General features: G+C 44.7%; 6 protein-coding genes across 6 annotated transcripts in view; all 6 read left to right on the plus strand.

Annotated features, from left to right (window-relative positions):
• Positions 1–5,202: 5,202 nt before the first annotated feature.
• Positions 5,203–8,720, plus strand: LOC308167910 (inverted formin-2-like; the record flags this gene model as incomplete). Its single annotated transcript, XM_080542387.1, has 2 exons — positions 5,203–7,362; positions 8,673–8,720. Exons 1-2 carry the CDS (start codon positions 5,251–5,253, stop codon positions 8,718–8,720), a joined length of 2,160 nt encoding a protein of 719 aa, XP_080398513.1. The 5' UTR covers positions 5,203–5,250.
• A 5,931-nt stretch (positions 8,721–14,651) lies between these two features.
• LOC308167911 (inverted formin-2-like) lies at positions 14,652–18,169 on the plus strand (the record flags this gene model as incomplete). Its single annotated transcript, XM_080542388.1, has 2 exons — positions 14,652–16,727; positions 18,122–18,169. The coding sequence occupies exons 1-2, from the start codon at positions 14,700–14,702 to the stop codon at positions 18,167–18,169; spliced, it is 2,076 nt and encodes a 691-aa protein (XP_080398514.1). The 5' UTR covers positions 14,652–14,699.
• Positions 18,170–18,190: 21 nt separating this feature from the next.
• LOC308167912 (inverted formin-2-like) lies at positions 18,191–37,083 on the plus strand (the record flags this gene model as incomplete). Its single annotated transcript, XM_080542389.1, has 4 exons — positions 18,191–18,204; positions 24,103–26,134; positions 33,566–35,725; positions 37,036–37,083. The coding sequence occupies 4 exons, from the start codon at positions 18,191–18,193 to the stop codon at positions 37,081–37,083; spliced, it is 4,254 nt and encodes a 1,417-aa protein (XP_080398515.1).
• Positions 37,084–47,962: 10,879 nt separating this feature from the next.
• Positions 47,963–55,677, plus strand: LOC308167913 (inverted formin-2-like; the record flags this gene model as incomplete). The annotated part of the gene is made up of 3 exons (XM_080542390.1): positions 47,963–47,967; positions 52,156–54,319; positions 55,630–55,677. 3 exons carry the CDS (start codon positions 47,963–47,965, stop codon positions 55,675–55,677), a joined length of 2,217 nt encoding a protein of 738 aa, XP_080398516.1.
• A 681-nt stretch (positions 55,678–56,358) lies between these two features.
• On the plus strand, positions 56,359–65,135 carry LOC308167914 (inverted formin-2-like; the record flags this gene model as incomplete). The annotated part of the gene is made up of 3 exons (XM_080542391.1): positions 56,359–56,366; positions 61,614–63,777; positions 65,088–65,135. 3 exons carry the CDS (start codon positions 56,359–56,361, stop codon positions 65,133–65,135), a joined length of 2,220 nt encoding a protein of 739 aa, XP_080398517.1.
• A 5,946-nt stretch (positions 65,136–71,081) lies between these two features.
• Positions 71,082–72,089, plus strand: part of LOC308167915 (inverted formin-2-like) — a gene marked incomplete at its 3' end in the record, with an annotated part of 3,518 nt that continues 2,510 nt past the window's right edge. The window contains exon 1 of the mRNA XM_080542392.1: positions 71,082–72,089. This exon is cut by the window's right edge and continues 1,152 nt beyond it. Within this exon, the coding sequence (XP_080398518.1) occupies positions 71,130–72,089 (960 nt within the window). The 5' untranslated portion in view covers positions 71,082–71,129.

Genomic DNA, 72,089 nt, shown 5'->3' on the forward strand with positions numbered 1-72,089 from the left:
CGCTCCATGGAGACTTGATACCACACTACTAATAGATAAAGAATTCTGCCAAATGATTTCAACTGCCATAGACAATTTCTTGGAAACCAATAGGGACGACACTGTTTCTCCCTCCCTGCTCTGGCAGACCCTTAAAGTAGTAATAAGGGGGGACATTATTGCATACACATCTAGGCTGAACAAAGCTAGGAGGCAAGAACAGGAGCAACTTCTCAACTCAATGATTGACATAGATCATCAATACTCTGACTCTCCCACCCCGGAGCTTTACAAAAATAAGCTGAATCTCAAAGCCAAATACGAGTTATTAACATCCGATAAGACAGAACGTATGCTGCTGAAATCACGAGGCTTTGTTTATGAGCATGGGGAAAAGGCTGGTAGAATGTTAGCGCATCAATTAAAATGTAAATCCTCTGACCAACAGATTCCACAAATTAAAAGAGAAAATGGGGAGCTTACAACTGACCCCCTCGAAATCAATGAGACTTTTAGGGCATTTTATTCCAAATTGTACACTTCTGAGGCACCCAATGATGATACCAATATGCAACATTTCTTCACAAATTTAAATGCCCCTGTTATCAACCCTGTTCATAAAGCAGAACTTGAACTACCCTTCCAAGACACCGACATTTATAATGCAATCACAGCTATGCAAAGTAGTAAGGCCCCGGGCCCTGATGGATACCCCATCGAATTCTACAAAAAATTCTCAACCAAATTAACTCCGCTCATCTTAGAAATGTTCAATGACTCAATGGATAATGAGGCCCTGCCACAGACGCTAACAGAGGCATTCATAACCCTTTTACCGAAACCAGGGAAAGACAGAACGGAGTGTGGTTCACATCGCCCCATCTCGCTGCTCAACAGCGATGTCAAGATATTAGCTAAAGCACTCGCCCGGCGTCTAGAGTCCGTCACAGACGAGGTGATCTCCCCTGATCAAACTGGCTTCATGCTGGGCCGCCACTCATTCTCTAACATCCGAAACCTTCTAAATGTCGTACATTCTCCTACGTCCGAGGAGGTACCTGAGGTGGTTCTCTCCCTGGATGCGGAGAAGGCTTTTGACAGAGTGGAGTGGGCGTACTTATTTGAATGTCTGAAAGCTTTTGGCTTTGGACCCACTTTTATTGCATGGATCAGACTACTATACTCATCTCCTAAGGCAGGGGTCGGCAATTAGGTTTGGCCTCGGGCCAATTTTTTTTTGAGCCACTAGATGGCGGGCCCGAACATAATCAAAGGCTAATTTAAGTAATTGATTGTTTTAAAATGTGACACGTTCTAATGCTTTGACTTTTCTTTCGACTGTACACATCGCTAGTCAACTAACACAGCTTGTTTTGTGAACCTGCTAACAATGTAAAGTAGTGTTCTAGTTAACTAGGTAGCTGTCCAATCCATTATGTTGCAGTATTTTGGCTTGATTAGCGAGTTTGTGTTGTGATTCTCAACAACGTTGAAACGTAGTTTCACACTTTTCCATATTTTTGAATAATAAATGTGTGGACTGACGATGTAGCGTAGCCTAACTTATTCTAATAATTATGTAACAGTTTCATTCTGATAATTATTCCCCCCTCCTCCCAGACAAGGTCACATTATTATTATTGGATTGGTTGTTTGCGTGCCGGGTGAAGTTAGCCAAACATTTAACCTGCTAGCAAGAGAAACATAATGTCACTCTCCAAAGGTCTAAAGAGGAAAGTTGACGGTGGAAACAGGGCATTTAAAGAGGAATGGACAGCGAACTATACGTTCATCCTACCTGGTTTCATCAATGCAAAGCCGTTGTGAGAGACATTTTCCGTGCTCACAATGTTCCCTTTCTATACGCGAGTCGTCCTTTTCGTCAATGAATGCGATAAAGACGCACGAGAGGAATCGATGGATGCATAAAAACCTCTGCCTGTGGATTAAAGTGACGTCAATATCACCAGATATCAAGCAAATACTGACCGATGGGAGATGCTTTTTGTTTGCGCCGATTTTGTTTTCAATGTTTTTCAGAAAATTAAACAGAATTTGCGTTGTTACTGTTCATATGTGTGTTGCAGTCACATATACGTAAACATTACGTTTGAATGGCTTACTGAGCTCGTGTTATTTTGTTCAAACCACACACGGTATGTCGGCTATTTCAGCACCGTGACGCGTTGTCCACCTGCTTATGATTCACTCTGAGGGGTTCAGCGTCAGTGCGCTTCGGTGCACCTTGCTGCCTGATTGTCTGTCCCTGTGTCATTCACTCTCAACATGGATAAAAGTACAATAAGCATTATTCAGGTGGAGTTCGATTCTCTATTCGGACATTATAGGCGCTATATGTGGGACTGTCGGTCCGATATTATTATAAAAAAATAAAAAAAATAAAAAATAAAAAGTGGATTCTCAAAATAATCTGCTGGGCCAAATATTATTGGTGACGGGCCAGCAATGGCCCACGGGCCGCCTATTGCCGACCCCTGTCCTAAGGCATCGGTAGTTACGAACGGGAAACGCTCCACATTTTTCTCATTGTCGAGAGGGACACGCCAGGGGTGCCCGCTGAGCCCACTCCTATTCTCATTCGCCATCGAACCTCTGTCTATCATGTTAAAATCTTCTCCAATAATAAATGGAATTTCTAGATGGGGGAAGGAACACAAGGTGGCGCTATATGCCGACGACTTACTGTTGTATGTATCTGAACCGGTGCAATGCATTTCCCATATAGTTCAGATGCTGCATAGATTTGGTAGCTTTTCGGGATACAAGATCAACCTCACTAAGAGCGAATGTTTTCCAGTGAACAACCTAGATCTCGCAATCCCACAATGTGACTTGCCCTTCCATTTGTCTAAATCTGGCTTCAAATATTTGGGAATTAATATTACACGGTCCTTCTCTAAACTACATGAAAAAAACTTCACGCCCCTTGTTAATAAATTAAAAGATGATTTACAGAAATGGAGGTCCATTAATTTATCACTGGCAGGGAAGATCAACTGTATTAAGCATTAAGATGAACGTTCTACCCCGATTCCTCTACCTTTTCCAATGTCTCCCTATATTCCTCCCAAAGTCCTTCTTCTCGTCCATAGATAAGTCCATATCATCTTTCATTTGGGGGGGGTAAAGTCCCTAGAATACAGAAAAGACTTCTACAGCGACATCGGTCCCAGGGCGGACTGGGCCTACCAAATTTGCTTTATTATCACTGGGCTGCCAATATTCAGAAAATCATATACTGGGTCCATTCACCACAGCCGTCTTGGTGCGAAATAGAAAATGAGTCATGTCTTTCAACATCCCTCTCCGCCTTGATTACCTCCAAACTCCCTCTATCTGCCCCACACTACACCTCTAACCCTGTTGTTGTTAATACATTACGAATATGGTCACAATTTCGACGCCACTTTGGTTTAAAAGATTTCTCCAACCTAGCCCCTATCTGCAATAACCACCTTTTTGTCCCCGCCAGAATAGACAATGCTTTCGCCTTATGGAAAAGACTCGGTCTCTCCAAATTTAAAGATCTCTATACTGAAGGCGTCTTCTCGACCTTTAATCACCTCTCTCAAAAATTCAACCTTCCCCGCTCAAGTTATTTTCGATACCTCCAGGTCCGACATTTCATTAAAAGTTTGGATCCAAACTTCCCAAATGCACCACAACCTTCTGCTATAGATGATATCCTCCAAATTCCTCCCAATCTAAAAGGCCTAATATCAAGTATTTACTCTAGCATATCATCCCTCGGAGACACTTCCCTCCACAAAATTAAAGAGAAATGGCAGGAGGAGCTAGGGGACGTAATACCCGATGACTCCTGGACTGAGGCTCTGACGAGAGTTAACGGGAGCACATCATGTGCTAGACTAGGCGTAATCCAATTTAAGGTCTTGCACCGAATTCACCTTTCCAAATCTAGGCTAGCCAGAATCTATCCTGACGTGGATGAGAATTGTAGCAGATGTCATAACGCTCCGGCAACGCTAACACACATGTTTTGGTCATGTCCCTTATTATTTGATTATTGGTCAGCAGTTTTCAGGACCCTCTCACAGGCACTAGATCTGAACCTGCAACCTAACGCCTACTCAGCTATCTTTGGCATAGCGCCAACTGACCAACAGATTATTAACAAGCATAAAGACATTGTGGCATTTGCCACTCTACTTGCTCGACGGAGGATTTTGCTTTGTTGGACATCCCCCAAACCACCGAATTCCTCCTTATGGTTGACTGACCTTATGCTTCACTTGAAACTTGAAAAGATTAAATATACACTTAGGGGGTCCAAAGACCGCTTTTATTTCACCTGGAACCCAATAATATCCTATTTCAACAAACTAAAAACCCTCCCTGACAATGCAAGTGCGCTGGATGCTGAGTGATGACATATGTTGTGAATCTATTTATCAGGATAAACCCCTAGAGATACATCATCTCGTTCTAGAGAGGGACATATTACAATCATAACAGACATGGTATCACAGACCAACACGACCATCTCATCTATCCTCACTTACAAATGAATTGCACTTTATTTCTCTTTATCTCTTTGATTACTTACCTGTACTGTCTTCATTACCTATCACCACTGTTATTATTATTATTATTATTTATTGTTGTTTATTTATATCCTTCGTCCTGGGATGCACCACTTGGGATTTTGTGGGGGGGGGGGGGGGGGGGGGGGTTGGGACATGTTTGTGTTTTGTGTAAAAACAAACCAAAACTGAAAAGTATTATTTTTGTATATCTGTAACATCTCAATAAAAAGAAAGTAAAAAAATTATTTAAAAAAATAAAATAGAAACCATTAGACAAGGCGTTTTCAAGGCAAGCTCTTCTGTGTCAGGCAATTTAGAATGTTGAAGTTTTTCCAATTGTCCCATTGTGATGCAATAAGAAACTATTACAACATTTGCAACATTTGACAGTGCTACAAAAACACTGTGTGCATTGGCCATTGAGATAATATAGAGATATTGAGATATTGAAAGTACTGGGATTCATCTTAATTATGTATTTTCCAGTTTTGGATATACTGCCAATGCTGAGGTAGGTGTGGGATGCATTAAATGCTAATCAAATGTTGGTGGAACAACAGTCACAGTCACTTTCTGTAAGATTTCCCAAACATCAATACCTATGTTGTGTGTGCGTGTGCGTGCATATGTGCATGTGTGTTTATGTAACAGGGAGACTGAGGACCTGGACCTGAACATCCAGTGTGAGGCCTTTGAGGATTCCATGGCCGAGGATGCGGAGGAGATGGAGAGGGTGTACGGAGGCATCGACATGAGCAGTCACCAGGAGGTCTTCACCTCCCTCCTCACCAAAGTGAGCAGCTCCCCAGCCTCTGTCCAGCTGCTGTCCATCCTGCAGGCTCTGCTGCTGGTGGCTCCAGGACGGGGAGACGTGTGGCTGACCCTGGAGGCCCTGGCTGTCCGTGCCACTCTGCTGGCCCACGACTCACAAATGGACTCCGCTGAACGTTTGATGGAGCGCCTGCTCTCTTCCAAGAGACAACAGATCTCAGCCAGTCCCAAGACCAAGACCACCAACAGGGCAATCCAGACAGACTTGCTCGGCAGCACAACCAACCAATCAGACATGGCTTCCGTAACTCCCCCTCCTCCCCCTCCTCCCCCTCCACTTCCTGCTGCTACCCCAAACCCTCCTCCTCCCCCACCCCCACCCCTGCCAGGCACCACTTATGGTGCACCCCCACCACCTCCTCCTTTACCTGGGATGCCACCTCCTCCTCCACCACCTCTACCAGGGATGGGGCAGGGAGGTCCACCTCCTCCCCCTCCCCTGCCTGGTATGGGCCCCCCACCTCCCCCTCCCCTGCCTGGTATGGGCCCCCCACCTCCCCCTCCCCTGCCTGGTATGGGCCCCCCTCCCCCACCACCCCCTCCCCCAGGTATTGGAGGAGGTATTATTGTGCCCCAGAACGCTCCTCTCCCCAAGGCCAGCCGCTGTCCCACACTGCGCATGAAGAAGCTCAACTGGCAGAAGCTGCCCTCCAGAGTGGTGTCTGAAAGCCAATCCATGTGGTCGTCAGTGCAGTCTGATTCCCTGGAACCTGACTACTCCAGCATTGAGGAGCTCTTCTGTCTGCCAGTGACTGACTCAAAGGCCAAAAGTACCAACACTACGGTCAAACGAGAGCCCAAAGAGATATCCTTCATTGATGCCAAGAAAAATCTAGATTTGAACATATTCTTGAAGCAGTTCAGATGCTCACATAAAGACTTTGTAGCTATGATCCAAAATGGGGACCGTTCCAAGTTTGACGTCGAGGTGCTGAAACAGATGCAGACGTTACTGCCGGAGAAACATGAGATTGAGAACCTCAAGTCATACCAAGGGGAGATAGAGAAGCTGGCCGGTGTGGATCGGTTCTACCTCGAGCTCCTATCAGTTTCATGCTACACCATGAGGATCGAGTGCATGCTTCTCTGTGAGGAGACCCCTTCTGTGTTAAAGATGCTGCAACCCAAAGCTGAGCTGCTGGACGCAGCCTGTGAGAGTTTGAAGGAGAGCACCCGCCTTCCAAGTTTCTGCAAGCTCATACTTGACATTGGAAACTTCCTCAACTATGGGAGTCACATAGGCAATGCAGATGGCTTCAAGATCAGCACCTTGCTGAAGCTCACAGATACCAAAGCCAACAAGTCCCGTATCACATTGCTCCATCACATCCTGGAGGAGGCGGAGAAAACCCATGCTGACTTGCTGAACCTTCCGGATGATCTAGAGATCTGTGAAAAGGCTGCTAGAATAAATGTGGATTCTATTCAGGCAGAGTCGAGCTCACTGGTCAAACGGTTGAAGGGTTCTGAGAAAAAAGTGTCCTCTTCTTCTCAGGAGGATATCAAGCAGCAGTATCTCACTGCTATGAAGGGGAACCTGGAGACCTGTGAGAAGCTGCAGGAGCTCTTTGCCTCCATCAAAAAGAAGAAGGAAGAGCTAGCAGAGTATCTGTGTGAGGACACGTCCCGCCTCTCACTAGAGGAGCTGTTCAACACCATCAAGACCTTCAGAGGACTCTTCCTTAAAGCAATCAAGGAAAACCAGACCTGGAGAGAGCAGGCCATCAAGGCAGAGAAGAGGAAGAAACAGCAAGAGGAGGATGACGCCAAGAGACCGAGGGGGGAGAACGGAAAAATAATTCGTAAAGCCCCCCCAGTCCAGGAGGAGGGCTGCATCATGTTGGACCACCTGTTGGCTATGATGAAGGGCAATGCACTAAGGAAGACCACCAGGGCCCAGGCAGACAGGGGCAGCCTGCCCTCTAATGACAAGAAAAGGGATAGCACCCAGCCTGAACATGCCAAGCTTGAGCGATCATCAGCCGTAGATACCCAATATGGCATAGAAGTGGACAAGGTGGCATCAACCATTCAGCAAGGATCGCAGGACAGACTGCCACACACAGGGGAGTCCACATCAGGCCTTCCAACAGGACTCAAACTGGATTAATCAGAGACCATCGCCCCCCTCAATCCTGGATTGGATCCCCTGCTCAAGGAGGGATCTTCAGAGAGAGATGAGGGCATCAGTGGCGGCTCCTGCCAAATCTCTCAGGGGGGGCAATTGTTGCGTTGATGGTTAAGGTGACACGTTCAAGGGTAAATTCACCTAAATCAGCGGGCTTAAATAAATTGACTCTCACAGCCAAAAAATAAATAATAAAAATAAAAAAAAGCTCTTTGGTCTTGCCCATTGTGGAGAGGTTGGGGTCTGATTGATTGAGTGTGTGGAGTGTGTCTTTTATAAAGGTAACGAGTTCAAACTGGTGCAGTTAATACAGGTAATGAGTGGAGAATAGGAGGGCTTCTTAAAGAAAAACTAACAGGTCTGTGAGAGCTGGAATTATTACTGGTTGGTAGGTGATCAAATACTTATTTCATACAATAAAATGCAAATTAATTATTTAAAAGTCATACAATGTGATTTTCTGGATTTTTGTTTTAGATTCCGTCTCTCACAGTTGAAGTGTACCTATGATAAAAATTACAGACCTCTACATTCTTTCTAAGTGGGAAAACCTGCAAAATCAGCAGTGTATCAAATACTTGTTCTCCCCACTGTAGTTACCGAAATAAAACACAGATCAAAAGATTTAATGTACGATTCAAGTAGCCGATGTCCTTGACAACTGGTAAATGTGGTGGAGCAGGATTTAGCTTCTCTGAGGAGTTAAGTAGAGAGAGCAGCCTGTGGCTGTGGAAAGGATTGGGCTTAAATTGAGGATACACTAAAACGTGAAACTGACAAGCGCCAAAAAAGCTCCCCTGCCAGTTCCTGCCAACAGAGACTTGTTGAGACCAGCGTGCAGGGGGTTGGCACGGGTTCACACCGAGGCTGGTTGAGGCAGAAATCGAAGGACGTCGTGTGTTTTTATATTCCTCATTCGATTCCATGCATTACAATAAGCCTGTCCACCGATTTTCTACCTCCATGGTTGGAACCACGAGACTAGACACTACATGGTCATGGATGTGCCTAGGGACACAGCAAGCATGACCAGGGAAAGTTGTCTCCACAGGACCTGAAGCACAAAGCACCAATTCAGTTCAAGAAAAGAGAAAGAGTAGAGAAATGTATGCTTGTTACACAGAAAGTGTTAAAAAATAAAACTGACGTCATAATCTGCCCTCTAGGGCCAGCATCAGGTGCAGATCAAGCGTCAAGGGGGTTACTATCGTTGAACAGAGAATAGTGGCTTTAAGATGGCACAGACAAGGCTCGTCTGAAAGTAAAACATCAAAATATCGAGGGCATTAGTTATAAGTTACCCCTAATGGGCCAGCATCAGGTGCAAATGAAAAGTAACATTATTTTAAAAAAAATATTGACATACGGTCACTGAGTACTGCAGAGTACTATTTTTGTTGCTTTAATAAAGGCTGGCAGTCTTTAATTTAACTGTTGTTGGTGTGGACTATATACTGGGGAGGTATTTGAATGAATGAATGGTCTTTATTGTCATTGCTACAGTACAGGTACCAAACAACGAAATTTAGGAGGGGTGGCTCCCCTGGTGTTAGGAAGAAAAAAAAAATATATATATATATAATATTCAGGGGTCAAAAAATGTATACAAATATCGGATCGGTATCGGTATCGCCGATACCCGAAGCCCAGGTATCGGTATCGGTATCGGTAGTGAAAAAGTGGGATCGGGACATCCCTAGCTAAAATGTTGTCAGCGTTCATGGACCAAATTGGATGTGTCGATCCATGGCGCTTCCAATTTCCTCACGATAAAAAATTCTCGTTTTTTTCACACGTCCACCATTCGTATAGCAGAATTGATTACTTCTTTATAGACAGAACACTACTTCCCTTTGTCAAAAACGTAGAATATTCAACCATAATTGAATCTGACCATGCCCCAGTACTATTGGATCTGTCCTTCCCACTTAACTACTCTGACCGCGCTCCATGGAGACTTGATACCACACTACTAACAGATAAAGAATTCTGCCAAATGATTTCAACTGCCATAGACAATTTCTTGGAAACCAATAGGGACGACACTGTTTCTCCCTCCCTGCTCTGGCAGACCCTTAAAGTAGTAATAAGGGGGGACATTATTGCATACACATCTAGGCTGAACAAAGCTAGGAGGCAAGAACAGGAGCAACTTCTCAACTCAATGATTGACATAGATCATCAATACTCTGACTCTCCCACCCCGGAGCTTTACAAAAATAAGCTGAATCTCAAAGCCAAATACGAGTTATTAACATCCGATAAGACAGAACGTATGCTGCTGAAATCACGAGGCTTTGTTTATGAGCATGGGGAAAAGGCTGGTAGAATGTTAGCGCATCAATTAAAATGTAAATCCTCTGACCAACAGATTCCACAAATTAAAAGAGAAAATGGGGAGCTTACAACTGACCCCCTCGAAATCAATGAGACTTTTAGGGCATTTTATTCCAAATTGTACACTTCTGAGGCACCCAATGATGATACCAATATGCAACATTTCTTCACAAATTTAAATGCCCCTGTTATCAACCCTGTTCATAAAGCAGAACTTGAACTACCCTTCCAAGACACCGACATTTATAATGCAATCACAGCTATGCAAAGTAGTAAGGCCCCGGGCCCTGATGGATACCCCATCGAATTCTACAAAAAATTCTCAACCAAATTAACTCCGCTCATCTTAGAAATGTTCAATGACTCAATGGATAATGAGGCCCTGCCACAGACGCTAACAGAGGCATTCATAACCCTTTTACCGAAACCAGGGAAAGACAGAACGGAGTGTGGTTCACATCGCCCCATCTCGCTGCTCAACAGCGATGTCAAGATATTAGCTAAAGCACTCGCCCGGCGTCTAGAGTCCGTCACAGACGAGGTGATCTCCCCTGATCAAACTGGCTTCATGCTGGGCCGCCACTCATTCTCTAACATCCGAAACCTTCTAAATGTCGTACATTCTCCTACGTCCGAGGAGGTACCTGAGGTGGTTCTCTCCCTGGATGCGGAGAAGGCTTTTGACAGAGTGGAGTGGGCGTACTTATTTGAATGTCTGAAAGCTTTTGGCTTTGGACCCACTTTTATTGCATGGATCAGACTACTATACTCATCTCCTAAGGCAGGGGTCGGCAATTAGGTTTGGCCTCGGGCCAATTTTTTTTTGAGCCACTAGATGGCGGGCCCGAACATAATCAAAGGCTAATTTAAGTAATTGATTGTTTTAAAATGTGACACGTTCTAATGCTTTGACTTTTCTTTCGACTGTACACATCGCTAGTCAACTAACACAGCTTGTTTTGTGAACCTGCTAACAATGTAAAGTAGTGTTCTAGTTAACTAGGTAGCTGTCCAATCCATTATGTTGCAGTATTTTGGCTTGATTAGCGAGTTTGTGTTGTGATTCTCAACAACGTTGAAACGTAGTTTCACACTTTTCCATATTTTTGAATAATAAATGTGTGGACTGACGATGTAGCGTAGCCTAACTTATTCTAATAATTATGTAACAGTTTCATTCTGATAATTATTCCCCCCTCCTCCCAGACAAGGTCACATTATTATTATTGGATTGGTTGTTTGCGTGCCGGGTGAAGTTAGCCAAACATTTAACCTGCTAGCAAGAGAAACATAATGTCACTCTCCAAAGGTCTAAAGAGGAAAGTTGACGGTGGAAACAGGGCATTTAAAGAGGAATGGACAGCGAACTATACGTTCATCCTACCTGGTTTCATCAATGCAAAGCCGTTGTGAGAGACATTTTCCGTGCTCACAATGTTCCCTTTCTATACGCGAGTCGTCCTTTTCGTCAATGAATGCGATAAAGACGCACGAGAGGAATCGATGGATGCATAAAAACCTTGAGAACTGCCTGTGGATTAAAGTGACGTCAATATCACCAGATATCAAGCAAATACTGACCGATGGGAGATGCTTTTTGTTTGCGCCGATTTTGTTTTCAATGTTTTTCAGAAAATTAAACAGAATTTGCGTTGTTACTGTTCATATGTGTGTTGCAGTCACATATACGTAAACATTACGTTTGAATGGCTTACTGAGCTCGTGTTATTTTGTTCAAACCACACACGGTATGTCGGCTATTTCAGCACCGTGACGCGTTGTCCACCTGCTTATGATTCACTCTGAGGGGTTCAGCGTCAGTGCGCTTCGGTGCACCTTGCTGCCTGATTGTCTGTCCCTGTGTCATTCACTCTCAACATGGATAAAAGTACAATAAGCATTATTCAGGTGGAGTTCGATTCTCTATTCGGACATTATAGGCGCTATATGTGGGACTGTCGGTCCGATATTATTATAAAAAAAAAAAAAAAATAAAAAATAAAAAGTGGATTCTCAAAATAATCTGCTGGGCCAAATATTATTGGTGACGGGCCAGCAATGGCCCACGGGCCGCCTATTGCCGACCCCTGTCCTAAGGCATCGGTAGTTACGAACGGGAAACGCTCCACATTTTTCTCATTGTCGAGAGGGACACGCCAGGGGTGCCCGCTGAGCCCACTCCTATTCTCATTCGCCATCGAACCTCTGTCTATCATGTTAAAATCTTCTCCAATAATAAATGGAATTTCTAGATGGGGGAAGGAACACAAGGTGGCGCTATATGCCGACGACTTACTGTTGTATGTATCTGAACCGGTGCAATGCATTTCCCATATAGTTCAGATGCTGCATAGATTTGGTAGCTTTTCGGGATACAAGATCAACCTCACTAAGAGCGAATGTTTTCCAGTGAACAACCTAGATCTCGCAATCCCACAATGTGACTTGCCCTTCCATTTGTCTAAATCTGGCTTCAAATATTTGGGAATTAATATTACACGGTCCTTCTCTAAACTACATGAAAAAAACTTCACGCCCCTTGTTAATAAATTAAAAGATGATTTACAGAAATGGAGGTCCATTAATTTATCACTGGCAGGGAAGATCAACTGTATTAAGCATTAAGATGAACGTTCTACCCCGATTCCTCTACCTTTTCCAATGTCTCCCTATATTCCTCCCAAAGTCCTTCTTCTCGTCCATAGATAAGTCCATATCATCTTTCATTTGGGGGGGGTAAAGTCCCTAGAATACAGAAAAGACTTCTACAGCGACATCGGTCCCAGGGCGGACTGGGCCTACCAAATTTGCTTTATTATCACTGGGCTGCCAATATTCAGAAAATCATATACTGGGTCCATTCACCACAGCCGTCTTGGTGCGAAATAGAAAATGAGTCATGTCTTTCAACATCCCTCTCCGCCTTGATTACCTCCAAACTCCCTCTATCTGCCCCCACACTACACCTCTAACCCTGTTGTTGTTAATACATTACGAATATGGTCACAATTTCGACGCCACTTTGGTTTAAAAGATTTCTCCAACCTAGCCCCTATCTGCAATAACCACCTTTTTGTCCCCGCCAGAATAGACAATGCTTTCGCCTTATGGAAAAGACTCGGTCTCTCCAAATTTAAAGATCTCTATACTGAGGGCGTCTTCTCGACCTTTAATCACCTCTCTCAAAAATTCAACCTTCCCCGCTCAAGTTATTTTCGATACCTCCAGGTCCGACATTTCATTAAAAGTTTGGATCCAAACTTCCCAAATGCACCACAACCTTCTGCTATAGATGATATCCTCCAAATTCCTCCCAATCTAAAAGGCCTAATATCAAGTATTTACTCTAGCATATCATCCCTCGGAGACACTTCCCTCCACAAAATTAAAGAGAAATGGCAGGAGGAGCTAGGGGACGTAATACCCGATGACTCCTGGACTGAGGCTCTGACGAGAGTTAACGGGAGCACATCATGTGCTAGACTAGGCGTAATCCAATTTAAGGTCTTGCACCGAATTCACCTTTCCAAATCTAGGCTAGCCAGAATCTATCCTGACGTGGATGAGAATTGTAGCAGATGTCATAACGCTCCGGCAACGCTAACACACATGTTTTGGTCATGTCCCTTATTATTTGATTAGTGGTCAGCAGTTTTCAGGACCCTCTCACAGGCACTAGATCTGAACCTGCAACCTAACGCCTACTCAGCTATCTTTGGCATAGCGCCAACTGACCAACAGATTATTAACAAGCATAAAGACATTGTGGCATTTGCCACTCTACTTGCTCGACGGAGGATTTTGCTTTGTTGGACATCCCCCAAACCACCGAATTCCTCCTTATGGTTGACTGACCTTATGCTTCACTTGAAACTTGAAAAGATTAAATATACACTTAGGGGGTCCAAAGACCGCTTTTATTTCACCTGGAACCCAATAATATCCTATTTCAACAAACTAAAAACCCTCCCTGACAATGCAAGTGCGCTGGATGCTGAGTGATGACATATGTTGTGAATCTATTTATCAGGATAAACCCCTAGAGATACATCATCTCGTTCTAGAGAGGGACATATTACAATCATAACAGACATGGTATCACAGACCAACACGACCATCTCATCTATCCTCACTTACAAATGAATTGCACTTTATTTCTCTTTATCTCTTTGATTACTTACCTGTACTGTCTTCATTACCTATCACCACTGTTATTATTATTATTATTATTTATTGTTGTTTATTTATATCCTTCGTCCTGGGATGCACCACTTGGGATTTTGTGGGGGGGGGGGGGGGGGGGGGGGTTGGGACATGTTTGTGTTTTGTGTAAAAACAAACCAAAACTGAAAAGTATTATTTTTGTATATCTGTAACATCTCAATAAAAAGAAAGTAAAAAAATTATTTTAAAAAATAAAATAGAAACCATTAGACAAGGCGTTTTCAAGGCAAGCTCTTCTGTGTCAGGCAATTTAGAATGTTGAAGTTTTTCCAATTGTCCCATTGTGATGCAATAAGAAACTATTACAACATTTGCAACATTTGACAGTGCTACAAAAACACTGTGTGCATTGGCCATTGAGATAATATAGAGATATTGAGATATTGAAAGTACTGGGATTCATCTTAATTATGTATTTTCCAGTTTTGGATATACTGCCAATGCTGAGGTAGGTGTGGGATGCATTAAATGCTAATCAAATGTTGGTGGAACAACAGTCACAGTCACTTTCTGTAAGATTTCCCAAACATCAATACCTATGTTGTGTGTGTGCATATGTGCATGTGTGTTTATGTAACAGGGAGACTGAGGACCTGGACCTGAACATCCAGTGTGAGGCCTTTGAGGATTCCATGGCCGAGGATGCGGAGGAGATGGAGAGGGTGTACGGAGGCATCGACATGAGCAGTCACCAGGAGGTCTTCACCTCCCTCCTCACCAAAGTGAGCAGCTCCCCAGCCTCTGTCCAGCTGCTGTCCATCCTGCAGGCTCTGCTGCTGGTGGCTCCAGGACGGGGAGACGTGTGGCTGACCCTGGAGGCCCTGGCTGTCCGTGCCACTCTGCTGGCCCACGACTCACAAATGGACTCCGCTGAACGTTTGATGGAGCGCCTGCTCTCTTCCAAGAGACAACAGATCTCAGCCAGTCCCAAGACCAAGACCACCAACAGGGCAATCCAGACAGACTTGCTCGGCAGCACAACCAACCAATCAGACATGGCTTCCGTAACTCCCCCTCCTCCCCCTCCTCCCCCTCCACTTCCTGCTGCTACCCCAAACCCTCCTCCTCCCCCACCCCCACCCCTGCCAGGCACCACTTATGGTGCACCCCCACCACCTCCTCCTTTACCTGGGATGCCACCTCCTCCTCCACCACCTCTACCAGGGATGGGGCAGGGAGGTCCACCTCCTCCCCCTCCCCTGCCTGGTATGGGCCCCCCACCTCCCCCTCCCCTGCCTGGTATGGGCCCCCCACCTCCCCCTCCCCTGCCTGGTATGGGCCCCCCTCCCCCACCACCCCCTCCCCCAGGTATTGGAGGAGGTATTATTGTGCCCCAGAACGCTCCTCTCCCCAAGGCCAGCCGCTGTCCCACACTGCGCATGAAGAAGCTCAACTGGCAGAAGCTGCCCTCCAGAGTGGTGTCTGAAAGCCAATCCATGTGGTCGTCAGTGCAGTCTGATTCCCTGGAACCTGACTACTCCAGCATTGAGGAGCTCTTCTGTCTGCCAGTGACTGACTCAAAGGCCAAAAGTACCAACACTACGGTCAAACGAGAGCCCAAAGAGATATCCTTCATTGATGCCAAGAAAAATCTAGATTTGAACATATTCTTGAAGCAGTTCAGATGCTCACATAAAGACTTTGTAGCTATGATCCAAAATGGGGACCGTTCCAAGTTTGACGTCGAGGTGCTGAAACAGATGCAGACGTTACTGCCGGAGAAACATGAGATTGAGAACCTCAAGTCATACCAAGGGGAGATAGAGAAGCTGGCCGGTGTGGATCGGTTCTACCTCGAGCTCCTATCAGTTTCATGCTACACCATGAGGATCGAGTGCATGCTTCTCTGTGAGGAGACCCCTTCTGTGTTAAAGATGCTGCAACCCAAAGCTGAGCTGCTGGACGCAGCCTGTGAGAGTTTGAAGGAGAGCACCCGCCTTCCAAGTTTCTGCAAGCTCATACTTGACATTGGAAACTTCCTCAACTATGGGAGTCACATAGGCAATGCAGATGGCTTCAAGATCAGCACCTTGCTGAAGCTCACAGATACCAAAGCCAACAAGTCCCGTATCACATTGCTCCATCACATCCTGGAGGAGGCGGAGAAAACCCATGCTGACTTGCTGAACCTTCCGGATGATCTAGAGATCTGTGAAAAGGCTGCTAGAATAAATGTGGATTCTATTCAGGCAGAGTCGAGCTCACTGGTCAAACGGTTGAAGGGTTCTGAGAAAAAAGTGTCCTCTTCTTCTCAGGAGGATATCAAGCAGCAGTATCTCACTGCTATGAAGGGGAACCTGGAGGCCTGTGAGAAGCTGCAGGAGCTCTTTGCCTCCATCAAAAAGAAGAAGGAAGAGCTAGCAGAGTATCTGTGTGAGGACACGTCCCGCCTCTCACTAGAGGAGCTGTTCAACACCATCAAGACCTTCAGAGGACTCTTCCTTAAAGCAATCAAGGAAAACCAGACCTGGAGAGAGCAGGCCATCAAGGCAGAGAAGAGGAAGAAACAGCAAGAGGAGGATGACGCCAAGAGACCGAGGGGGGAGAACGGAAAAATAATTCGTAAAGCCCCCCCAGTCCAGGAGGAGGGCTGCATCATGTTGGACCACCTGTTGGCTATGATGAAGGGCAATGCACTAAGGAAGACCACCAGGGCCCAGGCAGACAGGGGCAGCCTGCCCTCTAATGACAAGAAAAGGGATAGCACCCAGCCTGAACATGCCAAGCTTGAGCGATCATCAGCCGTAGATACCCAATATGGCATAGAAGTGGACAAGGTGGCATCAACCATTCAGCAAGGATCGCAGGACAGACTGCCACACACAGGGGAGTCCACATCAGGCCTTCCAACAGGACTCAAACTGGATTAATCAGAGACCATCGCCCCCCTCAATCCTGGATTGGATCCCCTGCTCAAGGAGGGATCTTCAGAGAGAGATGAGGGCATCAGTGGCGGCTCCTGCCAAATCTCTCAGGGGGGGCAATTGTTGCGTTGATGGTTAAGGTGACACGTTCAAGGGTAAATTCACCTAAATCAGCGGGCTTAAATAAATTGACTCTCACAGCCAAAAAATAAATAATAAAAATAAAAAAAAGCTCTTTGGTCTTGCCCATTGTGGAGAGGTTGGGGTCTGATTGATTGAGTGTGTGGAGTGTGTCTTTTATAAAGGTAACGAGTTCAAACTGGTGCAGTTAATACAGGTAATGAGTGGAGAATAGGAGGGCTTCTTAAAGAAAAACTAACAGGTCTGTGAGAGCTGGAATTATTACTGGTTGGTAGGTGATCAAATACTTATTTCATACAATAAAATGCAAATTAATTATTTAAAAGTCATACAATGTGATTTTCTGGATTTTTGTTTTAGATTCCGTCTCTCACAGTTGAAGTGTACCTATGATAAAAATTACAGACCTCTACATTCTTTCTAAGTGGGAAAACCTGCAAAATCAGCAGTGTATCAAATACTTGTTCTCCCCACTGTAGTTACCGAAATAAAACACAGATCAAAAGATTTAATGTACGATTCAAGTAGCCGATGTCCTTGACAACTGGTAAATGTGGTGGAGCAGGATTTAGCTTCTCTGAGGAGTTAAGTAGAGAGAGCAGCCTGTGGCTGTGGAAAGGATTGGGCTTAAATTGAGGATACACTAAAACGTGAAACTGACAAGCGCCAAAAAAGCTCCCCTGCCAGTTCCTGCCAACAGAGACTTGTTGAGACCAGCGTGCAGGGGGTTGGCACGGGTTCACACCGAGGCTGGTTGAGGCAGAAATCGAAGGACGTCGTGTGTTTTTATATTCCTCATTCGATTCCATGCATTACAATAAGCCTGTCCACCGATTTTCTACCTCCATGGTTGGAACCACGAGACTAGACACTACATGGTCATGGATGTGCCTAGGGACACAGCAAGCATGACCAGGGAAAGTTGTCTCCACAGGACCTGAAGCACAAAGCACCAATTCAGTTCAAGAAAAGAGAAAGAGTAGAGAAATGTATGCTTGTTACACAGAAAGTGTTAAAAAATAAAACTGACGTCATAATCTGCCCTCTAGGGCCAGCATCAGGTGCAGATCAAGCGTCAAGGGGGTTACTATCGTTGAACAGAGAATAGTGGCTTTAAGATGGCACAGACAAGGCTCGTCTGAAAGTAAAACATCAAAATATCGAGGGCATTAGTTATAAGTTACCCCTAATGGGCCAGCATCAGGTGCAAATGAAAAGTAACATTATTTTAAAAAAAATATTGACATACGGTCACTGAGTACTGCAGAGTACTATTTTTGTTGCTTTAATAAAGGCTGGCAGTCTTTAATTTAACTGTTGTTGGTGTGGACTATATACTGGGGAGGTATTTGAATGAATGAATGGTCTTTATTGTCATTGCTACAGTACAGGTACCAAACAACGAAATTTAGGAGGGGTGGCTCCCCTGGTGTTAGGAAGAAAAAAAAAATATATATATATATATAATATTCAGGGGTCAAAAAATGTATACAAATATCGGATCGGTATCGGTATCGCCGATACCCGAAGCCCAGGTATCGGTATCGGTATCGGTAGTGAAAAAGTGGGATCGGGACATCCCTAGCTAAAATGTTGTCAGCGTTCATGGACCAAATTGGATGTGTCGATCCATGGCGCTTCCAATTTCCTCACGATAAAAAATTCTCGTTTTTTTCACACGTCCACCATTCGTATAGCAGAATTGATTACTTCTTTATAGACAGAACACTACTTCCCTTTGTCAAAAACGTAGAATATTCAACCATAATTGAATCTGACCATGCCCCAGTACTATTGGATCTGTCCTTCCCACTTAACTACTCTGACCGCGCTCCATGGAGACTTGATACCACACTACTAACAGATAAAGAATTCTGCCAAATGATTTCAACTGCCATAGACAATTTCTTGGAAACCAATAGGGACGACACTGTTTCTCCCTCCCTGCTCTGGCAGACCCTTAAAGTAGTAATAAGGGGGGACATTATTGCATACACATCTAGGCTGAACAAAGCTAGGAGGCAAGAACAGGAGCAACTTCTCAACTCAATGATTGACATAGATCATCAATACTCTGACTCTCCCACCCCGGAGCTTTACAAAAATAAGCTGAATCTCAAAGCCAAATACGAGTTATTAACATCCGATAAGACAGAACGTATGCTGCTGAAATCACGAGGCTTTGTTTATGAGCATGGGGAAAAGGCTGGTAGAATGTTAGCGCATCAATTAAAATGTAAATCCTCTGACCAACAGATTCCACAAATTAAAAGAGAAAATGGGGAGCTTACAACTGACCCCCTCGAAATCAATGAGACTTTTAGGGCATTTTATTCCAAATTGTACACTTCTGAGGCACCCAATGATGATACCAATATGCAACATTTCTTCACAAATTTAAATGCCCCTGTTATCAACCCTGTTCATAAAGCAGAACTTGAACTACCCTTCCAAGACACCGACATTTATAATGCAATCACAGCTATGCAAAGTAGTAAGGCCCCGGGCCCTGATGGATACCCCATCGAATTCTACAAAAAATTCTCAACCAAATTAACTCCGCTCATCTTAGAAATGTTCAATGACTCAATGGATAATGAGGCCCTGCCACAGACGCTAACAGAGGCATTCATAACCCTTTTACCGAAACCAGGGAAAGACAGAACGGAGTGTGGTTCACATCGCCCCATCTCGCTGCTCAACAGCGATGTCAAGATATTAGCTAAAGCACTCGCCCGGCGTCTAGAGTCCGTCACAGACGAGGTGATCTCCCCTGATCAAACTGGCTTCATGCTGGGCCGCCACTCATTCTCTAACATCCGAAACCTTCTAAATGTCGTACATTCTCCTACGTCCGAGGAGGTACCTGAGGTGGTTCTCTCCCTGGATGCGGAGAAGGCTTTTGACAGAGTGGAGTGGGCGTACTTATTTGAATGTCTGAAAGCTTTTGGCTTTGGACCCACTTTTATTGCATGGATCAGACTACTATACTCATCTCCTAAGGCAGGGGTCGGCAATTAGGTTTGGCCTCGGGCCAATTTTTTTTTGAGCCACTAGATGGCGGGCCCGAACATAATCAAAGGCTAATTTAAGTAATTGATTGTTTTAAAATGTGACACGTTCTAATGCTTTGACTTTTCTTTCGACTGTACACATCGCTAGTCAACTAACACAGCTTGTTTTGTGAACCTGCTAACAATGTAAAGTAGTGTTCTAGTTAACTAGGTAGCTGTCCAATCCATTATGTTGCAGTATTTTGGCTTGATTAGCGAGTTTGTGTTGTGATTCTCAACAACGTTGAAACGTAGTTTCACACTTTTCCATATTTTTGAATAATAAATGTGTGGACTGACGATGTAGCGTAGCCTAACTTATTCTAATAATTATGTAACAGTTTCATTCTGATAATTATTCCCCCCTCCTCCCAGACAAGGTCACATTATTATTATTGGATTGGTTGTTTGCGTGCCGGGTGAAGTTAGCCAAACATTTAACCTGCTAGCAAGAGAAACATAATGTCACTCTCCAAAGGTCTAAAGAGGAAAGTTGACGGTGGAAACAGGGCATTTAAAGAGGAATGGACAGCGAACTATACGTTCATCCTACCTGGTTTCATCAATGCAAAGCCGTTGTGAGAGACATTTTCCGTGCTCACAATGTTCCCTTTCTATACGCGAGTCGTCCTTTTCGTCAATGAATGCGATAAAGACGCACGAGAGGAATCGATGGATGCATAAAAACCTTGAGAACTGCCTGTGGATTAAAGTGACGTCAATATCACCAGATATCAAGCAAATACTGACCGATGGGAGATGCTTTTTGTTTGCGCCGATTTTGTTTTCAATGTTTTTCAGAAAATTAAACAGAATTTGCGTTGTTACTGTTCATATGTGTGTTGCAGTCACATATACGTAAACATTACGTTTGAATGGCTTACTGAGCTCGTGTTATTTTGTTCAAACCACACACGGTATGTCGGCTATTTCAGCACCGTGACGCGTTGTCCACCTGCTTATGATTCACTCTGAGGGGTTCAGCGTCAGTGCGCTTCGGTGCACCTTGCTGCCTGATTGTCTGTCCCTGTGTCATTCACTCTCAACATGGATAAAAGTACAATAAGCATTATTCAGGTGGAGTTCGATTCTCTATTCGGACATTATAGGCGCTATATGTGGGACTGTCGGTCCGATATTATTATAAAAAAAAAAAAAAAAAAAAAAAAAAAAAGTGGATTCTCAAAATAATCTGCTGGGCCAAATATTATTGGTGACGGGCCAGCAATGGCCCACGGGCCGCCTATTGCCGACCCCTGTCCTAAGGCATCGGTAGTTACGAACGGGAAACGCTCCACATTTTTCTCATTGTCGAGAGGGACACGCCAGGGGTGCCCGCTGAGCCCACTCCTATTCTCATTCGCCATCGAACCTCTGTCTATCATGTTAAAATCTTCTCCAATAATAAATGGAATTTCTAGATGGGGGAAGGAACACAAGGTGGCGCTATATGCCGACGACTTACTGTTGTATGTATCTGAACCGGTGCAATGCATTTCCCATATAGTTCAGATGCTGCATAGATTTGGTAGCTTTTCGGGATACAAGATCAACCTCACTAAGAGCGAATGTTTTCCAGTGAACAACCTAGATCTCGCAATCCCACAATGTGACTTGCCCTTCCATTTGTCTAAATCTGGCTTCAAATATTTGGGAATTAATATTACACGGTCCTTCTCTAAACTACATGAAAAAAACTTCACGCCCCTTGTTAATAAATTAAAAGATGATTTACAGAAATGGAGGTCCATTAATTTATCACTGGCAGGGAAGATCAACTGTATTAAGCATTAAGATGAACGTTCTACCCCGATTCCTCTACCTTTTCCAATGTCTCCCTATATTCCTCCCAAAGTCCTTCTTCTCGTCCATAGATAAGTCCATATCATCTTTCATTTGGGGGGGGTAAAGTCCCTAGAATACAGAAAAGACTTCTACAGCGACATCGGTCCCAGGGCGGACTGGGCCTACCAAATTTGCTTTATTATCACTGGGCTGCCAATATTCAGAAAATCATATACTGGGTCCATTCACCACAGCCGTCTTGGTGCGAAATAGAAAATGAGTCATGTCTTTCAACATCCCTCTCCGCCTTGATTACCTCCAAACTCCCTCTATCTGCCCCACACTACACCTCTAACCCTGTTGTTGTTAATACATTACGAATATGGTCACAATTTCGACGCCACTTTGGTTTAAAAGATTTCTCCAACCTAGCCCCTATCTGCAATAACCACCTTTTTGTCCCCGCCAGAATAGACAATGCTTTCGCCTTATGGAAAAGACTCGGTCTCTCCAAATTTAAAGATCTCTATACTGAGGGCGTCTTCTCGACCTTTAATCACCTCTCTCAAAAATTCAACCTTCCCCGCTCAAGTTATTTTCGATACCTCCAGGTCCGACATTTCATTAAAAGTTTGGATCCAAACTTCCCAAATGCACCACAACCTTCTGCTATAGATGATATCCTCCAAATTCCTCCCAATCTAAAAGGCCTAATATCAAGTATTTACTCTAGCATATCATCCCTCGGAGACACTTCCCTCCACAAAATTAAAGAGAAATGGCAGGAGGAGCTAGGGGACGTAATACCCGATGACTCCTGGACTGAGGCTCTGACGAGAGTTAACGGGAGCACATCATGTGCTAGACTAGGCGTAATCCAATTTAAGGTCTTGCACCGAATTCACCTTTCCAAATCTAGGCTAGCCAGAATCTATCCTGACGTGGATGAGAATTGTAGCAGATGTCATAACGCTCCGGCAACGCTAACACACATGTTTTGGTCATGTCCCTTATTATTTGATTATTGGTCAGCAGTTTTCAGGACCCTCTCACAGGCACTAGATCTGAACCTGCAACCTAACGCCTACTCAGCTATCTTTGGCATAGCGCCAACTGACCAACAGATTATTAACAAGCATAAAGACATTGTGGCATTTGCCACTCTACTTGCTCGACGGAGGATTTTGCTTTGTTGGACATCCCCCAAACCACCGAATTCCTCCTTATGGTTGACTGACCTTATGCTTCACTTGAAACTTGAAAAGATTAAATATACACTTAGGGGGTCCAAAGACCGCTTTTATTTCACCTGGAACCCAATAATATCCTATTTCAACAAACTAAAAACCCTCCCTGACAATGCAAGTGCGCTGGATGCTGAGTGATGACATATGTTGTGAATCTATTTATCAGGATAAACCCCTAGAGATACATCATCTCGTTCTAGAGAGGGACATATTACAATCATAACAGACATGGTATCACAGACCAACACGACCATCTCATCTATCCTCACTTACAAATGAATTGCACTTTATTTCTCTTTATCTCTTTGATTACTTACCTGTACTGTCTTCATTACCTATCACCACTGTTATTATTATTATTATTATTTATTGTTGTTTATTTATATCCTTCGTCCTGGGATGCACCACTTGGGATTTTGTGGGGGGGGGGGGGGGGGGGGTTGGGACATGTTTGTGTTTTGAGTAAAAACAAACCAAAACTGAAAAGTATTATTTTTGTATATCTGTAACATCTCAATAAAAAGAAAGTAAAAAAAATATTTAAAAAAATAAAATAGAAACCATTAGACAAGGCGTTTTCAAGGCAAGCTCTTCTGTGTCAGGCAATTTAGAATGTTGAAGTTTTTCCAATTGTCCCATTGTGATGCAATAAGAAACTATTACAACATTTGCAACATTTGACAGTGCTACAAAAACACTGTGTGCATTGGCCATTGAGATAATATAGAGATATTGAGATATTGAAAGTACTGGGATTCATCTTAATTATGTATTTTCCAGTTTTGGATATACTGCCAATGCTGAGGTAGGTGTGGGATGCATTAAATGCTAATCAAATGTTGGTGGAACAACAGTCACAGTCACTTTCTGTAAGATTTCCCAAACATCAATACCTATGTTGTGTGTGCGTGTGCGTGCATATGTGCATGTGTGTTTATGTAACAGGGAGACTGAGGACCTGGACCTGAACATCCAGTGTGAGGCCTTTGAGGATTCCATGGCCGAGGATGCGGAGGAGATGGAGAGGGTGTACGGAGGCATCGACATGAGCAGTCACCAGGAGGTCTTCACCTCCCTCCTCACCAAAGTGAGCAGCTCCCCAGCCTCTGTCCAGCTGCTGTCCATCCTGCAGGCTCTGCTGCTGGTGGCTCCAGGACGGGGAGACGTGTGGCTGACCCTGGAGGCCCTGGCTGTCCGTGCCACTCTGCTGGCCCACGACTCACAAATGGACTCCGCTGAACGTTTGATGGAGCGCCTGCTCTCTTCCAAGAGACAACAGATCTCAGCCAGTCCCAAGACCAAGACCACCAACAGGGCAATCCAGACAGACTTGCTCGGCAGCACAACCAACCAATCAGACATGGCTTCCGTAACTCCCCCTCCTCCCCCTCCTCCCCCTCCACTTCCTGCTGCTACCCCAAACCCTCCTCCTCCCCCACCCCCACCCCTGCCAGGCACCACTTATGGTGCACCCCCACCACCTCCTCCTTTACCTGGGATGCCACCTCCTCCTCCACCACCTCTACCAGGGATGGGGCAGGGAGGTCCACCTCCTCCCCCTCCCCTGCCTGGTATGGGCCCCCCACCTCCCCCTCCCCTGCCTGGTATGGGCCCCCCACCTCCCCCTCCCCTGCCTGGTATGGGCCCCCCTCCCCCACCACCCCCTCCCCCAGGTATTGGAGGAGGTATTATTGTGCCCCAGAACGCTCCTCTCCCCAAGGCCAGCCGCTGTCCCACACTGCGCATGAAGAAGCTCAACTGGCAGAAGCTGCCCTCCAGAGTGGTGTCTGAAAGCCAATCCATGTGGTCGTCAGTGCAGTCTGATTCCCTGGAACCTGACTACTCCAGCATTGAGGAGCTCTTCTGTCTGCCAGTGACTGACTCAAAGGCCAAAAGTACCAACACTACGGTCAAACGAGAGCCCAAAGAGATATCCTTCATTGATGCCAAGAAAAATCTAGATTTGAACATATTCTTGAAGCAGTTCAGATGCTCACATAAAGACTTTGTAGCTATGATCCAAAATGGGGACCGTTCCAAGTTTGACGTCGAGGTGCTGAAACAGATGCAGACGTTACTGCCGGAGAAACATGAGATTGAGAACCTCAAGTCATACCAAGGGGAGATAGAGAAGCTGGCCGGTGTGGATCGGTTCTACCTCGAGCTCCTATCAGTTTCATGCTACACCATGAGGATCGAGTGCATGCTTCTCTGTGAGGAGACCCCTTCTGTGTTAAAGATGCTGCAACCCAAAGCTGAGCTGCTGGACGCAGCCTGTGAGAGTTTGAAGGAGAGCACCCGCCTTCCAAGTTTCTGCAAGCTCATACTTGACATTGGAAACTTCCTCAACTATGGGAGTCACATAGGCAATGCAGATGGCTTCAAGATCAGCACCTTGCTGAAGCTCACAGATACCAAAGCCAACAAGTCCCGTATCACATTGCTCCATCACATCCTGGAGGAGGCGGAGAAAACCCATGCTGACTTGCTGAACCTTCCGGATGATCTAGAGATCTGTGAAAAGGCTGCTAGAATAAATGTGGATTCTATTCAGGCAGAGTCGAGCTCACTGGTCAAACGGTTGAAGGGTTCTGAGAAAAAAGTGTCCTCTTCTTCTCAGGAGGATATCAAGCAGCAGTATCTCACTGCTATGAAGGGGAACCTGGAGGCCTGTGAGAAGCTGCAGGAGCTCTTTGCCTCCATCAAAAAGAAGAAGGAAGAGCTAGCAGAGTATCTGTGTGAGGACACGTCCCGCCTCTCACTAGAGGAGCTGTTCAACACCATCAAGACCTTCAGAGGACTCTTCCTTAAAGCAATCAAGGAAAACCAGACCTGGAGAGAGCAGGCCATCAAGGCAGAGAAGAGGAAGAAACAGCAAGAGGAGGATGACGCCAAGAGACCGAGGGGGGAGAACGGAAAAATAATTCGTAAAGCCCCCCCAGTCCAGGAGGAGGGCTGCATCATGTTGGACCACCTGTTGGCTATGATGAAGGGCAATGCACTAAGGAAGACCACCAGGGCCCAGGCAGACAGGGGCAGCCTGCCCTCTAATGACAAGAAAAGGGATAGCACCCAGCCTGAACATGCCAAGCTTGAGCGATCATCAGCCGTAGATACCCAATATGGCATAGAAGTGGACAAGGTGGCATCAACCATTCAGCAAGGATCGCAGGACAGACTGCCACACACAGGGGAGTCCACATCAGGCCTTCCAACAGGACTCAAACTGGATTAATCAGAGACCATCGCCCCCCTCAATCCTGGATTGGATCCCCTGCTCAAGGAGGGATCTTCAGAGAGAGATGAGGGCATCAGTGGCGGCTCCTGCCAAATCTCTCAGGGGGGGCAATTGTTGCGTTGATGGTTAAGGTGACACGTTCAAGGGTAAATTCACCTAAATCAGCGGGCTTAAATAAATTGACTCTCACAGCCAAAAAATAAATAATAAAAATAAAAAAAAGCTCTTTGGTCTTGCCCATTGTGGAGAGGTTGGGGTCTGATTGATTGAGTGTGTGGAGTGTGTCTTTTATAAAGGTAACGAGTTCAAACTGGTGCAGTTAATACAGGTAATGAGTGGAGAATAGGAGGGCTTCTTAAAGAAAAACTAACAGGTCTGTGAGAGCTGGAATTATTACTGGTTGGTAGGTGATCAAATACTTATTTCATACAATAAAATGCAAATTAATTATTTAAAAGTCATACAATGTGATTTTCTGGATTTTTGTTTTAGATTCCGTCTCTCACAGTTGAAGTGTACCTATGATAAAAATTACAGACCTCTACATTCTTTCTAAGTGGGAAAACCTGCAAAATCAGCAGTGTATCAAATACTTGTTCTCACCACTGTAGTTACCGAAATAAAACACAGATCAAAAGATTTAATGTACGATTCAAGTAGCCGATGTCCTTGACAACTGGTAAATGTGGTGGAGCAGGATTTAGCTTCTCTGAGGAGTTAAGTAGAGAGAGCAGCCTGTGGCTGTGGAAAGGATTGGGCTTAAATTGAGGATACACTAAAACGTGAAACTGACAAGCGCCAAAAAAGCTCCCCTGCCAGTTCCTGCCAACAGAGACTTGTTGAGACCAGCGTGCAGGGGGTTGGCACGGGTTCACACCGAGGCTGGTTGAGGCAGAAATCGAAGGACGTCGTGTGTTTTTATATTCCTCATTCGATTCCATGCATTACAATAAGCCTGTCCACCGATTTTCTACCTCCATGGTTGGAACCACGAGACTAGACACTACATGGTCATGGATGTGCCTAGGGACACAGCAAGCATGACCAGGGAAAGTTGTCTCCACAGGACCTGAAGCACAAAGCACCAATTCAGTTCAAGAAAAGAGAAAGAGTAGAGAAATGTATGCTTGTTACACAGAAAGTGTTAAAAAATAAAACTGACGTCATAATCTGCCCTCTAGGGCCAGCATCAGGTGCAGATCAAGCGTCAAGGGGGTTACTATCGTTGAACAGAGAATAGTGGCTTTAAGATGGCACAGACAAGGCTCGTCTGAAAGTAAAACATCAAAATATCGAGGGCATTAGTTATAAGTTACCCCTAATGGGCCAGCATCAGGTGCAAATGAAAAGTAACATTATTTAAAAAAAAATATTGACATACGGTCACTGAGTACTGCAGAGTACTATTTTTGTTGCTTTAATAAAGGCTGGCAGTCTTTAATTTAACTGTTGTTGGTGTGGACTATATACTGGGGAGGTATTTGAATGAATGAATGAATGAATGGTCTTTATTGTCATTGCTACAGTACAGGTACCAAACAACGAAATTTAGGAGGGGTGGCTCCCCTGGTGTTAGGAAAAAAAAAAAATATATATATATATAATATTCAGGGGTCAAAAAATGTATACAAATATCGGATCGGTATCGGTATCGCCGATACCCGAAGCCCAGGTATCGGTATCGGTAGTGAAAAAGTGGGATCGGGACATCCCTAGCTAAAATGTTGTCAGCGTTCATGGACCAAATTGGATGTGTCGATCCATGGCGCTTCCAATTTCCTCACGATAAAAAATTCTCGTTTTTTTCACACGTCCACCATTCGTATAGCAGAATTGATTACTTCTTTATAGACAGAACACTACTTCCCTTTGTCAAAAACGTAGAATATTCAACCATAATTGAATCTGACCATGCCCCAGTACTATTGGATCTGTCCTTCCCACTTAACTACTCTGACCGCGCTCCATGGAGACTTGATACCACACTACTAACAGATAAAGAATTCTGCCAAATGATTTCAACTGCCATAGACAATTTCTTGGAAACCAATAGGGACGACACTGTTTCTCCCTCCCTGCTCTGGCAGACCCTTAAAGTAGTAATAAGGGGGGACATTATTGCATACACATCTAGGCTGAACAAAGCTAGGAGGCAAGAACAGGAGCAACTTCTCAACTCAATGATTGACATAGATCATCAATACTCTGACTCTCCCACCCCGGAGCTTTACAAAAATAAGCTGAATCTCAAAGCCAAATACGAGTTATTAACATCCGATAAGACAGAACGTATGCTGCTGAAATCACGAGGCTTTGTTTATGAGCATGGGGAAAAGGCTGGTAGAATGTTAGCGCATCAATTAAAATGTAAATCCTCTGACCAACAGATTCCACAAATTAAAAGAGAAAATGGGGAGCTTACAACTGACCCCCTCGAAATCAATGAGACTTTTAGGGCATTTTATTCCAAATTGTACACTTCTGAGGCACCCAATGATGATACCAATATGCAACATTTCTTCACAAATTTAAATGCCCCTGTTATCAACCCTGTTCATAAAGCAGAACTTGAACTACCCTTCCAAGACACCGACATTTATAATGCAATCACAGCTATGCAAAGTAGTAAGGCCCCGGGCCCTGATGGATACCCCATCGAATTCTACAAAAAATTCTCAACCAAATTAACTCCGCTCATCTTAGAAATGTTCAATGACTCAATGGATAATGAGGCCCTGCCACAGACGCTAACAGAGGCATTCATAACCCTTTTACCGAAACCAGGGAAAGACAGAACGGAGTGTGGTTCACATCGCCCCATCTCGCTGCTCAACAGCGATGTCAAGATATTAGCTAAAGCACTCGCCCGGCGTCTAGAGTCCGTCACAGACGAGGTGATCTCCCCTGATCAAACTGGCTTCATGCTGGGCCGCCACTCATTCTCTAACATCCGAAACCTTCTAAATGTCGTACATTCTCCTACGTCCGAGGAGGTACCTGAGGTGGTTCTCTCCCTGGATGCGGAGAAGGCTTTTGACAGAGTGGAGTGGGCGTACTTATTTGAATGTCTGAAAGCTTTTGGCTTTGGACCCACTTTTATTGCATGGATCAGACTACTATACTCATCTCCTAAGGCAGGGGTCGGCAATTAGGTTTGGCCTCGGGCCAATTTTTTTTTGAGCCACTAGATGGCGGGCCCGAACATAATCAAAGGCTAATTTAAGTAATTGATTGTTTTAAAATGTGACACGTTCTAATGCTTTGACTTTTCTTTCGACTGTACACATCGCTAGTCAACTAACACAGCTTGTTTTGTGAACCTGCTAACAATGTAAAGTAGTGTTCTAGTTAACTAGGTAGCTGTCCAATCCATTATGTTGCAGTATTTTGGCTTGATTAGCGAGTTTGTGTTGTGATTCTCAACAACGTTGAAACGTAGTTTCACACTTTTCCATATTTTTGAATAATAAATGTGTGGACTGACGATGTAGCGTAGCCTAACTTATTCTAATAATTATGTAACAGTTTCATTCTGATAATTATTCCCCCCTCCTCCCAGACAAGGTCACATTATTATTATTGGATTGGTTGTTTGCGTGCCGGGTGAAGTTAGCCAAACATTTAACCTGCTAGCAAGAGAAACATAATGTCACTCTCCAAAGGTCTAAAGAGGAAAGTTGACGGTGGAAACAGGGCATTTAAAGAGGAATGGACAGCGAACTATACGTTCATCCTACCTGGTTTCATCAATGCAAAGCCGTTGTGAGAGACATTTTCCGTGCTCACAATGTTCCCTTTCTATACGCGAGTCGTCCTTTTCGTCAATGAATGCGATAAAGACGCACGAGAGGAATCGATGGATGCATAAAAACCTTGAGAACTGCCTGTGGATTAAAGTGACGTCAATATCACCAGATATCAAGCAAATACTGACCGATGGGAGATGCTTTTTGTTTGCGCCGATTTTGTTTTCAATGTTTTTCAGAAAATTAAACAGAATTTGCGTTGTTACTGTTCATATGTGTGTTGCAGTCACATATACGTAAACATTACGTTTGAATGGCTTACTGAGCTCGTGTTATTTTGTTCAAACCACACACGGTATGTCGGCTATTTCAGCACCGTGACGCGTTGTCCACCTGCTTATGATTCACTCTGAGGGGTTCAGCGTCAGTGCGCTTCGGTGCACCTTGCTGCCTGATTGTCTGTCCCTGTGTCATTCACTCTCAACATGGATAAAAGTACAATAAGCATTATTCAGGTGGAGTTCGATTCTCTATTCGGACATTATAGGCGCTATATGTGGGACTGTCGGTCCGATATTATTATAAAAAAATAAAAAAAATAAAAAATAAAAAGTGGATTCTCAAAATAATCTGCTGGGCCAAATATTATTGGTGACGGGCCAGCAATGGCCCACGGGCCGCCTATTGCCGACCCCTGTCCTAAGGCATCGGTAGTTACGAACGGGAAACGCTCCACATTTTTCTCATTGTCGAGAGGGACACGCCAGGGGTGCCCGCTGAGCCCACTCCTATTCTCATTCGCCATCGAACCTCTGTCTATCATGTTAAAATCTTCTCCAATAATAAATGGAATTTCTAGATGGGGGAAGGAACACAAGGTGGCGCTATATGCCGACGACTTACTGTTGTATGTATCTGAACCGGTGCAATGCATTTCCCATATAGTTCAGATGCTGCATAGATTTGGTAGCTTTTCGGGATACAAGATCAACCTCACTAAGAGCGAATGTTTTCCAGTGAACAACCTAGATCTCGCAATCCCACAATGTGACTTGCCCTTCCATTTGTCTAAATCTGGCTTCAAATATTTGGGAATTAATATTACACGGTCCTTCTCTAAACTACATGAAAAAAACTTCACGCCCCTTGTTAATAAATTAAAAGATGATTTACAGAAATGGAGGTCCATTAATTTATCACTGGCAGGGAAGATCAACTGTATTAAGCATTAAGATGAACGTTCTACCCCGATTCCTCTACCTTTTCCAATGTCTCCCTATATTCCTCCCAAAGTCCTTCTTCTCGTCCATAGATAAGTCCATATCATCTTTCATTTGGGGGGGGTAAAGTCCCTAGAATACAGAAAAGACTTCTACAGCGACATCGGTCCCAGGGCGGACTGGGCCTACCAAATTTGCTTTATTATCACTGGGCTGCCAATATTCAGAAAATCATATACTGGGTCCATTCACCACAGCCGTCTTGGTGCGAAATAGAAAATGAGTCATGTCTTTCAACATCCCTCTCCGCCTTGATTACCTCCAAACTCCCTCTATCTGCCCCCACACTACACCTCTAACCCTGTTGTTGTTAATACATTACGAATATGGTCACAATTTCGACGCCACTTTGGTTTAAAAGATTTCTCCAACCTAGCCCCTATCTGCAATAACCACCTTTTTGTCCCCGCCAGAATAGACAATGCTTTCGCCTTATGGAAAAGACTCGGTCTCTCCAAATTTAAAGATCTCTATACTGAGGGCGTCTTCTCGACCTTTAATCACCTCTCTCAAAAATTCAACCTTCCCCGCTCAAGTTATTTTCGATACCTCCAGGTCCGACATTTCATTAAAAGTTTGGATCCAAACTTCCCAAATGCACCACAACCTTCTGCTATAGATGATATCCTCCAAATTCCTCCCAATCTAAAAGGCCTAATATCAAGTATTTACTCTAGCATATCATCCCTCGGAGACACTTCCCTCCACAAAATTAAAGAGAAATGGCAGGAGGAGCTAGGGGACGTAATACCCGATGACTCCTGGACTGAGGCTCTGACGAGAGTTAACGGGAGCACATCATGTGCTAGACTAGGCGTAATCCAATTTAAGGTCTTGCACCGAATTCACCTTTCCAAATCTAGGCTAGCCAGAATCTATCCTGACGTGGATGAGAATTGTAGCAGATGTCATAACGCTCCGGCAACGCTAACACACATGTTTTGGTCATGTCCCTTATTATTTGATTAGTGGTCAGCAGTTTTCAGGACCCTCTCACAGGCACTAGATCTGAACCTGCAACCTAACGCCTACTCAGCTATCTTTGGCATAGCGCCAACTGACCAACAGATTATTAACAAGCATAAAGACATTGTGGCATTTGCCACTCTACTTGCTCGACGGAGGATTTTGCTTTGTTGGACATCCCCCAAACCACCGAATTCCTCCTTATGGTTGACTGACCTTATGCTTCACTTGAAACTTGAAAAGATTAAATATACACTTAGGGGGTCCAAAGACCGCTTTTATTTCACCTGGAACCCAATAATATCCTATTTCAACAAACTAAAAACCCTCCCTGACAATGCAAGTGCGCTGGATGCTGAGTGATGACATATGTTGTGAATCTATTTATCAGGATAAACCCCTAGAGATACATCATCTCGTTCTAGAGAGGGACATATTACAATCATAACAGACATGGTATCACAGACCAACACGACCATCTCATCTATCCTCACTTACAAATGAATTGCACTTTATTTCTCTTTATCTCTTTGATTACTTACCTGTACTGTCTTCATTACCTATCACCACTGTTATTATTATTATTATTATTTATTGTTGTTTATTTATATCCTTCGTCCTGGGATGCACCACTTGGGATTTTGTGGGGGGGGGGGGGGGGGGGGGGGGTTGGGACATGTTTGTGTTTTGTGTAAAAACAAACCAAAACTGAAAAGTATTATTTTTGTATATCTGTAACATCTCAATAAAAAGAAAGTAAAAAAATTATTTTAAAAAATAAAATAGAAACCATTAGACAAGGCGTTTTCAAGGCAAGCTCTTCTGTGTCAGGCAATTTAGAATGTTGAAGTTTTTCCAATTGTCCCATTGTGATGCAATAAGAAACTATTACAACATTTGCAACATTTGACAGTGCTACAAAAACACTGTGTGCATTGGCCATTGAGATAATATAGAGATATTGAGATATTGAAAGTACTGGGATTCATCTTAATTATGTATTTTCCAGTTTTGGATATACTGCCAATGCTGAGGTAGGTGTGGGATGCATTAAATGCTAATCAAATGTTGGTGGAACAACAGTCACAGTCACTTTCTGTAAGATTTCCCAAACATCAATACCTATGTTGTGTGTGCGTGTGCGTGCATATGTGCATGTGTGTTTATGTAACAGGGAGACTGAGGACCTGGACCTGAACATCCAGTGTGAGGCCTTTGAGGATTCCATGGCCGAGGATGCGGAGGAGATGGAGAGGGTGTACGGAGGCATCGACATGAGCAGTCACCAGGAGGTCTTCACCTCCCTCCTCACCAAAGTGAGCAGCTCCCCAGCCTCTGTCCAGCTGCTGTCCATCCTGCAGGCTCTGCTGCTGGTGGCTCCAGGACGGGGAGACGTGTGGCTGACCCTGGAGGCCCTGGCTGTCCGTGCCACTCTGCTGGCCCACGACTCACAAATGGACTCCGCTGAACGTTTGATGGAGCGCCTGCTCTCTTCCAAGAGACAACAGATCTCAGCCAGTCCCAAGACCAAGACCACCAACAGGGCAATCCAGACAGACTTGCTCGGCAGCACAACCAACCAATCAGACATGGCTTCCGTAACTCCCCCTCCTCCCCCTCCTCCCCCTCCACTTCCTGCTGCTACCCCAAACCCTCCTCCTCCCCCACCCCCACCCCTGCCAGGCACCACTTATGGTGCACCCCCACCACCTCCTCCTTTACCTGGGATGCCACCTCCTCCTCCACCACCTCTACCAGGGATGGGGCAGGGAGGTCCACCTCCTCCCCCTCCCCTGCCTGGTATGGGCCCCCCACCTCCCCCTCCCCTGCCTGGTATGGGCCCCCCACCTCCCCCTCCCCTGCCTGGTATGGGCCCCCCTCCCCCACCACCCCCTCCCCCAGGTATTGGAGGAGGTATTATTGTGCCCCAGAACGCTCCTCTCCCCAAGGCCAGCCGCTGTCCCACACTGCGCATGAAGAAGCTCAACTGGCAGAAGCTGCCCTCCAGAGTGGTGTCTGAAAGCCAATCCATGTGGTCGTCAGTGCAGTCTGATTCCCTGGAACCTGACTACTCCAGCATTGAGGAGCTCTTCTGTCTGCCAGTGACTGACTCAAAGGCCAAAAGTACCAACACTACGGTCAAACGAGAGCCCAAAGAGATATCCTTCATTGATGCCAAGAAAAATCTAGATTTGAACATATTCTTGAAGCAGTTCAGATGCTCACATAAAGACTTTGTAGCTATGATCCAAAATGGGGACCGTTCCAAGTTTGACGTCGAGGTGCTGAAACAGATGCAGACGTTACTGCCGGAGAAACATGAGATTGAGAACCTCAAGTCATACCAAGGGGAGATAGAGAAGCTGGCCGGTGTGGATCGGTTCTACCTCGAGCTCCTATCAGTTTCATGCTACACCATGAGGATCGAGTGCATGCTTCTCTGTGAGGAGACCCCTTCTGTGTTAAAGATGCTGCAACCCAAAGCTGAGCTGCTGGACGCAGCCTGTGAGAGTTTGAAGGAGAGCACCCGCCTTCCAAGTTTCTGCAAGCTCATACTTGACATTGGAAACTTCCTCAACTATGGGAGTCACATAGGCAATGCAGATGGCTTCAAGATCAGCACCTTGCTGAAGCTCACAGATACCAAAGCCAACAAGTCCCGTATCACATTGCTCCATCACATCCTGGAGGAGGCGGAGAAAACCCATGCTGACTTGCTGAACCTTCCGGATGATCTAGAGATCTGTGAAAAGGCTGCTAGAATAAATGTGGATTCTATTCAGGCAGAGTCGAGCTCACTGGTCAAACGGTTGAAGGGTTCTGAGAAAAAAGTGTCCTCTTCTTCTCAGGAGGATATCAAGCAGCAGTATCTCACTGCTATGAAGGGGAACCTGGAGGCCTGTGAGAAGCTGCAGGAGCTCTTTGCCTCCATCAAAAAGAAGAAGGAAGAGCTAGCAGAGTATCTGTGTGAGGACACGTCCCGCCTCTCACTAGAGGAGCTGTTCAACACCATCAAGACCTTCAGAGGACTCTTCCTTAAAGCAATCAAGGAAAACCAGACCTGGAGAGAGCAGGCCATCAAGGCAGAGAAGAGGAAGAAACAGCAAGAGGAGGATGACGCCAAGAGACCGAGGGGGGAGAACGGAAAAATAATTCGTAAAGCCCCCCCAGTCCAGGAGGAGGGCTGCATCATGTTGGACCACCTGTTGGCTATGATGAAGGGCAATGCACTAAGGAAGACCACCAGGGCCCAGGCAGACAGGGGCAGCCTGCCCTCTAATGACAAGAAAAGGGATAGCACCCAGCCTGAACATGCCAAGCTTGAGCGATCATCAGCCGTAGATACCCAATATGGCATAGAAGTGGACAAGGTGGCATCAACCATTCAGCAAGGATCGCAGGACAGACTGCCACACACAGGGGAGTCCACATCAGGCCTTCCAACAGGACTCAAACTGGATTAATCAGAGACCATCGCCCCCCTCAATCCTGGATTGGATCCCCTGCTCAAGGAGGGATCTTCAGAGAGAGATGAGGGCATCAGTGGCGGCTCCTGCCAAATCTCTCAGGGGGGGCAATTGTTGCGTTGATGGTTAAGGTGACACGTTCAAGGGTAAATTCACCTAAATCAGCGGGCTTAAATAAATTGACTCTCACAGCCAAAAAATAAATAATAAAAATAAAAAAAAGCTCTTTGGTCTTGCCCATTGTGGAGAGGTTGGGGTCTGATTGATTGAGTGTGTGGAGTGTGTCTTTTATAAAGGTAACGAGTTCAAACTGGTGCAGTTAATACAGGTAATGAGTGGAGAATAGGAGGGCTTCTTAAAGAAAAACTAACAGGTCTGTGAGAGCTGGAATTATTACTGGTTGGTAGGTGATCAAATACTTATTTCATACAATAAAATGCAAATTAATTATTTAAAAGTCATACAATGTGATTTTCTGGATTTTTGTTTTAGATTCCGTCTCTCACAGTTGAAGTGTACCTATGATAAAAATTACAGACCTCTACATTCTTTCTAAGTGGGAAAACCTGCAAAATCAGCAGTGTATCAAATACTTGTTCTCCCCACTGTAGTTACCGAAATAAAACACAGATCAAAAGATTTAATGTACGATTCAAGTAGCCGATGTCCTTGACAACTGGTAAATGTGGTGGAGCAGGATTTAGCTTCTCTGAGGAGTTAAGTAGAGAGAGCAGCCTGTGGCTGTGGAAAGGATTGGGCTTAAATTGAGGATACACTAAAACGTGAAACTGACAAGCGCCAAAAAAGCTCCCCTGCCAGTTCCTGCCAACAGAGACTTGTTGAGACCAGCGTGCAGGGGGTTGGCACGGGTTCACACCGAGGCTGGTTGAGGCAGAAATCGAAGGACGTCGTGTGTTTTTATATTCCTCATTCGATTCCATGCATTACAATAAGCCTGTCCACCGATTTTCTACCTCCATGGTTGGAACCACGAGACTAGACACTACATGGTCATGGATGTGCCTAGGGACACAGCAAGCATGACCAGGGAAAGTTGTCTCCACAGGACCTGAAGCACAAAGCACCAATTCAGTTCAAGAAAAGAGAAAGAGTAGAGAAATGTATGCTTGTTACACAGAAAGTGTTAAAAAATAAAACTGACGTCATAATCTGCCCTCTAGGGCCAGCATCAGGTGCAGATCAAGCGTCAAGGGGGTTACTATCGTTGAACAGAGAATAGTGGCTTTAAGATGGCACAGACAAGGCTCGTCTGAAAGTAAAACATCAAAATATCGAGGGCATTAGTTATAAGTTACCCCTAATGGGCCAGCATCAGGTGCAAATGAAAAGTAACATTATTTTAAAAAAAATATTGACATACGGTCACTGAGTACTGCAGAGTACTATTTTTGTTGCTTTAATAAAGGCTGGCAGTCTTTAATTTAACTGTTGTTGGTGTGGACTATATACTGGGGAGGTATTTGAATGAATGAATGGTCTTTATTGTCATTGCTACAGTACAGGTACCAAACAACGAAATTTAGGAGGGGTGGCTCCCCTGGTGTTAGGAAGAAAAAAAAATATATATATATATAATATTCAGGGGTCAAAAAATGTATACAAATATCGGATCGGTATCGGTATCGCCGATACCCGAAGCCCAGGTATCGGTATCGGTATCGGTAGTGAAAAAGTGGGATCGGGACATCCCTAGCTAAAATGTTGTCAGCGTTCATGGACCAAATTGGATGTGTCGATCCATGGCGCTTCCAATTTCCTCACGATAAAAAATTCTCGTTTTTTTCACACGTCCACCATTCGTATAGCAGAATTGATTACTTCTTTATAGACAGAACACTACTTCCCTTTGTCAAAAACGTAGAATATTCAACCATAATTGAATCTGACCATGCCCCAGTACTATTGGATCTGTCCTTCCCACTTAACTACTCTGACCGCGCTCCATGGAGACTTGATACCACACTACTAACAGATAAAGAATTCTGCCAAATGATTTCAACTGCCATAGACAATTTCTTGGAAACCAATAGGGACGACACTGTTTCTCCCTCCCTGCTCTGGCAGACCCTTAAAGTAGTAATAAGGGGGGACATTATTGCATACACATCTAGGCTGAACAAAGCTAGGAGGCAAGAACAGGAGCAACTTCTCAACTCAATGATTGACATAGATCATCAATACTCTGACTCTCCCACCCCGGAGCTTTACAAAAATAAGCTGAATCTCAAAGCCAAATACGAGTTATTAACATCCGATAAGACAGAACGTATGCTGCTGAAATCACGAGGCTTTGTTTATGAGCATGGGGAAAAGGCTGGTAGAATGTTAGCGCATCAATTAAAATGTAAATCCTCTGACCAACAGATTCCACAAATTAAAAGAGAAAATGGGGAGCTTACAACTGACCCCCTCGAAATCAATGAGACTTTTAGGGCATTTTATTCCAAATTGTACACTTCTGAGGCACCCAATGATGATACCAATATGCAACATTTCTTCACAAATTTAAATGCCCCTGTTATCAACCCTGTTCATAAAGCAGAACTTGAACTACCCTTCCAAGACACCGACATTTATAATGCAATCACAGCTATGCAAAGTAGTAAGGCCCCGGGCCCTGATGGATACCCCATCGAATTCTACAAAAAATTCTCAACCAAATTAACTCCGCTCATCTTAGAAATGTTCAATGACTCAATGGATAATGAGGCCCTGCCACAGACGCTAACAGAGGCATTCATAACCCTTTTACCGAAACCAGGGAAAGACAGAACGGAGTGTGGTTCACATCGCCCCATCTCGCTGCTCAACAGCGATGTCAAGATATTAGCTAAAGCACTCGCCCGGCGTCTAGAGTCCGTCACAGACGAGGTGATCTCCCCTGATCAAACTGGCTTCATGCTGGGCCGCCACTCATTCTCTAACATCCGAAACCTTCTAAATGTCGTACATTCTCCTACGTCCGAGGAGGTACCTGAGGTGGTTCTCTCCCTGGATGCGGAGAAGGCTTTTGACAGAGTGGAGTGGGCGTACTTATTTGAATGTCTGAAAGCTTTTGGCTTTGGACCCACTTTTATTGCATGGATCAGACTACTATACTCATCTCCTAAGGCAGGGGTCGGCAATTAGGTTTGGCCTCGGGCCAATTTTTTTTTGAGCCACTAGATGGCGGGCCCGAACATAATCAAAGGCTAATTTAAGTAATTGATTGTTTTAAAATGTGACACGTTCTAATGCTTTGACTTTTCTTTCGACTGTACACATCGCTAGTCAACTAACACAGCTTGTTTTGTGAACCTGCTAACAATGTAAAGTAGTGTTCTAGTTAACTAGGTAGCTGTCCAATCCATTATGTTGCAGTATTTTGGCTTGATTAGCGAGTTTGTGTTGTGATTCTCAACAACGTTGAAACGTAGTTTCACACTTTTCCATATTTTTGAATAATAAATGTGTGGACTGACGATGTAGCGTAGCCTAACTTATTCTAATAATTATGTAACAGTTTCATTCTGATAATTATTCCCCCCTCCTCCCAGACAAGGTCACATTATTATTATTGGATTGGTTGTTTGCGTGCCGGGTGAAGTTAGCCAAACATTTAACCTGCTAGCAAGAGAAACATAATGTCACTCTCCAAAGGTCTAAAGAGGAAAGTTGACGGTGGAAACAGGGCATTTAAAGAGGAATGGACAGCGAACTATACGTTCATCCTACCTGGTTTCATCAATGCAAAGCCGTTGTGAGAGACATTTTCCGTGCTCACAATGTTCCCTTTCTATACGCGAGTCGTCCTTTTCGTCAATGAATGCGATAAAGACGCACGAGAGGAATCGATGGATGCATAAAAACCTTGAGAACTGCCTGTGGATTAAAGTGACGTCAATATCACCAGATATCAAGCAAATACTGACCGATGGGAGATGCTTTTTGTTTGCGCCGATTTTGTTTTCAATGTTTTTCAGAAAATTAAACAGAATTTGCGTTGTTACTGTTCATATGTGTGTTGCAGTCACATATACGTAAACATTACGTTTGAATGGCTTACTGAGCTCGTGTTATTTTGTTCAAACCACACACGGTATGTCGGCTATTTCAGCACCGTGACGCGTTGTCCACCTGCTTATGATTCACTCTGAGGGGTTCAGCGTCAGTGCGCTTCGGTGCACCTTGCTGCCTGATTGTCTGTCCCTGTGTCATTCACTCTCAACATGGATAAAAGTACAATAAGCATTATTCAGGTGGAGTTCGATTCTCTATTCGGACATTATAGGCGCTATATGTGGGACTGTCGGTCCGATATTATTATAAAAAAATAAAAAAAATAAAAAATAAAAAGTGGATTCTCAAAATAATCTGCTGGGCCAAATATTATTGGTGACGGGCCAGCAATGGCCCACGGGCCGCCTATTGCCGACCCCTGTCCTAAGGCATCGGTAGTTACGAACGGGAAACGCTCCACATTTTTCTCATTGTCGAGAGGGACACGCCAGGGGTGCCCGCTGAGCCCACTCCTATTCTCATTCGCCATCGAACCTCTGTCTATCATGTTAAAATCTTCTCCAATAATAAATGGAATTTCTAGATGGGGGAAGGAACACAAGGTGGCGCTATATGCCGACGACTTACTGTTGTATGTATCTGAACCGGTGCAATGCATTTCCCATATAGTTCAGATGCTGCATAGATTTGGTAGCTTTTCGGGATACAAGATCAACCTCACTAAGAGCGAATGTTTTCCAGTGAACAACCTAGATCTCGCAATCCCACAATGTGACTTGCCCTTCCATTTGTCTAAATCTGGCTTCAAATATTTGGGAATTAATATTACACGGTCCTTCTCTAAACTACATGAAAAAAACTTCACGCCCCTTGTTAATAAATTAAAAGATGATTTACAGAAATGGAGGTCCATTAATTTATCACTGGCAGGGAAGATCAACTGTATTAAGCATTAAGATGAACGTTCTACCCCGATTCCTCTACCTTTTCCAATGTCTCCCTATATTCCTCCCAAATGTTTGTGTTTTGTGTAAAAACAAACCAAAACTGCAAAGTATTATTTTTGTATATCTGTAACATCTCAATAAAAAGAAAGTAAAAAAAATATTTAAAAAAATAAAATAGAAACCATTAGACAAGGCGTTTTCAAGGCAAGCTCTTCTGTGTCAGGCAATTTAGAATGTTGAAGTTTTTCCAATTGTCCCATTGTGATGCAATAAGAAACTATTACAACATTTGCAACATTTGACAGTGCTACAAAAACACTGTGTGCATTGGCCATTGAGATAATATAGAGATATTGAGATATTGAAAGTACTGGGATTCATCTTAATTATGTATTTTCCAGTTTTGGATATACTGCCAATGCTGAGGTAGGTGTGGGATGCATTAAATGCTAATCAAATGTTGGTGGAACAACAGTCACAGTCACTTTCTGTAAGATTTCCCAAACATCAATACCTATGTTGTGTGTGCGTGTGCGTGCATATGTGCATGTGTGTTTATGTAACAGGGAGACTGAGGACCTGGACCTGAACATCCAGTGTGAGGCCTTTGAGGATTCCATGGCCGAGGATGCGGAGGAGATGGAGAGGGTGTACGGAGGCATCGACATGAGCAGTCACCAGGAGGTCTTCACCTCCCTCCTCACCAAAGTGAGCAGCTCCCCAGCCTCTGTCCAGCTGCTGTCCATCCTGCAGGCTCTGCTGCTGGTGGCTCCAGGACGGGGAGACGTGTGGCTGACCCTGGAGGCCCTGGCTGTCCGTGCCACTCTGCTGGCCCACGACTCACAAATGGACTCCGCTGAACGTTTGATGGAGCGCCTGCTCTCTTCCAAGAGACAACAGATCTCAGCCAGTCCCAAGACCAAGACCACCAACAGGGCAATCCAGACAGACTTGCTCGGCAGCACAACCAACCAATCAGACATGGCTTCCGTAACTCCCCCTCCTCCCCCTCCTCCCCCTCCACTTCCTGCTGCTACCCCAAACCCTCCTCCTCCCCCACCCCCACCCCTGCCAGGCACCACTTATGGTGCACCCCCACCACCTCCTCCTTTACCTGGGATGCCACCTCCTCCTCCACCACCTCTACCAGGGATGGGGCAGGGAGGTCCACCTCCTCCCCCTCCCCTGCCTGGTATGGGCCCCCCACCTCCCCCTCCCCTGCCTGGTATGGGCCCCCCACCTCCCCCTCCCCTGCCTGGTATGGGCCCCCCTCCCCCACCACCCCCTCCCCCAGGTATTGGAGGAGGTATTATTGTGCCCCAGAACGCTCCTCTCCCCAAGGCCAGCCGCTGTCCCACACTGCGCATGAAGAAGCTCAACTGGCAGAAGCTGCCCTCCAGAGTGGTGTCTGAAAGCCAATCCATGTGGTCGTCAGTGCAGTCTGATTCCCTGGAACCTGACTACTCCAGCATTGAGGAGCTCTTCTGTCTGCCAGTGACTGACTCAAAGGCCAAAAGTACCAACACTACGGTCAAACGAGAGCCCAAAGAGATATCCTTCATTGATGCCAAGAAAAATCTAGATTTGAACATATTCTTGAAGCAGTTCAGATGCTCACATAAAGACTTTGTAGCTATGATCCAAAATGGGGACCGTTCCAAGTTTGACGTCGAGGTGCTGAAACAGATGCAGACGTTACTGCCGGAGAAACATGAGATTGAGAACCTCAAGTCATACCAAGGGGAGATAGAGAAGCTGGCCGGTGTGGATCGGTTCTACCTCGAGCTCCTATCAGTTTCATGCTACACCATGAGGATCGAGTGCATGCTTCTCTGTGAGGAGACCCCTTCTGTGTTAAAGATGCTGCAACCCAAAGCTGAGCTGCTGGACGCAGCCTGTGAGAGTTTGAAGGAGAGCACCCGCCTTCCAAGTTTCTGCAAGCTCATACTTGACATTGGAAACTTCCTCAACTATGGGAGTCACATAGGCAATGCAGATGGCTTCAAGATCAGCACCTTGCTGAAGCTCACAGATACCAAAGCCAACAAGTCCCGTATCACATTGCTCCATCACATCCTGGAGGAGGCGGAGAAAACCCATGCTGACTTGCTGAACCTTCCGGATGATCTAGAGATCTGTGAAAAGGCTGCTAGAATAAATGTGGATTCTATTCAGGCAGAGTCGAGCTCACTGGTCAAACGGTTGAAGGGTTCTGAGAAAAAAGTGTCCTCTTCTTCTCAGGAGGATATCAAGCAGCAGTATCTCACTGCTATGAAGGGGAACCTGGAGGCCTGTGAGAAGCTGCAGGAGCTCTTTGCCTCCATCAAAAAGAAGAAGGAAGAGCTAGCAGAGTATCTGTGTGAGGACACGTCCCGCCTCTCACTAGAGGAGCTGTTCAACACCATCAAGACCTTCAGAGGACTCTTCCTTAAAGCAATCAAGGAAAACCAGACCTGGAGAGAGCAGGCCATCAAGGCAGAGAAGAGGAAGAAACAGCAAGAGGAGGATGACGCCAAGAGACCGAGGGGGGAGAACGGAAAAATAATTCGTAAAGCCCCCCCAGTCCAGGAGGAGGGCTGCATCATGTTGGACCACCTGTTGGCTATGATGAAGGGCAATGCACTAAGGAAGACCACCAGGGCCCAGGCAGACAGGGGCAGCCTGCCCTCTAATGACAAGAAAAGGGATAGCACCCAGCCTGAACATGCCAAGCTTGAGCGATCATCAGCCGTAGATACCCAATATGGCATAGAAGTGGACAAGGTGGCATCAACCATTCAGCAAGGATCGCAGGACAGACTGCCACACACAGGGGAGTCCACATCAGGCCTTCCAACAGGACTCAAACTGGATTAATCAGAGACCATCGCCCCCCTCAATCCTGGATTGGATCCCCTGCTCAAGGAGGGATCTTCAGAGAGAGATGAGGGCATCAGTGGCGGCTCCTGCCAAATCTCTCAGGGGGGGCAATTGTTGCGTTGATGGTTAAGGTGACACGTTCAAGGGTAAATTCACCTAAATCAGCGGGCTTAAATAAATTGACTCTCACAGCCAAAAAATAAATAATAAAAATAAAAAAAAGCTCTTTGGTCTTGCCCATTGTGGAGAGGTTGGGGTCTGATTGATTGAGTGTGTGGAGTGTGTCTTTTATAAAGGTAACGAGTTCAAACTGGTGCAGTTAATACAGGTAATGAGTGGAGAATAGGAGGGCTTCTTAAAGAAAAACTAACAGGTCTGTGAGAGCTGGAATTATTACTGGTTGGTAGGTGATCAAATACTTATTTCATACAATAAAATGCAAATTAATTATTTAAAAGTCATACAATGTGATTTTCTGGATTTTTGTTTTAGATTCCGTCTCTCACAGTTGAAGTGTACCTATGATAAAAATTACAGACCTCTACATTCTTTCTAAGTGGGAAAACCTGCAAAATCAGCAGTGTATCAAATACTTGTTCTCCCCACTGTAGTTACCGAAATAAAACACAGATCAAAAGATTTAATGTACGATTCAAGTAGCCGATGTCCTTGACAACTGGTAAATGTGGTGGAGCAGGATTTAGCTTCTCTGAGGAGTTAAGTAGAGAGAGCAGCCTGTGGCTGTGGAAAGGATTGGGCTTAAATTGAGGATACACTAAAACGTGAAACTGACAAGCGCCAAAAAAGCTCCCCTGCCAGTTCCTGCCAACAGAGACTTGTTGAGACCAGCGTGCAGGGGGTTGGCACGGGTTCACACCGAGGCTGGTTGAGGCAGAAATCGAAGGACGTCGTGTGTTTTTATATTCCTCATTCGATTCCATGCATTACAATAAGCCTGTCCACCGATTTTCTACCTCCATGGTTGGAACCACGAGACTAGACACTACATCAGGGGTCGGCAATAGGCGGCCCGTGGGCCATTGCTGGCCCGTCACCAATAATATTTGGCCCAGCAGATTATTTTGAGAATCCACTTTTTATTTTTTATTTTTTTTATTTTTTTATAATAATATCGGACCGACAGTCCCACATATAGCGCCTATAATGTCCGAATAGAGAATCGAACTCCACCTGAATAATGCTTATTGTACTTTTATCCATGTTGAGAGTGAATGACACAGGGACAGACAATCAGGCAGCAAGGTGCACCGAAGCGCACTGACGCTGAACCCCTCAGAGTGAATCATAAGCAGGTGGACAACGCGTCACGGTGCTGAAATAGCCGACATACCGTGTGTGGTTTGAACAAAATAACACGAGCTCAGTAAGCCATTCAAACGTAATGTTTACGTATATGTGACTGCAACACACATATGAACAGTAACAACGCAAATTCTGTTTAATTTTCTGAAAAACATTGAAAACAAAATCGGCGCAAACAAAAAGCATCTCCCATCGGTCAGTATTTGCTTGATATCTGGTGATATTGACGTCACTTTAATCCACAGGCAGTTCTCAAGGTTTTTATGCATCCATCGATTCCTCTCGTGCGTCTTTATCGCATTCATTGACGAAAAGGACGACTCGCGTATAGAAAGGGAACATTGTGAGCACGGAAAATGTCTCTCACAACGGCTTTGCATTGATGAAACCAGGTAGGATGAACGTATAGTTCGCTGTCCATTCCTCTTTAAATGCCCTGTTTCCACCGTCAACTTTCCTCTTTAGACCTTTGGAGAGTGACATTATGTTTCTCTTGCTAGCAGGTTAAATGTTTGGCTAACTTCACCCGGCACGCAAACAACCAATCCAATAATAATAATGTGACCTTGTCTGGGAGGAGGGGGGAATAATTATCAGAATGAAACTGTTACATAATTATTAGAATAAGTTAGGCTACGCTACATCGTCAGTCCACACATTTATTATTCAAAAATATGGAAAAGTGTGAAACTACGTTTCAACGTTGTTGAGAATCACAACACAAACTCGCTAATCAAGCCAAAATACTGCAACATAATGGATTGGACAGCTACCTAGTTAACTAGAACACTACTTTACATTGTTAGCAGGTTCACAAAACAAGCTGTGTTAGTTGACTAGCGATGTGTACAGTCGAAAGAAAAGTCAAAGCATTAGAACGTGTCACATTTTAAAACAATCAATTACTTAAATTAGCCTTTGATTATGTTCGGGCCCGCCATCTAGTGGCTCAAAAAAAAATTGGCCCGAGGCCAAACCTAATTGCCGACCCCTGCCTTAGGAGATGAGTATAGTAGTCTGATCCATGCAATAAAAGTGGGTCCAAAGCCAAAAGCTTTCAGACATTCAAATAAGTACGCCCACTCCACTCTGTCAAAAGCCTTCTCCGCATCCAGGGAGAGAACCACCTCAGGTACCTCCTCGGACGTAGGAGAATGTACGACATTTAGAAGGTTTCGGATGTTAGAGAATGAGTGGCGGCCCAGCATGAAGCCAGTTTGATCAGGGGAGATCACCTCGTCTGTGACGGACTCTAGACGCCGGGCGAGTGCTTTAGCTAATATCTTGACATCGCTGTTGAGCAGCGAGATGGGGCGATGTGAACCACACTCCGTTCTGTCTTTCCCTGGTTTCGGTAAAAGGGTTATGAATGCCTCTGTTAGCGTCTGTGGCAGGGCCTCATTATCCATTGAGTCATTGAACATTTCTAAGATGAGCGGAGTTAATTTGGTTGAGAATTTTTTGTAGAATTCGATGGGGTATCCATCAGGGCCCGGGGCCTTACTACTTTGCATAGCTGTGATTGCATTATAAATGTCGGTGTCTTGGAAGGGTAGTTCAAGTTCTGCTTTATGAACAGGGTTGATAACAGGGGCATTTAAATTTGTGAAGAAATGTTGCATATTGGTATCATCATTGGGTGCCTCAGAAGTGTACAATTTGGAATAAAATGCCCTAAAAGTCTCATTGATTTCGAGGGGGTCAGTTGTAAGCTCCCCATTTTCTCTTTTAATTTGTGGAATCTGTTGGTCAGAGGATTTACATTTTAATTGATGCGCTAACATTCTACCAGCCTTTTCCCCATGCTCATAAACAAAGCCTCGTGATTTCAGCAGCATACGTTCTGTCTTATCGGATGTTAATAACTCGTATTTGGCTTTGAGATTCAGCTTATTTTTGTAAAGCTCCGGGGTGGGAGAGTCAGAGTATTGATGATCTATGTCAATCATTGAGTTGAGAAGTTGCTCCTGTTCTTGCCTCCTAGCTTTGTTCAGCCTAGATGTGTATGCAATAATGTCCCCCCTTATTACTACTTTAAGGGTCTGCCAGAGCAGGGAGGGAGAAACAGTGTCGTCCCTATTGGTTTCCAAGAAATTGTCTATGGCAGTTGAAATCATTTGGCAGAATTCTTTATCTGTTAGTAGTGTGGTATCAAGTCTCCATGGAGCGCGGTCAGAGTAGTTAAGTGGGAAGGACAGATCCAATAGTACTGGGGCATGGTCAGATTCAATTATGGTTGAATATTCTACGTTTTTGACAAAGGGAAGTAGTGTTCTGTCTATAAAGAAGTAATCAATTCTGCTATACGAATGGTGGACGTGTGAAAAAAACGAGAATTTTTTATCGTGAGGAAATTGGAAGCGCCATGGATCGACACATCCAATTTGGTCCATGAACGCTGACAACATTTTAGCTAGGGATGTCCCGATCCCACTTTTTCACTACCGATACCGATACCGATACCTGGGCTTCGGGTATCGGCGATACCGATACCGATCCGATATTTGTATACATTTTTTGACCCCTGAATATTATATATATATATATTTTTTTTCTTCCTAACACCAGGGGAGCCACCCCTCCTAAATTTCGTTGTTTGGTACCTGTACTGTAGCAATGACAATAAAGACCATTCATTCATTCAAATACCTCCCCAGTATATAGTCCACACCAACAACAGTTAAATTAAAGACTGCCAGCCTTTATTAAAGCAACAAAAATAGTACTCTGCAGTACTCAGTGACCGTATGTCAATATTTTTTTTTAAATAATGTTACTTTTCATTTGCACCTGATGCTGGCCCATTAGGGGTAACTTATAACTAATGCCCTCGATATTTTGATGTTTTACTTTCAGACGAGCCTTGTCTGTGCCATCTTAAAGCCACTATTCTCTGTTCAACGATAGTAACCCCCTTGACGCTTGATCTGCACCTGATGCTGGCCCTAGAGGGCAGATTATGACGTCAGTTTTATTTTTTAACACTTTCTGTGTAACAAGCATACATTTCTCTACTCTTTCTCTTTTCTTGAACTGAATTGGTGCTTTGTGCTTCAGGTCCTGTGGAGACAACTTTCCCTGGTCATGCTTGCTGTGTCCCTAGGCACATCCATGACCATGTAGTGCAGGGGTCGGCAATTAGGTTTGGCCTCGGGCCAATTTTTTTTTGAGCCACTAGATGGCGGGCCCGAACATAATCAAAGGCTAATTTAAGTAATTGATTGTTTTAAAATGTGACACGTTCTAATGCTTTGACTTTTCTTTCGACTGTACACATCGCTAGTCAACTAACACAGCTTGTTTTGTGAACCTGCTAACAATGTAAAGTAGTGTTCTAGTTAACTAGGTAGCTGTCCAATCCATTATGTTGCAGTATTTTGGCTTGATTAGCGAGTTTGTGTTGTGATTCTCAACAACGTTGAAACGTAGTTTCACACTTTTCCATATTTTTGAATAATAAATGTGTGGACTGACGATGTAGCGTAGCCTAACTTATTCTAATAATTATGTAACAGTTTCATTCTGATAATTATTCCCCCCTCCTCCCAGACAAGGTCACATTATTATTATTGGATTGGTTGTTTGCGTGCCGGGTGAAGTTAGCCAAACATTTAACCTGCTAGCAAGAGAAACATAATGTCACTCTCCAAAGGTCTAAAGAGGAAAGTTGACGGTGGAAACAGGGCATTTAAAGAGGAATGGACAGCGAACTATACGTTCATCCTACCTGGTTTCATCAATGCAAAGCCGTTGTGAGAGACATTTTCCGTGCTCACAATGTTCCCTTTCTATACGCGAGTCGTCCTTTTCGTCAATGAATGCGATAAAGACGCACGAGAGGAATCGATGGATGCATAAAAACCTTGAGAACTGCCTGTGGATTAAAGTGACGTCAATATCACCAGATATCAAGCAAATACTGACCGATGGGAGATGCTTTTTGTTTGCGCCGATTTTGTTTTCAATGTTTTTCAGAAAATTAAACAGAATTTGCGTTGTTACTGTTCATATGTGTGTTGCAGTCACATATACGTAAACATTACGTTTGAATGGCTTACTGAGCTCGTGTTATTTTGTTCAAACCACACACGGTATGTCGGCTATTTCAGCACCGTGACGCGTTGTCCACCTGCTTATGATTCACTCTGAGGGGTTCAGCGTCAGTGCGCTTCGGTGCACCTTGCTGCCTGATTGTCTGTCCCTGTGTCATTCACTCTCAACATGGATAAAAGTACAATAAGCATTATTCAGGTGGAGTTCGATTCTCTATTCGGACATTATAGGCGCTATATGTGGGACTGTCGGTCCGATATTATTATAAAAAAATAAAAAAAATAAAAAATAAAAAGTGGATTCTCAAAATAATCTGCTGGGCCAAATATTATTGGTGACGGGCCAGCAATGGCCCACGGGCCGCCTATTGCCGACCCCTGTCCTAAGGCATCGGTAGTTACGAACGGGAAACGCTCCACATTTTTCTCATTGTCGAGAGGGACACGCCAGGGGTGCCCGCTGAGCCCACTCCTATTCTCATTCGCCATCGAACCTCTGTCTATCATGTTAAAATCTTCTCCAATAATAAATGGAATTTCTAGATGGGGGAAGGAACACAAGGTGGCGCTATATGCCGACGACTTACTGTTGTATGTATCTGAACCGGTGCAATGCATTTCCCATATAGTTCAGATGCTGCATAGATTTGGTAGCTTTTCGGGATACAAGATCAACCTCACTAAGAGCGAATGTTTTCCAGTGAACAACCTAGATCTCGCAATCCCACAATGTGACTTGCCCTTCCATTTGTCTAAATCTGGCTTCAAATATTTGGGAATTAATATTACACGGTCCTTCTCTAAACTACATGAAAAAAACTTCACGCCCCTTGTTAATAAATTAAAAGATGATTTACAGAAATGGAGGTCCATTAATTTATCACTGGCAGGGAAGATCAACTGTATTAAGCATTAAGATGAACGTTCTACCCCGATTCCTCTACCTTTTCCAATGTCTCCCTATATTCCTCCCAAAGTCCTTCTTCTCGTCCATAGATAAGTCCATATCATCTTTCATTTGGGGGGGGTAAAGTCCCTAGAATACAGAAAAGACTTCTACAGCGACATCGGTCCCAGGGCGGACTGGGCCTACCAAATTTGCTTTATTATCACTGGGCTGCCAATATTCAGAAAATCATATACTGGGTCCATTCACCACAGCCGTCTTGGTGCGAAATAGAAAATGAGTCATGTCTTTCAACATCCCTCTCCGCCTTGATTACCTCCAAACTCCCTCTATCTGCCCCACACTACACCTCTAACCCTGTTGTTGTTAATACATTACGAATATGGTCACAATTTCGACGCCACTTTGGTTTAAAAGATTTCTCCAACCTAGCCCCTATCTGCAATAACCACCTTTTTGTCCCCGCCAGAATAGACAATGCTTTCGCCTTATGGAAAAGACTCGGTCTCTCCAAATTTAAAGATCTCTATACTGAGGGCGTCTTCTCGACCTTTAATCACCTCTCTCAAAAATTCAACCTTCCCCGCTCAAGTTATTTTCGATACCTCCAGGTCCGACATTTCATTAAAAGTTTGGATCCAAACTTCCCAAATGCACCACAACCTTCTGCTATAGATGATATCCTCCAAATTCCTCCCAATCTAAAAGGCCTAATATCAAGTATTTACTCTAGCATATCATCCCTCGGAGACACTTCCCTCCACAAAATTAAAGAGAAATGGCAGGAGGAGCTAGGGGACGTAATACCCGATGACTCCTGGACTGAGGCTCTGACGAGAGTTAACGGGAGCACATCATGTGCTAGACTAGGCGTAATCCAATTTAAGGTCTTGCACCGAATTCACCTTTCCAAATCTAGGCTAGCCAGAATCTATCCTGACGTGGATGAGAATTGTAGCAGATGTCATAACGCTCCGGCAACGCTAACACACATGTTTTGGTCATGTCCCTTATTATTTGATTATTGGTCAGCAGTTTTCAGGACCCTCTCACAGGCACTAGATCTGAACCTGCAACCTAACGCCTACTCAGCTATCTTTGGCATAGCGCCAACTGACCAACAGATTATTAACAAGCATAAAGACATTGTGGCATTTGCCACTCTACTTGCTCGACGGAGGATTTTGCTTTGTTGGACATCCCCCAAACCACCGAATTCCTCCTTATGGTTGACTGACCTTATGCTTCACTTGAAACTTGAAAAGATTAAATATACACTTAGGGGGTCCAAAGACCGCTTTTATTTCACCTGGAACCCAATAATATCCTATTTCAACAAACTAAAAACCCTCCCTGACAATGCAAGTGCGCTGGATGCTGAGTGATGACATATGTTGTGAATCTATTTATCAGGATAAACCCCTAGAGATACATCATCTCGTTCTAGAGAGGGACATATTACAATCATAACAGACATGGTATCACAGACCAACACGACCATCTCATCTATCCTCACTTACAAATGAATTGCACTTTATTTCTCTTTATCTCTTTGATTACTTACCTGTACTGTCTTCATTACCTATCACCACTGTTATTATTATTATTATTATTTATTGTTGTTTATTTATATCCTTCGTCCTGGGATGCACCACTTGGGATTTTGTGGGGGGGGGGGGGGGGGGGGGTTGGGACATGTTTGTGTTTTGTGTAAAAACAAACCAAAACTGAAAAGTATTATTTTTGTATATCTGTAACATCTCAATAAAAAGAAAGTAAAAAAAATATTTAAAAAAATAAAATAGAAACCATTAGACAAGGCGTTTTCAAGGCAAGCTCTTCTGTGTCAGGCAATTTAGAATGTTGAAGTTTTTCCAATTGTCCCATTGTGATGCAATAAGAAACTATTACAACATTTGCAACATTTGACAGTGCTACAAAAACACTGTGTGCATTGGCCATTGAGATAATATAGAGATATTGAGATATTGAAAGTACTGGGATTCATCTTAATTATGTATTTTCCAGTTTTGGATATACTGCCAATGCTGAGGTAGGTGTGGGATGCATTAAATGCTAATCAAATGTTGGTGGAACAACAGTCACAGTCACTTTCTGTAAGATTTCCCAAACATCAATACCTATGTTGTGTGTGCGTGTGCGTGCATATGTGCATGTGTGTTTATGTAACAGGGAGACTGAGGACCTGGACCTGAACATCCAGTGTGAGGCCTTTGAGGATTCCATGGCCGAGGATGCGGAGGAGATGGAGAGGGTGTACGGAGGCATCGACATGAGCAGTCACCAGGAGGTCTTCACCTCCCTCCTCACCAAAGTGAGCAGCTCCCCAGCCTCTGTCCAGCTGCTGTCCATCCTGCAGGCTCTGCTGCTGGTGGCTCCAGGACGGGGAGACGTGTGGCTGACCCTGGAGGCCCTGGCTGTCCGTGCCACTCTGCTGGCCCACGACTCACAAATGGACTCCGCTGAACGTTTGATGGAGCGCCTGCTCTCTTCCAAGAGACAACAGATCTCAGCCAGTCCCAAGACCAAGACCACCAACAGGGCAATCCAGACAGACTTGCTCGGCAGCACAACCAACCAATCAGACATGGCTTCCGTAACTCCCCCTCCTCCCCCTCCTCCCCCTCCACTTCCTGCTGCTACCCCAAACCCTCCTCCTCCCCCACCCCCACCCCTGCCAGGCACCACTTATGGTGCACCCCCACCACCTCCTCCTTTACCTGGGATGCCACCTCCTCCTCCACCACCTCTACCAGGGATGGGGCAGGGAGGTCCACCTCCTCCCCCTCCCCTGCCTGGTATGGGCCCCCCACCTCCCCCTCCCCTGCCTGGTATGGGCCCCCCACCTCCCCCTCCCCTGCCTGGTATGGGCCCCCCTCCCCCACCACCCCCTCCCCCAGGTATTGGAGGAGGTATTATTGTGCCCCAGAACGCTCCTCTCCCCAAGGCCAGCCGCTGTCCCACACTGCGCATGAAGAAGCTCAACTGGCAGAAGCTGCCCTCCAGAGTGGTGTCTGAAAGCCAATCCATGTGGTCGTCAGTGCAGTCTGATTCCCTGGAACCTGACTACTCCAGCATTGAGGAGCTCTTCTGTCTGCCAGTGACTGACTCAAAGGCCAAAAGTACCAACACTACGGTCAAACGAGAGCCCAAAGAGATATCCTTCATTGATGCCAAGAAAAATCTAGATTTGAACATATTCTTGAAGCAGTTCAGATGCTCACATAAAGACTTTGTAGCTATGATCCAAAATGGGGACCGTTCCAAGTTTGACGTCGAGGTGCTGAAACAGATGCAGACGTTACTGCCGGAGAAACATGAGATTGAGAACCTCAAGTCATACCAAGGGGAGATAGAGAAGCTGGCCGGTGTGGATCGGTTCTACCTCGAGCTCCTATCAGTTTCATGCTACACCATGAGGATCGAGTGCATGCTTCTCTGTGAGGAGACCCCTTCTGTGTTAAAGATGCTGCAACCCAAAGCTGAGCTGCTGGACGCAGCCTGTGAGAGTTTGAAGGAGAGCACCCGCCTTCCAAGTTTCTGCAAGCTCATACTTGACATTGGAAACTTCCTCAACTATGGGAGTCACATAGGCAATGCAGATGGCTTCAAGATCAGCACCTTGCTGAAGCTCACAGATACCAAAGCCAACAAGTCCCGTATCACATTGCTCCATCACATCCTGGAGGAGGCGGAGAAAACCCATGCTGACTTGCTGAACCTTCCGGATGATCTAGAGATCTGTGAAAAGGCTGCTAGAATAAATGTGGATTCTATTCAGGCAGAGTCGAGCTCACTGGTCAAACGGTTGAAGGGTTCTGAGAAAAAAGTGTCCTCTTCTTCTCAGGAGGATATCAAGCAGCAGTATCTCACTGCTATGAAGGGGAACCTGGAGGCCTGTGAGAAGCTGCAGGAGCTCTTTGCCTCCATCAAAAAGAAGAAGGAAGAGCTAGCAGAGTATCTGTGTGAGGACACGTCCCGCCTCTCACTAGAGGAGCTGTTCAACACCATCAAGACCTTCAGAGGACTCTTCCTTAAAGCAATCAAGGAAAACCAGACCTGGAGAGAGCAGGCCATCAAGGCAGAGAAGAGGAAGAAACAGCAAGAGGAGGATGACGCCAAGAGACCGAGGGGGGAGAACGGAAAAATAATTCGTAAAGCCCCCCCAGTCCAGGAGGAGGGCTGCATCATGTTGGACCACCTGTTGGCTATGATGAAGGGCAATGCACTAAGGAAGACCACCAGGGCCCAGGCAGACAGGGGCAGCCTGCCCTCTAATGACAAGAAAAGGGATAGCACCCAGCCTGAACATGCCAAGCTTGAGCGATCATCAGCCGTAGATACCCAATATGGCATAGAAGTGGACAAGGTGGCATCAACCATTCAGCAAGGATCGCAGGACAGACTGCCACACACAGGGGAGTCCACATCAGGCCTTCCAACAGGACTCAAACTGGATTAATCAGAGACCATCGCCCCCCTCAATCCTGGATTGGATCCCCTGCTCAAGGAGGGATCTTCAGAGAGAGATGAGGGCATCAGTGGCGGCTCCTGCCAAATCTCTCAGGGGGGGCAATTGTTGCGTTGATGGTTAAGGTGACACGTTCAAGGGTAAATTCACCTAAATCAGCGGGCTTAAATAAATTGACTCTCACAGCCAAAAAATAAATAATAAAAATAAAAAAAAGCTCTTTGGTCTTGCCCATTGTGGAGAGGTTGGGGTCTGATTGATTGAGTGTGTGGAGTGTGTCTTTTATAAAGGTAACAAGTTCAAACTGGTGCAGTTAATACAGGTAATGAGTGGAGAATAGGAGGGCTTCTTAAAGAAAAACTAACAGGTCTGTGAGAGCTGGAATTATTACTGGTTGGTAGGTGATCAAATACTTATTTCATACAATAAAATGCAAATTAATTATTTAAAAGTCATACAATGTGATTTTCTGGATTTTTGTTTTAGATTCCGTCTCTCACAGTTGAAGTGTACCTATGATAAAAATTACAGACCTCTACATTCTTTCTAAGTGGGAAAACCTGCAAAATCAGCAGTGTATCAAATACTTGTTCTCCCCACTGTAGTTACCGAAATAAAACACAGATCAAAAGATTTAATGTACGATTCAAGTAGCCGATGTCCTTGACAACTGGTAAATGTGGTGGAGCAGGATTTAGCTTCTCTGAGGAGTTAAGTAGAGAGAGCAGCCTGTGGCTGTGGAAAGGATTGGGCTTAAATTGAGGATACACTAAAACGTGAAACTGACAAGCGCCAAAAAAGCTCCCCTGCCAGTTCCTGCCAACAGAGACTTGTTGAGACCAGCGTGCAGGGGGTTGGCACGGGTTCACACCGAGGCTGGTTGAGGCAGAAATCGAAGGACGTCGTGTGTTTTTATATTCCTCATTCGATTCCATGCATTACAATAAGCCTGTCCACCGATTTTCTACCTCCATGGTTGGAACCACGAGACTAGACACTACATGGTCATGGATGTGCCTAGGGACACAGCAAGCATGACCAGGGAAAGTTGTCTCCACAGGACCTGAAGCACAAAGCACCAATTCAGTTCAAGAAAAGAGAAAGAGTAGAGAAATGTATGCTTGTTACACAGAAAGTGTTAAAAAATAAAACTGACGTCATAATCTGCCCTCTAGGGCCAGCATCAGGTGCAGATCAAGCGTCAAGGGGGTTACTATCGTTGAACAGAGAATAGTGGCTTTAAGATGGCACAGACAAGGCTCGTCTGAAAGTAAAACATCAAAATATCGAGGGCATTAGTTATAAGTTACCCCTAATGGGCCAGCATCAGGTGCAAATGAAAAGTAACATTATTTTAAAAAAAATATTGACATACGGTCACTGAGTACTGCAGAGTACTATTTTTGTTGCTTTAATAAAGGCTGGCAGTCTTTAATTTAACTGTTGTTGGTGTGGACTATATACTGGGGAGGTATTTGAATGAATGAATGGTCTTTATTGTCATTGCTACAGTACAGGTACCAAACAACGAAATTTAGGAGGGGTGGCTCCCCTGGTGTTAGGAAGAAAAAAAATATATATATATATATAATATTCAGGGGTCAAAAAATGTATACAAATATCGGATCGGTATCGGTATCGCCGATACCCGAAGCCCAGGTATCGGTATCGGTATCGGTAGTGAAAAAGTGGGATCGGGACATCCCTAGCTAAAATGTTGTCAGCGTTCATGGACCAAATTGGATGTGTCGATCCATGGCGCTTCCAATTTCCTCACGATAAAAAATTCTCGTTTTTTTCACACGTCCACCATTCGTATAGCAGAATTGATTACTTCTTTATAGACAGAACACTACTTCCCTTTGTCAAAAACGTAGAATATTCAACCATAATTGAATCTGACCATGCCCCAGTACTATTGGATCTGTCCTTCCCACTTAACTACTCTGACCACGCTCCATGGAGACTTGATACCACACTACTAACAGATAAAGAATTCTGCCAAATGATTTCAACTGCCATAGACAATTTCTTGGAAACCAATAGGGACGACACTGTTTCTCCCTCCCTGCTCTGGCAGACCCTTAAAGTAGTAATAAGGGGGGACATTATTGCATACACATCTAGGCTGAACAAAGCTAGGAGGCAAGAACAGGAGCAACTTCTCAACTCAATGATTGACATAGATCATCAATACTCTGACTCTCCCACCCCGGAGCTTTACAAAAATAAGCTGAATCTCAAAGCCAAATACGAGTTATTAACATCCGATAAGACAGAACGTATGCTGCTGAAATCACGAGGCTTTGTTTATGAGCATGGGGAAAAGGCTGGTAGAATGTTAGCGCATCAATTAAAATGTAAATCCTCTGACCAACAGATTCCACAAATTAAAAGAGAAAATGGGGAGCTTACAACTGACCCCCTCGAAATCAATGAGACTTTTAGGGCATTTTATTCCAAATTGTACACTTCTGAGGCACCCAATGATGATACCAATATGCAACATTTCTTCACAAATTTAAATGCCCCTGTTATCAACCCTGTTCATAAAGCAGAACTTGAACTACCCTTCCAAGACACCGACATTTATAATGCAATCACAGCTATGCAAAGTAGTAAGGCCCCGGGCCCTGATGGATACCCCATCGAATTCTACAAAAAATTCTCAACCAAATTAACTCCGCTCATCTTAGAAATGTTCAATGACTCAATGGATAATGAGGCCCTGCCACAGACGCTAACAGAGGCATTCATAACCCTTTTACCGAAACCAGGGAAAGACAGAACGGAGTGTGGTTCACATCGCCCCATCTCGCTGCTCAACAGCGATGTCAAGATATTAGCTAAAGCACTCGCCCGGCGTCTAGAGTCCGTCACAGACGAGGTGATCTCCCCTGATCAAACTGGCTTCATGCTGGGCCGCCACTCATTCTCTAACATCCGAAACCTTCTAAATGTCGTACATTCTCCTACGTCCGAGGAGGTACCTGAGGTGGTTCTCTCCCTGGATGCGGAGAAGGCTTTTGACAGAGTGGAGTGGGCGTACTTATTTGAATGTCTGAAAGCTTTTGGCTTTGGACCCACTTTTATTGCATGGATCAGACTACTATACTCATCTCCTAAGGCAGGGGTCGGCAATTAGGTTTGGCCTCGGGCCAATTTTTTTTTGAGCCACTAGATGGCGGGCCCGAACATAATCAAAGGCTAATTTAAGTAATTGATTGTTTTAAAATGTGACACGTTCTAATGCTTTGACTTTTCTTTCGACTGTACACATCGCTAGTCAACTAACACAGCTTGTTTTGTGAACCTGCTAACAATGTAAAGTAGTGTTCTAGTTAACTAGGTAGCTGTCCAATCCATTATGTTGCAGTATTTTGGCTTGATTAGCGAGTTTGTGTTGTGATTCTCAACAACGTTGAAACGTAGTTTCACACTTTTCCATATTTTTGAATAATAAATGTGTGGACTGACGATGTAGCGTAGCCTAACTTATTCTAATAATTATGTAACAGTTTCATTCTGATAATTATTCCCCCCTCCTCCCAGACAAGGTCACATTATTATTATTGGATTGGTTGTTTGCGTGCCGGGTGAAGTTAGCCAAACATTTAACCTGCTAGCAAGAGAAACATAATGTCACTCTCCAAAGGTCTAAAGAGGAAAGTTGACGGTGGAAACAGGGCATTTAAAGAGGAATGGACAGCGAACTATACGTTCATCCTACCTGGTTTCATCAATGCAAAGCCGTTGTGAGAGACATTTTCCGTGCTCACAATGTTCCCTTTCTATACGCGAGTCGTCCTTTTCGTCAATGAATGCGATAAAGACGCACGAGAGGAATCGATGGATGCATAAAAACCTTGAGAACTGCCTGTGGATTAAAGTGACGTCAATATCACCAGATATCAAGCAAATACTGACCGATGGGAGATGCTTTTTGTTTGCGCCGATTTTGTTTTCAATGTTTTTCAGAAAATTAAACAGAATTTGCGTTGTTACTGTTCATATGTGTGTTGCAGTCACATATACGTAAACATTACGTTTGAATGGCTTACTGAGCTCGTGTTATTTTGTTCAAACCACACACGGTATGTCGGCTATTTCAGCACCGTGACGCGTTGTCCACCTGCTTATGATTCACTCTGAGGGGTTCAGCGTCAGTGCGCTTCGGTGCACCTTGCTGCCTGATTGTCTGTCCCTGTGTCATTCACTCTCAACATGGATAAAAGTACAATAAGCATTATTCAGGTGGAGTTCGATTCTCTATTCGGACATTATAGGCGCTATATGTGGGACTGTCGGTCCGATATTATTATAAAAAAATAAAAAAAATAAAAAATAAAAAGTGGATTCTCAAAATAATCTGCTGGGCCAAATATTATTGGTGACGGGCCAGCAATGGCCCACGGGCCGCCTATTGCCGACCCCTGTCCTAAGGCATCGGTAGTTACGAACGGGAAACGCTCCACATTTTTCTCATTGTCGAGAGGGACACACCAGGGGTGCCCGCTGAGCCCACTCCTATTCTCATTCGCCATCGAACCTCTGTCTATCATGTTAAAATCTTCTCCAATAATAAATGGAATTTCTAGATGGGGGAAGGAACACAAGGTGGCGCTATATGCCGACGACTTACTGTTGTATGTATCTGAACCGGTGCAATGCATTTCCCATATAGTTCAGATGCTGCATAGATTTGGTAGCTTTTCGGGATACAAGATCAACCTCACTAAGAGCGAATGTTTTCCAGTGAACAACCTAGATCTCGCAATCCCACAATGTGACTTGCCCTTCCATTTGTCTAAATCTGGCTTCAAATATTTGGGAATTAATATTACACGGTCCTTCTCTAAACTACATGAAAAAAACTTCACGCCCCTTGTTAATAAATTAAAAGATGATTTACAGAAATGGAGGTCCATTAATTTATCACTGGCAGGGAAGATCAACTGTATTAAGCATTAAGATGAACGTTCTACCCCGATTCCTCTACCTTTTCCAATGTCTCCCTATATTCCTCCCAAAGTCCTTCTTCTCGTCCATAGATAAGTCCATATCATCTTTCATTTGGGGGGGGTAAAGTCCCTAGAATACAGAAAAGACTTCTACAGCGACATCGGTCCCAGGGCGGACTGGGCCTACCAAATTTGCTTTATTATCACTGGGCTGCCAATATTCAGAAAATCATATACTGGGTCCATTCACCACAGCCGTCTTGGTGCGAAATAGAAAATGAGTCATGTCTTTCAACATCCCTCTCCGCCTTGATTACCTCCAAACTCCCTCTATCTGCCCCCACACTACACCTCTAACCCTGTTGTTGTTAATACATTACGAATATGGTCACAATTTCGACGCCACTTTGGTTTAAAAGATTTCTCCAACCTAGCCCCTATCTGCAATAACCACCTTTTTGTCCCCGCCAGAATAGACAATGCTTTCGCCTTATGGAAAAGACTCGGTCTCTCCAAATTTAAAGATCTCTATACTGAGGGCGTCTTCTCGACCTTTAATCACCTCTCTCAAAAATTCAACCTTCCCCGCTCAAGTTATTTTCGATACCTCCAGGTCCGACATTTCATTAAAAGTTTGGATCCAAACTTCCCAAATGCACCACAACCTTCTGCTATAGATGATATCCTCCAAATTCCTCCCAATCTAAAAGGCCTAATATCAAGTATTTACTCTAGCATATCATCCCTCGGAGACACTTCCCTCCACAAAATTAAAGAGAAATGGCAGGAGGAGCTAGGGGACGTAATACCCGATGACTCCTGGACTGAGGCTCTGACGAGAGTTAACGGGAGCACATCATGTGCTAGACTAGGCGTAATCCAATTTAAGGTCTTGCACCGAATTCACCTTTCCAAATCTAGGCTAGCCAGAATCTATCCTGACGTGGATGAGAATTGTAGCAGATGTCATAACGCTCCGGCAACGCTAACACACATGTTTTGGTCATGTCCCTTATTATTTGATTAGTGGTCAGCAGTTTTCAGGACCCTCTCACAGGCACTAGATCTGAACCTGCAACCTAACGCCTACTCAGCTATCTTTGGCATAGCGCCAACTGACCAACAGATTATTAACAAGCATAAAGACATTGTGGCATTTGCCACTCTACTTGCTCGACGGAGGATTTTGCTTTGTTGGACATCCCCCAAACCACCGAATTCCTCCTTATGGTTGACTGACCTTATGCTTCACTTGAAACTTGAAAAGATTAAATATACACTTAGGGGGTCCAAAGACCGCTTTTATTTCACCTGGAACCCAATAATATCCTATTTCAACAAACTAAAAACCCTCCCTGACAATGCAAGTGCGCTGGATGCTGAGTGATGACATATGTTGTGAATCTATTTATCAGGATAAACCCCTAGAGATACATCATCTCGTTCTAGAGAGGGACATATTACAATCATAACAGACATGGTATCACAGACCAACACGACCATCTCATCTATCCTCACTTACAAATGAATTGCACTTTATTTCTCTTTATCTCTTTGATTACTTACCTGTACTGTCTTCATTACCTATCACCACTGTTATTATTATTATTATTATTTATTGTTGTTTATTTATATCCTTCGTCCTGGGATGCACCACTTGGGATTTTGTGGGGGGGGGGGGGGGGGGGGGGGGTTGGGACATGTTTGTGTTTTGTGTAAAAACAAACCAAAACTGAAAAGTATTATTTTTGTATATCTGTAACATCTCAATAAAAAGAAAGTAAAAAAATTATTTTAAAAAATAAAATAGAAACCATTAGACAAGGCGTTTTCAAGGCAAGCTCTTCTGTGTCAGGCAATTTAGAATGTTGAAGTTTTTCCAATTGTCCCATTGTGATGCAATAAGAAACTATTACAACATTTGCAACATTTGACAGTGCTACAAAAACACTGTGTGCATTGGCCATTGAGATAATATAGAGATATTGAGATATTGAAAGTACTGGGATTCATCTTAATTATGTATTTTCCAGTTTTGGATATACTGCCAATGCTGAGGTAGGTGTGGGATGCATTAAATGCTAATCAAATGTTGGTGGAACAACAGTCACAGTCACTTTCTGTAAGATTTCCCAAACATCAATACCTATGTTGTGTGTGCGTGTGCGTGCATATGTGCATGTGTGTTTATGTAACAGGGAGACTGAGGACCTGGACCTGAACATCCAGTGTGAGGCCTTTGAGGATTCCATGGCCGAGGATGCGGAGGAGATGGAGAGGGTGTACGGAGGCATCGACATGAGCAGTCACCAGGAGGTCTTCACCTCCCTCCTCACCAAAGTGAGCAGCTCCCCAGCCTCTGTCCAGCTGCTGTCCATCCTGCAGGCTCTGCTGCTGGTGGCTCCAGGACGGGGAGACGTGTGGCTGACCCTGGAGGCCCTGGCTGTCCGTGCCACTCTGCTGGCCCACGACTCACAAATGGACTCCGCTGAACGTTTGATGGAGCGCCTGCTCTCTTCCAAGAGACAACAGATCTCAGCCAGTCCCAAGACCAAGACCACCAACAGGGCAATCCAGACAGACTTGCTCGGCAGCACAACCAACCAATCAGACATGGCTTCCGTAACTCCCCCTCCTCCCCCTCCTCCCCCTCCACTTCCTGCTGCTACCCCAAACCCTCCTCCTCCCCCACCCCCACCCCTGCCAGGCACCACTTATGGTGCACCCCCACCACCTCCTCCTTTACCTGGGATGCCACCTCCTCCTCCACCACCTCTACCAGGGATGGGGCAGGGAGGTCCACCTCCTCCCCCTCCCCTGCCTGGTATGGGCCCCCCACCTCCCCCTCCCCTGCCTGGTATGGGCCCCCCACCTCCCCCTCCCCTGCCTGGTATGGGCCCCCCTCCCCCACCACCCCCTCCCCCAGGTATTGGAGGAGGTATTATTGTGCCCCAGAACGCTCCTCTCCCCAAGGCCAGCCGCTGTCCCACACTGCGCATGAAGAAGCTCAACTGGCAGAAGCTGCCCTCCAGAGTGGTGTCTGAAAGCCAATCCATGTGGTCGTCAGTGCAGTCTGATTCCCTGGAACCTGACTACTCCAGCATTGAGGAGCTCTTCTGTCTGCCAGTGACTGACTCAAAGGCCAAAAGTACCAACACTACGGTCAAACGAGAGCCCAAAGAGATATCCTTCATTGATGCCAAGAAAAATCTAGATTTGAACATATTCTTGAAGCAGTTCAGATGCTCACATAAAGACTTTGTAGCTATGATCCAAAATGGGGACCGTTCCAAGTTTGACGTCGAGGTGCTGAAACAGATGCAGACGTTACTGCCGGAGAAACATGAGATTGAGAACCTCAAGTCATACCAAGGGGAGATAGAGAAGCTGGCCGGTGTGGATCGGTTCTACCTCGAGCTCCTATCAGTTTCATGCTACACCATGAGGATCGAGTGCATGCTTCTCTGTGAGGAGACCCCTTCTGTGTTAAAGATGCTGCAACCCAAAGCTGAGCTGCTGGACGCAGCCTGTGAGAGTTTGAAGGAGAGCACCCGCCTTCCAAGTTTCTGCAAGCTCATACTTGACATTGGAAACTTCCTCAACTATGGGAGTCACATAGGCAATGCAGATGGCTTCAAGATCAGCACCTTGCTGAAGCTCACAGATACCAAAGCCAACAAGTCCCGTATCACATTGCTCCATCACATCCTGGAGGAGGCGGAGAAAACCCATGCTGACTTGCTGAACCTTCCGGATGATCTAGAGATCTGTGAAAAGGCTGCTAGAATAAATGTGGATTCTATTCAGGCAGAGTCGAGCTCACTGGTCAAACGGTTGAAGGGTTCTGAGAAAAAAGTGTCCTCTTCTTCTCAGGAGGATATCAAGCAGCAGTATCTCACTGCTATGAAGGGGAACCTGGAGGCCTGTGAGAAGCTGCAGGAGCTCTTTGCCTCCATCAAAAAGAAGAAGGAAGAGCTAGCAGAGTATCTGTGTGAGGACACGTCCCGCCTCTCACTAGAGGAGCTGTTCAACACCATCAAGACCTTCAGAGGACTCTTCCTTAAAGCAATCAAGGAAAACCAGACCTGGAGAGAGCAGGCCATCAAGGCAGAGAAGAGGAAGAAACAGCAAGAGGAGGATGACGCCAAGAGACCGAGGGGGGAGAACGGAAAAATAATTCGTAAAGCCCCCCCAGTCCAGGAGGAGGGCTGCATCATGTTGGACCACCTGTTGGCTATGATGAAGGGCAATGCACTAAGGAAGACCACCAGGGCCCAGGCAGACAGGGGCAGCCTGCCCTCTAATGACAAGAAAAGGGATAGCACCCAGCCTGAACATGCCAAGCTTGAGCGATCATCAGCCGTAGATACCCAATATGGCATAGAAGTGGACAAGGTGGCATCAACCATTCAGCAAGGATCGCAGGACAGACTGCCACACACAGGGGAGTCCACATCAGGCCTTCCAACAGGACTCAAACTGGATTAATCAGAGACCATCGCCCCCCTCAATCCTGGATTGGATCCCCTGCTCAAGGAGGGATCTTCAGAGAGAGATGAGGGCATCAGTGGCGGCTCCTGCCAAATCTCTCAGGGGGGGCAATTGTTGCGTTGATGGTTAAGGTGACACGTTCAAGGGTAAATTCACCTAAATCAGCGGGCTTAAATAAATTGACTCTCACAGCCAAAAAATAAATAATAAAAATAAAAAAAAGCTCTTTGGTCTTGCCCATTGTGGAGAGGTTGGGGTCTGATTGATTGAGTGTGTGGAGTGTGTCTTTTATAAAGGTAACGAGTTCAAACTGGTGCAGTTAATACAGGTAATGAGTGGAGAATAGGAGGGCTTCTTAAAGAAAAACTAACAGGTCTGTGAGAGCTGGAATTATTACTGGTTGGTAGGTGATCAAATACTTATTTCATACAATAAAATGCAAATTAATTATTTAAAAGTCATACAATGTGATTTTCTGGATTTTTGTTTTAGATTCCGTCTCTCACAGTTGAAGTGTACCTATGATAAAAATTACAGACCTCTACATTCTTTCTAAGTGGGAAAACCTGCAAAATCAGCAGTGTATCAAATACTTGTTCTCCCCACTGTAGTTACCGAAATAAAACACAGATCAAAAGATTTAATGTACGATTCAAGTAGCCGATGTCCTTGACAACTGGTAAATGTGGTGGAGCAGGATTTAGCTTCTCTGAGGAGTTAAGTAGAGAGAGCAGCCTGTGGCTGTGGAAAGGATTGGGCTTAAATTGAGGATACACTAAAACGTGAAACTGACAAGCGCCAAAAAAGCTCCCCTGCCAGTTCCTGCCAACAGAGACTTGTTGAGACCAGCGTGCAGGGGGTTGGCACGGGTTCACACCGAGGCTGGTTGAGGCAGAAATCGAAGGACGTCGTGTGTTTTTATATTCCTCATTCGATTCCATGCATTACAATAAGCCTGTCCACCGATTTTCTACCTCCATGGTTGGAACCACGAGACTAGACACTACATGGTCATGGATGTGCCTAGGGACACAGCAAGCATGACCAGGGAAAGTTGTCTCCACAGGACCTGAAGCACAAAGCACCAATTCAGTTCAAGAAAAGAGAAAGAGTAGAGAAATGTATGCTTGTTACACAGAAAGTGTTAAAAAATAAAACTGACGTCATAATCTGCCCTCTAGGGCCAGCATCAGGTGCAGATCAAGCGTCAAGGGGGTTACTATCGTTGAACAGAGAATAGTGGCTTTAAGATGGCACAGACAAGGCTCGTCTGAAAGTAAAACATCAAAATATCGAGGGCATTAGTTATAAGTTACCCCTAATGGGCCAGCATCAGGTGCAAATGAAAAGTAACATTATTTTTTAAAAAAAATATTGACATACGGTCACTGAGTACTGCAGAGTACTATTTTTGTTGCTTTAATAAAGGCTGGCAGTCTTTAATTTAACTGTTGTTGGTGTGGACTATATACTGGGGAGGTATTTGAATGAATGAATGAATGAATGGTCTTTATTGTCATTGCTACAGTACAGGTACCAAACAACGAAATTTAGGAGGGGTGGCTCCCCTGGTGTTAGGAAAAAAAAAAAAAAAATATATATATATATAATATTCAGGGGTCAAAAAATGTATACAAATATCGGATCGGTATCGGTATCGCCGATACCCGAAGCCCAGGTATCGGTATCGGTAGTGAAAAAGTGGGATCGGGACATCCCTAGCTAAAATGTTGTCAGCGTTCATGGACCAAATTGGATGTGTCGATCCATGGCGCTTCCAATTTCCTCACGATAAAAAATTCTCGTTTTTTTCACACGTCCACCATTCATATAGCAGAATTGATTACTTCTTTATAGACAGAACACTACTTCCCTTTGTCAAAAACGTAGAATATTCAACCATAATTGAATCTGACCATGCCCCAGTACTATTGGATCTGTCCTTCCCACTTAACTACTCTGACCGCGCTCCATGGAGACTTGATACCACACTACTAACAGATAAAGAATTCTGCCAAATGATTTCAACTGCCATAGACAATTTCTTGGAAACCAATAGGGACGACACTGTTTCTCCCTCCCTGCTCTGGCAGACCCTTAAAGTAGTAATAAGGGGGGACATTATTGCATACACATCTAGGCTGAACAAAGCTAGGAGGCAAGAACAGGAGCAACTTCTCAACTCAATGATTGACATAGATCATCAATACTCTGACTCTCCCACCCCGGAGCTTTACAAAAATAAGCTGAATCTCAAAGCCAAATACGAGTTATTAACATCCGATAAGACAGAACGTATGCTGCTGAAATCACGAGGCTTTGTTTATGAGCATGGGGAAAAGGCTGGTAGAATGTTAGCGCATCAATTAAAATGTAAATCCTCTGACCAACAGATTCCACAAATTAAAAGAGAAAATGGGGAGCTTACAACTGACCCCCTCGAAATCAATGAGACTTTTAGGGCATTTTATTCCAAATTGTACACTTCTGAGGCACCCAATGATGATACCAATATGCAACATTTCTTCACAAATTTAAATGCCCCTGTTATCAACCCTGTTCATAAAGCAGAACTTGAACTACCCTTCCAAGACACCGACATTTATAATGCAATCACAGCTATGCAAAGTAGTAAGGCCCCGGGCCCTGATGGATACCCCATCGAATTCTACAAAAAAATCTCAACCAAATTAACTCCGCTCATCTTAGAAATGTTCAATGACTCAATGGATAATGAGGCCCTGCCACAGACGCTAACAGAGGCATTCATAACCCTTTTACCGAAACCAGGGAAAGACAGAACGGAGTGTGGTTCACATCGCCCCATCTCGCTGCTCAACAGCGATGTCAAGATATTAGCTAAAGCACTCGCCCGGCGTCTAGAGTCCTTCACAGACGAGGTGATCTCCCCTGATCAAACTGGCTTCATGCTGGGCCGCCACTCATTCTCTAACATCCGAAACCTTCTAAATGTCGTACATTCTCCTACGTCCGAGGAGGTACCTGAGGTGGTTCTCTCCCTGGATGCGGAGAAGGCTTTTGACAGAGTGGAGTGGGCGTACTTATTTGAATGTCTGAAAGCTTTTGGCTTTGGACCCACTTTTATTGCATGGATCAGACTACTATACTCATCTCCTAAGGCAGGGGTCGGCAATTAGGTTTGGCCTCGGGCCAATTTTTTTTTGAGCCACTAGATGGCGGGCCCGAACATAATCAAAGGCTAATTTAAGTAATTGATTGTTTTAAAATGTGACACGTTCTAATGCTTTGACTTTTCTTTCGACTGTACACATCGCTAGTCAACTAACACAGCTTGTTTTGTGAACCTGCTAACAATGTAAAGTAGTGTTCTAGTTAACTAGGTAGCTGTCCAATCCATTATGTTGCAGTATTTTGGCTTGATTAGCGAGTTTGTGTTGTGATTCTCAACAACGTTGAAACGTAGTTTCACACTTTTCCATATTTTTGAATAATAAATGTGTGGACTGACGATGTAGCGTAGCCTAACTTATTCTAATAATTATGTAACAGTTTCATTCTGATAATTATTCCCCCCTCCTCCCAGACAAGGTCACATTATTATTATTGGATTGGTTGTTTGCGTGCCGGGTGAAGTTAGCCAAACATTTAACCTGCTAGCAAGAGAAACATAATGTCACTCTCCAAAGGTCTAAAGAGGAAAGTTGACGGTGGAAACAGGGCATTTAAAGAGGAATGGACAGCGAACTATACGTTCATCCTACCTGGTTTCATCAATGCAAAGCCGTTGTGAGAGACATTTTCCGTGCTCACAATGTTCCCTTTCTATACGCGAGTCGTCCTTTTCGTCAATGAATGCGATAAAGACGCACGAGAGGAATCGATGGATGCATAAAAACCTTGAGAACTGCCTGTGGATTAAAGTGACGTCAATATCACCAGATATCAAGCAAATACTGACCGATGGGAGATGCTTTTTGTTTGCGCCGATTTTGTTTTCAATGTTTTTCAGAAAATTAAACAGAATTTGCGTTGTTACTGTTCATATGTGTGTTGCAGTCACATATACGTAAACATTACGTTTGAATGGCTTACTGAGCTCGTGTTATTTTGTTCAAACCACACACGGTATGTCGGCTATTTCAGCACCGTGACGCGTTGTCCACCTGCTTATGATTCACTCTGAGGGGTTCAGCGTCAGTGCGCTTCGGTGCACCTTGCTGCCTGATTGTCTGTCCCTGTGTCATTCACTCTCAACATGGATAAAAGTACAATAAGCATTATTCAGGTGGAGTTCGATTCTCTATTCGGACATTATAGGCGCTATATGTGGGACTGTCGGTCCGATATTATTATAAAAAAATAAAAAAAATAAAAAATAAAAAGTGGATTCTCAAAATAATCTGCTGGGCCAAATATTATTGGTGACGGGCCAGCAATGGCCCACGGGCCGCCTATTGCCGACCCCTGTCCTAAGGCATCGGTAGTTACGAACGGGAAACGCTCCACATTTTTCTCATTGTCGAGAGGGACACGCCAGGGGTGCCCGCTGAGCCCACTCCTATTCTCATTCGCCATCGAACCTCTGTCTATCATGTTAAAATCTTCTCCAATAATAAATGGAATTTCTAGATGGGGGAAGGAACACAAGGTGGCGCTATATGCCGACGACTTACTGTTGTATGTATCTGAACCGGTGCAATGCATTTCCCATATAGTTCAGATGCTGCATAGATTTGGTAGCTTTTCGGGATACAAGATCAACCTCACTAAGAGCGAATGTTTTCCAGTGAACAACCTAGATCTCGCAATCCCACAATGTGACTTGCCCTTCCATTTGTCTAAATCTGGCTTCAAATATTTGGGAATTAATATTACACGGTCCTTCTCTAAACTACATGAAAAAAACTTCACGCCCCTTGTTAATAAATTAAAAGATGATTTACAGAAATGGAGGTCCATTAATTTATCACTGGCAGGGAAGATCAACTGTATTAAGCATTAAGATGAACGTTCTACCCCGATTCCTCTACCTTTTCCAATGTCTCCCTATATTCCTCCCAAAGTCCTTCTTCTCGTCCATAGATAAGTCCATATCATCTTTCATTTGGGGGGGGTAAAGTCCCTAGAATACAGAAAAGACTTCTACAGCGACATCGGTCCCAGGGCGGACTGGGCCTACCAAATTTGCTTTATTATCACTGGGCTGCCAATATTCAGAAAATCATATACTGGGTCCATTCACCACAGCCGTCTTGGTGCGAAATAGAAAATGAGTCATGTCTTTCAACATCCCTCTCCGCCTTGATTACCTCCAAACTCCCTCTATCTGCCCCACACTACACCTCTAACCCTGTTGTTGTTAATACATTACGAATATGGTCACAATTTCGACGCCACTTTGGTTTAAAAGATTTCTCCAACCTAGCCCCTATCTGCAATAACCACCTTTTTGTCCCCGCCAGAATAGACAATGCTTTCGCCTTATGGAAAAGACTCGGTCTCTCCAAATTTAAAGATCTCTATACTGAGGGCGTCTTCTCGACCTTTAATCACCTCTCTCAAAAATTCAACCTTCCCCGCTCAAGTTATTTTCGATACCTCCAGGTCCGACATTTCATTAAAAGTTTGGATCCAAACTTCCCAAATGCACCACAACCTTCTGCTATAGATGATATCCTCCAAATTCCTCCCAATCTAAAAGGCCTAATATCAAGTATTTACTCTAGCATATCATCCCTCGGAGACACTTCCCTCCACAAAATTAAAGAGAAATGGCAGGAGGAGCTAGGGGACGTAATACCCGATGACTCCTGGACTGAGGCTCTGACGAGAGTTAACGGGAGCACATCATGTGCTAGACTAGGCGTAATCCAATTTAAGGTCTTGCACCGAATTCACCTTTCCAAATCTAGGCTAGCCAGAATCTATCCTGACGTGGATGAGAATTGTAGCAGATGTCATAACGCTCCGGCAACGCTAACACACATGTTTTGGTCATGTCCCTTATTATTTGATTATTGGTCAGCAGTTTTCAGGACCCTCTCACAGGCACTAGATCTGAACCTGCAACCTAACGCCTACTCAGCTATCTTTGGCATAGCGCCAACTGACCAACAGATTATTAACAAGCATAAAGACATTGTGGCATTTGCCACTCTACTTGCTCGACGGAGGATTTTGCTTTGTTGGACATCCCCCAAACCACCGAATTCCTCCTTATGGTTGACTGACCTTATGCTTCACTTGAAACTTGAAAAGATTAAATATACACTTAGGGTGTCCAAAGACCGCTTTTATTTCACCTGGAACCCAATAATATCCTATTTCAACAAACTAAAAACCCTCCCTGACAATGCAAGTGCGCTGGATGCTGAGTGATGACATATGTTGTGAATCTATTTATCAGGATAAACCCCTAGAGATACATCATCTCGTTCTAGAGAGGGACATATTACAATCATAACAGACATGGTATCACAGACCAACACGACCATCTCATCTATCCTCACTTACAAATGAATTGCACTTTATTTCTCTTTATCTCTTTGATTACTTACCTGTACTGTCTTCATTACCTATCACCACTGTTATTATTATTATTATTATTTATTGTTGTTTATTTATATCCTTCGTCCTGGGATGCACCACTTGGGATTTTGTGGGGGGGGGGGGGGGGGGGGGGGGTTGGGACATGTTTGTGTTTTGTGTAAAAACAAACCAAAACTGAAAAGTATTATTTTTGTATATCTGTAACATCTCAATAAAAAGAAAGTAAAAAAAATATTTAAAAAAATAAAATAGAAACCATTAGACAAGGCGTTTTCAAGGCAAGCTCTTCTGTGTCAGGCAATTTAGAATGTTGAAGTTTTTCCAATTGTCCCATTGTGATGCAATAAGAAACTATTACAACATTTGCAACATTTGACAGTGCTACAAAAACACTGTGTGCATTGGCCATTGAGATAATATAGAGATATTGAGATATTGAAAGTACTGGGATTCATCTTAATTATGTATTTTCCAGTTTTGGATATACTGCCAATGCTGAGGTAGGTGTGGGATGCATTAAATGCTAATCAAATGTTGGTGGAACAACAGTCACAGTCACTTTCTGTAAGATTTCCCAAACATCAATACCTATGTTGTGTGTGCGTGTGCGTGCATATGTGCATGTGTGTTTATGTAACAGGGAGACTGAGGACCTGGACCTGAACATCCAGTGTGAGGCCTTTGAGGATTCCATGGCCGAGGATGCGGAGGAGATGGAGAGGGTGTACGGAGGCATCGACATGAGCAGTCACCAGGAGGTCTTCACCTCCCTCCTCACCAAAGTGAGCAGCTCCCCAGCCTCTGTCCAGCTGCTGTCCATCCTGCAGGCTCTGCTGCTGGTGGCTCCAGGACGGGGAGACGTGTGGCTGACCCTGGAGGCCCTGGCTGTCCGTGCCACTCTGCTGGCCCACGACTCACAAATGGACTCCGCTGAACGTTTGATGGAGCGCCTGCTCTCTTCCAAGAGACAACAGATCTCAGCCAGTCCCAAGACCAAGACCACCAACAGGGCAATCCAGACAGACTTGCTCGGCAGCACAACCAACCAATCAGACATGGCTTCCGTAACTCCCCCTCCTCCCCCTCCTCCCCCTCCACTTCCTGCTGCTACCCCAAACCCTCCTCCTCCCCCACCCCCACCCCTGCCAGGCACCACTTATGGTGCACCCCCACCACCTCCTCCTTTACCTGGGATGCCACCTCCTCCTCCACCACCTCTACCAGGGATGGGGCAGGGAGGTCCACCTCCTCCCCCTCCCCTGCCTGGTATGGGCCCCCCACCTCCCCCTCCCCTGCCTGGTATGGGCCCCCCACCTCCCCCTCCCCTGCCTGGTATGGGCCCCCCTCCCCCACCACCCCCTCCCCCAGGTATTGGAGGAGGTATTATTGTGCCCCAGAACGCTCCTCTCCCCAAGGCCAGCCGCTGTCCCACACTGCGCATGAAGAAGCTCAACTGGCAGAAGCTGCCCTCCAGAGTGGTGTCTGAAAGCCAATCCATGTGGTCGTCAGTGCAGTCTGATTCCCTGGAACCTGACTACTCCAGCATTGAGGAGCTCTTCTGTCTGCCAGTGACTGACTCAAAGGCCAAAAGTACCAACACTACGGTCAAACGAGAGCCCAAAGAGATATCCTTCATTGATGCCAAGAAAAAT

The sequence above is a fragment of the Nansenia antarctica genome (genome assembly GCF_963989245.1).
Source record: "Nansenia antarctica genome assembly, chromosome: 11".
NCBI classification, from domain to species: Eukaryota; Metazoa; Chordata; class Actinopteri; order Argentiniformes; family Microstomatidae; genus Nansenia; species Nansenia antarctica.